This window comes from Balaenoptera ricei, chromosome 10, assembly GCF_028023285.1.
Source record: "Balaenoptera ricei isolate mBalRic1 chromosome 10, mBalRic1.hap2, whole genome shotgun sequence".
Taxonomy (NCBI): Eukaryota; Metazoa; Chordata; class Mammalia; order Artiodactyla; family Balaenopteridae; genus Balaenoptera; species Balaenoptera ricei.
Window position 1 is genome coordinate 6,985,047 of NC_082648.1, and position 68,985 is coordinate 7,054,031.

The 68,985-nt window shown below is 36.9% G+C and overlaps 2 protein-coding genes across 3 annotated transcripts; one reads left to right on the plus strand and one right to left on the minus strand.

The window, feature by feature from the left end:
• The first annotated feature begins 33,002 nt into the window (after nucleotides 1-33,002).
• LOC132372382 (C-type lectin domain family 4 member E-like) lies at nucleotides 33,003-38,122 on the plus strand. Of its 2 annotated transcripts, XM_059934447.1 has the most exons (6): nucleotides 33,003-33,075; nucleotides 33,882-33,974; nucleotides 34,575-34,664; nucleotides 36,323-36,474; nucleotides 37,090-37,205; nucleotides 37,890-38,122. In XM_059934447.1, the coding sequence occupies exons 1-6, from the start codon at nucleotides 33,039-33,041 to the stop codon at nucleotides 38,038-38,040; spliced, it is 639 nt and encodes a 212-aa protein (XP_059790430.1). In that variant the 5' UTR covers nucleotides 33,003-33,038; the 3' UTR covers nucleotides 38,041-38,122. The 2 variants fall into 2 exon arrangements, with proteins under 2 accessions (XP_059790430.1, XP_059790429.1); XM_059934446.1 differs by lacking the exon at nucleotides 34,575-34,664.
• Nucleotides 38,123-41,328: 3,206 nt separating this feature from the next.
• CLEC4D (C-type lectin domain family 4 member D) lies at nucleotides 41,329-49,611 on the minus strand. The gene is made up of 7 exons (XM_059934937.1): nucleotides 49,533-49,611; nucleotides 47,649-47,741; nucleotides 44,701-44,805; nucleotides 43,818-43,969; nucleotides 42,648-42,763; nucleotides 42,211-42,359; nucleotides 41,329-41,387 (listed from the first exon to the last, which is right to left on the minus strand). The coding sequence occupies exons 1-7, from the start codon at nucleotides 49,558-49,560 to the stop codon at nucleotides 41,329-41,331; spliced, it is 702 nt and encodes a 233-aa protein (XP_059790920.1). The 5' UTR covers nucleotides 49,561-49,611.
• Nucleotides 49,612-68,985: the final 19,374 nt, after the last annotated feature.

A 68,985-nucleotide genomic window follows, 5' to 3' on the forward strand; every position in this document is an offset into this window, starting at 1 on the left:
ATGATCCCAGATGTTGTAACCGAGCAGGACCCTATGAGGCCTTCCCAGAATAGATCCCCCGCCCATGTCCTCTGCCTGTCTTTTCTTTGTAGCAAAACTTTAGTCAAGGAATAAATTTAATCAGAGAAGTGAGAAAACGCAGGAAGAAAGGAAATCAGTCAAACAAGCCAAAAATAGTAATACTTTAGCCATTCAACGAAGTCAAGGACCTTTAATTCTACCTTAAGTACTATAGATAACATTCTGAGCCATGTCCTTTGAGCTGTTTTGCAGATACCGAAACCCCTACCGGGTGGAAGAAGTTAACTGTATTCTGCCCACAAGCACATAGACCCCAGACCAGTTGGAACCAGAAGGTTGGTGACACTGATTCCCAATTACCTCACCATCAACCAATCAGAAGACTGTCCATGAGTTGATCAGGCCCTGCTCCTTGAACCATTACTATAAAACTCCTCACTACCCCCTCCAGGGTGGGACACCCTGAGGTGCATTAGCCCACTGTGGCCCCCTTTGCCTGGCACGGCAATAAAGCTATTCCTTTCTACTTCACCCAAAACTCTTTCCCAAAATTCAATTCGGTGTCAGTGCACAGAAGCCGGATTTCAGCATCAATGTCTATAATTTGTGACATAACAATACAAGACACAAACTAAATGATCTTCATTGCCTGTTTTGGAAATAGCTAAATCATATCTTCTCCATAGAAATTAAATAACTATCATGTTATGAACTTGCCATGTGTAGGTAAATTCTCCTCAGGTCTAATATCTGTCCAATTTTCTCCATCATCACTCTCACTCCTATTACATGATCATATCTCACCCAGGTGTTGCCTAATATTATATTATATTATTATATCTCACAATATTAGTTGCCTAATATCAACTCCCTCCCATTCTCCACACTGTGGCCACAGGCTTTCTGTGGCAAACTTTGTTTTTCCACTTCCATACTTTGATTCCTCATTTTTCTAAGAAAAAGCTTAAACTCTTTTAACACTATTTACAAAATCCTACTTTCCTAAGTCCCTGTTTAGCCATCTAATCTAATTTTATTGAAGTATAGTTGATTTACAATGTTGTGTTAGTTTCTGCTGTACAGCAAAGTGATTCAGTTATACATATACATATTCTTTTGTGTGTGTGTTTTTAATAGGCTTTTTTAAAAGATAACTTTAGACTTATAAAAAAAAATTGTGAAAATAGTAGAGTTCTCATATACCCTTGACCCAGCTTCTCCTAATGTTATTATCTTACATAACCATAAAATATTCATCAAAAGAAATTATGGTATATAACATGGTACTTAATAGTGTTAGTACAATACTATTAAATGAATACAGCACTTATTCCAATTTCACCAGATTTTCCATCGTTTTTCTGCTTCAGGATCCAATCTGAGATTGCACATTGGTTGTAGTTTTGTCCTATCTCCTTAGTTTCTTCCAACCTATAACAATTCCTCAGTTCTTCCTTGTCTTTATGACTTGACACTTTTGAAGTGTGCTTGTCAGTTATTTTGTAGACTGTGCCTCAGTGTGGGCTTCTCTGATGATTTCTCATTATGAGATCAGGACGATGTTCTATTGGGAAGGATGCCTAAAGCTGATGTGCACTTCTCAGTGCACCATATCAAGGAGTACTTGATGTAGGTATATATTACTTGGTGATATTAACCTTGACTGCTCTGCTAAGGTCTTGATAGGCTTTTTATCATAATTTTTATAGGTGAGGAAAGAGTCTTAATGAGAAAAACAAGTTAGATTACATAGCCTAAATTCAGGGTCTGAGTCCAAACTTCACAGACTTTCCAAAATTCACCATATTTTTTCTCTTTAGTGGAACTATCGTGAAACTCCATCTTTTTTTCATTGTACTTCTCTGCTAAGATCCCTTAGGTGAGGACAACAAACTAAAACTGTTGCCCATTATGTATTTCTATGTTCTTTCAGAGCTCTAGAAAAAAATGTGACTATAATTCAAATAAAAATGTTAGAAAATTAAAATTGTGGTCTCCCCATGAGAAAGGGTATTTAAAAACATCAGTCGTCCTACCCTTTCTCCTGAGCCAGATACATGTTTTCTGAAGATCCTGGATAAATGTAATTTTGCATATAGGGCAGCAAAAAAAAAAAAAAAATTCTGTGAATGTAGATACTAATATTTTTATCCTGGAGAGATCTGAATATAGTCAGGCTGATAAACAAAATTAAACAGTTTTGAAGGAAATTTTCTCCAGAAAGCCATTAATAATAACCTTGAGAAAATGACTATGTTAGGCTCAAAAGCTGGAAAAATGAGAATAGGTTCCACCCCCCCATTTCTATCTCACCCCCATTTCTCTCCCCATCAGTTCTATGCCAGAGATAATCACTGTACACGTCCTCAGAAATGTATCACACATAATAGACTTCATATTCTGTTAAAATAAGTCTAGTCAGTGACATTAAAATGTTATCCAAAAAGTTAACTAAACATTTTCTATAGGAAATATAAAATTGTTTTCAATTTATATTTGTTTTTTATATTTATCCATAGCCAGAAAATAGTTCTTGCATTAGAATAAATTAATGAGTCTATTACGGGTATACCATCACACACTATGCTCCCAGGTTTTTCTCTCATTTGTACAGAACTACCCATGAATCATTGTTATTCCATTCTTTATGGAAAAAAAAAACTGAATAATCTCTCTTTAGAGTGTCCTGATGGAGAGTACTTGAAACTACAGAAGATATCAGAGAGAGTGTGGACAGTTCATTCTTTTTTTTTTTTAATAAATTTATTTATTTACTTATTTTTGGCTGCATTGGGTCTTCGTTGCTGTGTGCGGGCTTTCTCTAGTCGTGGCGAATGGGGGCTACCCTTCATTGCGGTGCGCAGGCTTCTCGTTGCAGTGGCTTCTCTTTTTGTGGAGCACAGGCTCTAGGAGCGTGGGCTTCAGTAGTTGTGGCATGTGGGCTCAGTATTTGTGGCTCACGGGCTCTAGAGCGCAGGCTCAGTAGTTTTGGCTCACGGGCTTAGTTGCTCTGCAGCATGTGGGATCTTCCTGGACCAGGGCTCGAACCCGTGTCCCCTGCATTGACAGGTGATTCTTAACCACTGAGCCACCAGGGAAGCCCGACAGTTCATTCTTTAAGCCACAAATATTTTTCAAGTTAATATACCAGAGTGATCATGACCACTGAGGCCAGACTACCTGGGTTCAAATCCTGACTTTTCAATACACTTGTTGTGTGGCCTTAATTAAATTATTTAATCTTTCTATGCTATGGTTTCCTCATTTGTAAAATAGAGATAACAATGGTATCTATCTCATCTGTAAGATGGGTATAACAACAGTAACAATCTCAAGTGTTGTAATGAAAATTAAATGAGGAAATAATTGTAAAGCACAAATACAGTTTGTGTAGAACAGTTACACACAGAGTTTGCCTACGACACTTGATTATTCCTATTGTCCTTTCATAATTATTAAAAGGGCCTTCCTTTCAGCCTAAAAAGAGTCCCAGTTTGGAATATAAATTACATAGTCATCCTAGTTACAAAGCACATAGTAAATGCTATAAAACCATTAGTTATTATCATAACTTTGTTCTAAGCATTTGGAATACAGCAATAAGCAACAGCAACAAACTGTAACCTCTGTCCTTGTGGAATTTGTATCCTAGCTAGGAGAGATAACCAATAATCAAAATCAATTAGTAAAATATATATTATATTAGATGGTGATAAATATTATATAGAGTACAGATTGAGGAGCTTCAAGATGGCGGAAGAGTAAGACGTGGAGATCACCTTCCTCCCCACAAATACATCAGAAATACATCTACACGTGGAACAGCTCCTACAGAACACTTACTGAACACTGGCAGACCTCAGACTTCCCAAAAGGCAAGAAACTCCCCACGTACCTGGGTAGGGCAAAAGAAAAAAGAAACAACAGAGACAAAAGAATAGGGACGGGACCTGCACCCGTGGGAAGGAGCTGTGAAGGAGGAAAGGTTTCCACACACTAGGAAGCCCCTTCATGGGCAGAGACTGCGGGTGGCGGAAGGGGGAAGCTTCAGAGCCACGGAGGAGAGCGCAGCCACAGGGGTGCGGAGGGCAAAGCGGAGAGATTCCCGCACAGAGGCTCTGCGCGGAGCAGCACTCACCAGCCCGAGAGGCTTGTCTGCTCACCCGCCGGGGCGGGCGGGGCTGGGAGCTGAGGCTCAGGCTTCGGTCGGATTGCAGGGAGAGGACTGGGGTTGGCGGCGTGAACACAGCCTGAAGGGGCTAGTGCGCCACGGCTAGCCGGGAGGGAGTCCAGGAAAAAGTCTGGACCTACCAGAGAGGCAAGAGACCATTGTTTCCGGGTGCGCGAGGAGAGGGAATGCAGAGCACCGCCTAAACGAGCTCCAGAGAAGGGCGCGAGCCGTGGCTATCAGCAGGGACCCCAGAGACTGGCAGGAGACGCTAAGGCTGCTGCTGCCGCCACCAAGAAGCCTGTGAGCGAGCACAGGTCACTCTCCACACCGCCCCTCCCGGGAGCCTGTGCCACCCGCCACTGCCAGGGTCCTGTGATCCAGGGACAACCTCCCCGGGAGAACGCACGGCGCGCCTCGGGCTGCTGCAACGTCACGACGCCTCTGCCGCCGCAGGCTCGCCCCGCCTCCTCCGTACCCCTCCCTCCCCCCGGCCTGAGTGAGCCAGAGCCCCTGAAGCAGCTGCTCCTTTAACCCCGTCCTGTCTGGGCGGGGAACGGACGCCCTCAGGCGACCTACACGCAGAGGTGGGGCCAAATCCAAGGCTAAACCCCGGGAGCTGTGCGAACAAAGAAGAGAAATGGAAATCTCTCCCAGCAGCCTCAGGAGCAGTGGATTAAACCTCCACAATCAACTTGATGTACCTGCATCTGTGGAATACCTGAATAGACAATGAATCATCCCAAATTGAGGCGGTGGACTTTGGGAGCAACGATATATTTTTTCTTTCCTTTTTCCCTTTTTGTGAGTGTGTATGTCTATGCTTCTGTGTGTGATTTTGTCTGTATAGCTTTGCTTTTACCATTTGTCCTAGGGTTCTGTCTGTCCGTTGTTGTTGTGTGTTTTTTTTTAGTATAGTTTTTAGCACTTGTTATCATTGGTGGATTCGTTGTTTTGTTTGGTTGCTCTCTTCTTTCTTCCTTTCTTTTTTTTATTACTTTTTAAATTTTTTTTAATTTTTAATAATTTTTTAAATAACTTTATTTTACTTTATTTATTTATTTTTCTTTCTTTCTTTCTTTCTCCCTTTTATTCTGAGCCATGTGGATGACAGGGTCTTGACAGATAGATATTGATTAGAATAATCTTGTTTCAGAAATTTTTAAGGAGGAAAAAAATCCCTTCGTAAAGACCTGTCAAGCTGAAGGATAGATCACAAATAAAATTTGTACATCTGGGAGAAATTGCAGCCTGTTGTTTTGGGTAATGTTTACCTTTGAGATTATATTTCTTAAATGATTTTGGATTTTCTAGATGTTTTGTGCAAACTGGAAGTTGGGTAATAAAATGGTAGAACAAACAAACAAAAACAACAACACAGTGGATTGGAAATTTTTTCCACATAAAACATTGAATTGTTGGGTGGAAGTTTGTTGGAACAAAAGATTGAAGCATTCAGGTTTTAGTTAAAGAAGAAAAGTAGATATTTTGGTTTTGTATTAGAATTCTAAATAAGGGTTCTAGCTACCAGTATAATGATTCTTAACTATTTCTCAGCAATTTATCTTGCTTTGCTGAAACAAGCTTTTATTTCTCCCCTATCCTCTGTGCATCGTTTCTTTTTACACAATCTGTACCCATGAATGCATTGAAGCCCATTTCAACTATTTCCAAGGGAGTTATTGGGTGTGCCAGAAATTTAAATTCATTACTAAGGTTGTAATTTTACTACTCAATGAAATATAAAAACTGAAAATAAGTAAAGTACCTTCTCGAGAGAATCAGGATGGCGGAGGAGCAGGTGGATGTGGAGTTCATCTCTCTCCGTGGATGCATCAGGAATACATCTGTAGATGGAACAATTCTCACAGAACACCAGCTGAAAACTAGCAGAAGACCCTGGACACTGGAAAGGACTATAAAGATCCCTACATAACTGGGTAGGATGGAAAAAAGAAGAGAAAAAGAGAAGGAGAGGAAGTGGGATGGGACCTGCACCCCTGGGTGGGGGAGCTGAAGCAGAGGAGAGATACCCGAATTCAGGGAAACCCCTCTCTGATGCGGAAATCAATTGGGACAGAAGAGAAGCATTTGAGGCTGTTGGAAGAGGGTGAAGCATCCAATCTGTGGCAGACGGGACAGAGTGAGAAATACACAGATGGTCCATACCGTGGTCCTATGTGCCCCAGATTGGGATGTGTGTTCGCTGGTGTGCAAGGGGGCTGGGAGCTGGTGTGTGGGCACTGGAGAACAGGCCCAGAGCAAGAACTTCTGTTGACTGTGGGGAGATGGACTGAGGGGACGGGAGGGAGGAAATCCACAGCAGGGATGCCTATGGAGGAAGCCTGGACTGCCATGGAAGCAGGGTGCTATTGCTGAGTCACACACAGGGGGAGGAGCCACTATTGTAACCTCTCTCTCCCCACATGCCAGCACCTGCTGATGACAGTAAAAGAAGCCCACTCAGGGCTGGCTCTTGTGCGCTGGCTGATGGGTGCCAGAAAAAGCCCAGCCAGGGCTGACCCTCATGTGCTTTACTCCGGGCGCCAGAAAAGGCCCTCACGAGGGCCATATCTCTTACACCCATGGCCTCTGGCTTCCCTGCACATTTGGCACTGCCGGGGGTCCCGCGATTCAAGCAGTCATACCACCTCTGTGCCTGGTCCTCACAGGGGCAGACCCAAGAGCTCCAAGGCAGCCTCAGGACCAGACTCCTGTGGGTGAACCACACACAGAAGTGGGGATAAAACCAAAGCTGAACCCCAGGGACAGGGTGACTAAGGAAGACGACTGAAAATCTTTCCATCAGCTGTACAAGCTGCAGATTAAATCCCTGAGATCAACTAGGTAGACCATGTGTCTATGGAATATCTGAGTAGACAGTGAGCCTTCCCACAAATGAAAATGGTCTAGCTCTGGCAACTATGGACTATGGGGGCAAACAAACGCAGGAATTAGGCCAGATCAGAGTCTGAGTGGTCCACACAGGGCCCACAGCAGGTCCAGAGACCAACCCAGAGGCAGAGGAGAGCCTCTTGGGGAGGTGGAGGTGAGCTGTGGCTCACAGTGTATGCAAGGACACTTAAAGAGGAGACTCCAGGGAAACATAATTTTTACTATTAATTTTATTATGTTTTGATTCTTTCTGTTATTGGTTCTGGCTTGCTTTGTTTGGTTTCTTTTTCTTCCCTTCTTTCTTTCTTTTTTTTTTTGTTTGTTGTTTTATTTTATTTTATTTTAGTCTTTTGGGATTGCCATTTTTATGACTTATTTTTTTATATATATTTCTTTTTAACTTTGCTTTTCTGTTGTTCTGTGTTCTTTCCCCTTATTTTTTGTTCTTCTTTTTCTTTAATATATTTCTCTTTTTATATATATATTTCCATATTTCTACTTTGCTTTCCTGTTGTTCTGTTTTTTCCCTTTTTATTTTTATTATTATTTTTAAATCACTTTTATCAGTTTATTCTGTTTCCTTGCTGTATTCTTCAGTTGGTACACTGCTTTGGTTTTGCTTTTAGGTTATGTGTTTTTGTTAGTTTTAATCCTAATTGATTTTGTTTTTGAGTTCTTCTATTTGTCTGGTTGTTCTCTTGCTTTTTGTTTTATTTTGCTCTGTTTTTGTTTCTTTTATGTATGTGTGTGTTTCCTTGCTAATGTTTTTCTTTGTTTGATTGTACTTTTTACCATTTGTTGGGGTTTTGTTAGTCTTTTTTTTTTTTTTAATCCCCTTTATTGCTGGGATGAGTGACTTGTGGGGTCTTGGTCCCTCGACCAGAAGTCGGGCCTGAGGCTCTGGGGTGAGAGCACTGAGTCCAGAAGCCTGGACCACTAGAGAATTCCTGGCCTCAGGGAAACTTAATCGCTGAGAGCTCTCACAGAGCCCTCTATCTGAATCAAAGACCCGGCTCCACCCAACTGCCAGCAGCTCCCAGTGCTGGATGCCTCACACCAAACAACAAAGAAGACAGGAACACAAACTCAGCCATCGGCACACAGAATACCTAAAGTCATACTATGCTCACAGACACCCCAAAACACACCACCTGACACGGCCCTGCTCATCAGAGGGAAAAGACTCAGCTCCACCCACCAGAATGCAGGCACCAGTCCCTCCCACCAGGAACCCTACACAAGCCACTGGACCAACCTCACCACTGGGGGCAGAGATCAGAAGCAAGAGGAAATACGACCCTGTGGAAAGGAGACCTCAAATACTGTAAATTAGACAAAATGAGAAGACAGAAAAATATCTTGCAGGCAAAGGAGCAACATAAGAACCCACAAGACCAAATAAATGAAGAGGAAATAGGCAAACTACCTGAAAAAGAATTCAGAGTGATGATAGTAAAGGTGATCCAAAATCTTGGAACTAGAATGAAGAAAATACAAGAAACATTTAACAAGGACCTAGAAGAACTAAAGAGCAAACAAACAGTAATGAGCAACACAATAACTGAAATTTAAAACACTCGAGAAGGAATCAATGGCAGAATAACTGAGGCAGAAGAACAGATAAGTGAGCTGGAAGATAGAATGGTGGAAATAACTGCACAGAGCAGAATAAAGAAAAAAGAATGAAAAGAACAGAGGACAGTCTCAGGGAGTTCTGGGACAATATTAAGCACACCAACATTCGAATTACAGGCGTCCCAGAAGAAGAAGAAGAAAAAAAGAACAGGTCTGAGAAAATATTTGAAGAGACTACAGTCAAAAACTTCCCCAACATGGGAAAGGAAATAGTCAATCAAGTCCAGGAAGCACAGAGAGTCTCATACAGGATAAACCCATGGAGAAACACATCAAGACACATGTTAATCACACTAACAAAAATTAAACACAAAGACAAAATATTAAAAGCAGCAAGGGAAAAACAATACATAATATCCAAGGGAATCCCCATAAGGTTAACAGCTGATCTTTCAGCAGAAACTCTACAGGCCAGAAGAGAGTTGCAAGATATATTTAAAGTGATGAAAGGGAAAAACCTACAACCAAGATCACTCTACCCAGTAAGGATCTTATTCAGATTCAATGGAGAAATCAAAAGTTTTACACACAAGCAAAAGTTGAGAGAATTCAGCACCACCAAACCAGCTTTACAAAAAATTCCTAAGGAACTTTTCTAGGCAGGACACACAAGAGAAGGAAAAGACTTACAAAAACAAACCCAAAACAATTAAGAAAATGGTAAAAAAAAAACATAAATATCAATAATTACCTAAAATGTAAATGGATTAAATTTCCCAAACAAAAGACACAGACGGGCTGAATGGATACAAAAACAAGACCTGTATATATGCTGTCTACAAAAGACCCACTTCAGACCTCGGGACACATACAGGCTGAAAGTGAGGGGATGGAAAAAAATATTCCATGCAAATGGAAATCAAAAGAAACCTGGAGTAGCAATACTCATATCAGACGAAATAGACTTTAAAATAAAGACTATTACAAGAGACAAGAAAGGACACTATATAATGATCAAAGGATCAATCCAAGAAGAAGATATAACAATTGTAAATATCTATGCACCCAACATAGGAGCACCTCAATACATAGGCAAATGCTAACAGCCATAAAAGGGGAAATTGACACTAAAACAATAATAGTAGGTGACCTTAACACCCCACTTACACGAATGGACAGATCATCCAAACAGAAAATAAATAAGGAAACACAAGCTTAAATGACACATTAGACCAGATGGCGTTAATTGATATTTATAGGATATTCCATCCAAGAACAACAGAATACACTTTCTTCGAAAGTGCACATGGAACATTCTCCAGGATATATCACATCTTGGGTCACAAATCAAGCCTCAGTAAATTTAAGAAACTTGAAATTGTATCAAGCATCTTTTCTGACAGCAATGCTATAAGACTAAATATCAATTACAGGAAAAAAAACTGTAAAAAATACAAACACATGGAGGCTAAACAATACACTACTAAACAACAAAAAGATCACTGAAGAAATCAAAGAGGAAATAAAAAATTAGCTAGAAATAAATGACAATGAAAACACAATGACCTCAATCCTATGGGATTCACCAAAAGCAGTTCTAAGAAGGAAGTTTACAGCAATACAGTCCTACCTCAAGAAACAAGAAAAATCTCAAATAAACAACCTAACCTTACACCTAAAGCAGTCAGAGAAAGAACAACAACAACAAAAAAAACACCCCAAAGTTAGCAGAAGGAAAGAAATCATAAAGATCAGATCAGAAATAAACGAAAGAGAAATGAAGGAAATGATAGCAAAGATCAACAAAACTAAAAGCTGGTTTTTTGAGAAGATAAACATAATTGATAAACCATTAGCCAGACTCATCAGCAAAAAAAGGGAGAAGACTGAAATCAACCTCATTAGAATTGAGAAAAGAGAAGTAACAACTGACACTGCAGAAATACAAATGATCATGAGAGACTACTAGAAGCAACTATATGCCAATAAAATGGACAACCTGGAAGAAATGGACAAATTCTTAGAAAAGTACAACCTTCCAAGACTGAACCAGAAAAAATAGAATATATGAACAGACCAATCACAAGCACTGAAATTGAGACTGTGATTAAAAATCTTCTGACAAACAAAAGCCCAGGGCCTGATGGCTTCACAGGCGAAGTTTATCAAAAATTTAGAGAGGAGCTAACACCTATCCTTCTCAAACTCTTCTAAAATATAGCAGAGGGAGGAACACTCCAGAGCTCATTCTATGAGGTCACCATCACCCTGATACCAAAACCAGACAAAGATACTACAAAAAAAGAATACTACAGGCCAATATCACTGATGAACATAGATGCAAAATTCCTCAACAAAATACTGGCAAACAGAATCCAACCGCACATTAAAAGGATCATACACCATGATCAAGTGTGGTTTATCCCAGGAATGCAAGGATTCTTCAATATACACAAATCAATAAATGTGATACACCATATTAACAAATTGAAGGATAAAAACCATATGATAATCTCAATATATGCAGAAAAAGATTTTAACAAAATTCAACACCCATTTATGATAAAAACTCTCCAGAAAGTGGGCATAGAGGGAACCTACCTCAACATAATAAAAGCCATATATGACAAACCCACAGCAAACATCATTCTCAATGTGAAAAACTGAAAGCATTTCCTCCAAGATCAGCAACAAGACAAGGTTGCCCACTCTCACCACTATTATTCAACATAGTTTTGGAAGTTTTAGCCACAGCAATCAGAGAAGAAAAAGAAATAAAAGGAATCCAAATTGGAAAAGAAGTAAAGCTGTCACTGTTTGCAGATGACATGATACTATACACAGAGAACTGTAAAGATGCTACCAGAAAACTACTAGAGCTAATCAATGAATTTGGTAAAGTAGCAGGATACAAAATTAATGGACAGAAATATCTCGCCTTCCTATACAGTAACAATGAAAAATCAGAAAGAGAAGTTAAGGAAACACTTCCATTTACCATTGCAACAAAAGGAATAAAATACCTAGGAATAAACCTACATAAGGAGGCAAAAGACCTGTATGCAGAAAACTATAAGACACTGATGAAAGAAATCAAAGACTATACAAACAGATGGAAAGATATACCATGTTCTTGGATTGGAAGAATCAACATTGTGAAAATGACTGTACTACCCAAAGCAATCTACAGATTCAGTGCAATCCCTATCAAATTATCAATGGCATTTTTCACAGAACTAGAACAAAAAAAGTTACAATTTGTATGGAAACACAAAGGACCCCGAATAGCCAAAGCAATCTTGAGAAAGAAAAACGGAGCTGGAGGAATCAGGCTCCTGGACTTCAGACTATACTACAAAGCTACAGTAATCAAGACAGTATGGTACTGGCACAAAAACAGAAATATAAATCAATGGAACAGGATAAAAAGCCCAGAGATAAACCCACACACATATGGTCACCTTATCTTTGACAAAGGAGGCAAGAATATACAATGGAGAAAAGACAGACTCTTCAGTAAGTGGTGCTGGGAAAACTGGACGGCTACATGTAAAAGAATGAAGTTAGAACACTTCTCTATACACAAAAATAAACTTAAAATGGATCAAAGATCTAAATGTAAGGCAGACACTATAAAATTCTTAGAGGAAAACATAGGCAGAACACTTTATGACATAAATCACAGCAAGATCCTTTTTGACCCACCTCCTAGAGAAATGGAAATAAAATTTAAAAAAACAAATTGGACCTAATGAAACTTAAAAGCTTTCGCACAGCAAAGGAAACCATAAACAAGACCAAAAGACAACCGTCAGAATGGAAGAAAATACTTGACAATGAAGCAACTGACAAAGCATTATTCTCCAATATATACAAACAGCTCATGGAGCACAGTATCAAAAAAACAAACAATTCAATTTTAAAATGGGTGGAAGACCTAAATAAACATTTCACCAAAGAAGACATACAGATGGCCAAGAGGCACATGAAAAGATGCTCAACATCACTAATCATTAGAGAAATGCAAATCAAAACTACAATGAGGTATCACCTCACACCAGTCAGAATGGCCATCATCAAAAAATCTACAAACAATATATGCTAGAGAGGGTGTGGAGAAAAGGGAACCTTCTTGCACTGTTGGTGGGAATGTAAATTGACACAGCCACTATGGAGAACAGTATGGAGGTTCCTTAAAAAACTAAAATTAGAACTACCATATGACCCAACAATCCCACTACTGGGCATATACCCTGAGAAAACCATAATTCAAAAACAGTCATGTACCACAATGTTCATTGCAGCTCTATGTACAATAGCCAGGACATGGAAGCAACCTAAGTGTCCTTCAATAGATGAATGGATAAAGAAGATGTGGCACATTTATATATAATGGAATATTACTGAGCCATAAAAAAAGAATGAAATAATGCCATTTGCAGCAACATGGATGGACCTAGAGATTCTGATGCTAAGTGAAGTAAGTCAGACAGAGAAAGACAAACATCATGTGATATCACTCATATGTGGAATTTAATTTTAAAAAAGAGATACAAATGAACTTATTTATAAAACAGAAACAGACTTACAGGTATCCAAAACAAACTTATGGTTACCAAAGGGGTAACAGCGTTGGGGGGGTGGGGATAATTCAGGCGCTTGGCATGAACACACACATATTACTATATATAAGATAGATAACCAGGATTCCCTGGTGGCGCAGCGGTTGAGAATCTGCCTGCCAATGCAGGGGACACGGGTTCGAGCCCTGGTCTGGGAGGATCCCACATGCCGCGGAGCAACTGGGCCCGTGAGCCACAATTACTGAGCCTGCGCATCTGGAGCCTGTGCCCCGCAACAAGAGAGGCCGCGACAGTGAGAGGCCCGCGCACCGCGATGAAGAGTGGTCCCCACCTGCCACAACTAGAGAAAGCCCTCGCACAGAAATGAAGACCCAACACAGACAAAAATAAATAAATAAATTAATTAATTAATTAAAAAAAAAAAAAAGTAAGATAGATAACCAACAAGGGCCTACTGTATAGCACAGGGAACTCTACTCAGTATTCTGTGATAACCTATATGAGAAAATAATCTTTAAAAAAATGAATATATGCATACATATAACTGAATCACTTTGCTATACACCTGAAACTAACACAACATTGTAAATTAAATCTACTCCAATAAAATTTAAAAATTTTAAATGTGCTGCTGCTTCTCATTCTTATTCTTATTTCTCCTTGTCTCCCTCCAGACTATTTTGAGTGACGTTTCTTGAAACTTAAGTCAGATTGTATCAGTCTTTTGCTCAAAACCATGTAATTGTTCTCCATTTCAGTCTGACAAAAAGCCAGTCTTTACAATGGCCTCAGTCTCCACATGATGTAGCCACCTAATTTCCCCCTCCTCCTCTCCCCCTTTCCCCCACTGTACTCCTCCTCTATGACCCTCTTTGGCATTATCCACGTCCTGCTTACTTCTGCCTAATTTTATTCACTTGTTAGCCCCTCTGCCTGCAATGCTGTTCCCAGTATATTCACATGGCTAACTCCCCAGCAACTTTCTCCCAATTACTGCAAAATCCACTGATGATTCCTGCCTGTAGCAATTATTAAAACTGGAGATTGATGCAAAACCACAATTTTCTAATTCTGTCATTCCTTGCATATTTATTATCTGGCATTCTTCCAAAAGGAAGAGCTCCCCTGCCCTTTTCCTCCTCTCCCTATACTCTGAGTAACATTATGGACTCATAGATTCTTTTTTAATTTAATATTTCATAATCCATTATGGGCTTTTTTATGCTTAACTTTTTTTTTTTTTTTTGGTCGCACATCTTGCCAGATCTTAGTTCCCCAACCAGGGACTGAACCCACGCCCTCCACAGTGAAAGTGTGGAATCCTAACCACTGGACTGCCAGGGAATTCCCTTAATGCTTAAAATTTTCCAAATTTGGCCAACACACATCCCTTCAAGTTGGTTCTCTTGTCCTTTTAACGTCTCCATTGGTCTTTAAACACAATCTTGCTTTCTGGCACACACACACAAAAAAGATGGACCAGGCACACCTTGTACCTTCCCTGTCTCAGACCTAGAATCATCCATTTCTCCAAGAACATCTAGTTCATTTTAGTGAGAAATGATGCATCTAAGGATTAAGTGTCCTTGCCATCTAGGGAAACACTATCTAGAGACTAAGTATCCTCACCATCAGGGTATCACTGGACTTTTTTTCTTTAAGAACTCTTTATACTAGTTCTCTATGTATGGTATATTTTGCAAATATTTTTCTCTCATATTGTTATCTGCCATTTATCACTAGTTATAGTGTTTTAATATGTGTTATGTAGTATATATTTTAAGTTGGAATTAGTCATAGCTAAGTTCTGACTTGGGATATATAAAACTTCACTTATGTTTTCTTCTTGTACTTGTATGGTTTTATTTTTTGTATTTCGATTTCTTACCTATTTGGAATTTATTCTGGTGTTTGACTTATGGATCCAATTTTACTATCTTTCCAAATGGCTACTTAGTTCTTCCAATTTCATTTATTGAAAACTCAATTTTGAGTTGGTGCTTTTATGTTTTTATGTACTTGTATTAATTTCTGAATTTTTGTTTATTCCATTCGTCTGTGTGTCTACTTTTGTGTCAGTATCACAGTGTTTAAAATACAAAGGTTTTATAGTATGCTTTAATATCTGGAAGGACTATTTCCCATTCATGGCCCTTTTCTAAGTGTTCTTATGTATTCTAGCAAGTTTTTTACAATATAGACTGTAGAATCAATCTGTTTTGTTCAAGGGAAAAAAGTATGCTATTTGTGTTGAGATTGTGCTGAATTTCTACATTAATTTAAGGAGAATTGACATTCACAAACAAGGGATATCTTTCCATTTGTTCATGTCAACTTCCAAGAAAGTGCTAAAGTTTTTCTCATATTGGTTTTTCACGTATCTTGTTATTTTATTCTTAGGAATTACATCTTATTTATTGCTGTCATAAACAGTGCTTTCTCTTTCATTGTACTTCTAACTGGTTACTTGTATATGTATTGCTTTTGTATATTAATTTTCTATTCTACTATCTTACTAAACATTTTTATTATTTGCATCATTGGTTTTCTTAGATATTCCTGGTATATTACCACATTATCCACCAATAGAGATAGTTCTATACCTTCTTTTCCCATTGTCATGTTTCTAGTTATTTTCTTTTTTAAAAAGTTGTGTTGGCCCATATTTCCAATACAGTGTTAAGTAGTAATGGAAATAGTGAGCATTCTTGACTTGTTCTTGACTTCAGTGGGAATTTCATAGCATTTCCCCTTTAAATTAGACGCTGGTTTCAGGAATTACCAATTCATATTTACTAAGGTTTTTATTAGGAATGAATATTGAATTTTGTCAAGAACTTTGAATGCTGAAGACATTTATGGAGATAAATATAATTTTTCCTTTGGATGAAAAACAGAAAATAGAGTTTGAGACATCAGATATATATAAAATAGAGTTTAAGAGGCATAGAATAAGACTATCTATTTTACAACCCCAAAAAGGGGAGATAGAGACTAAGGGGCAAAATATTTGAAACAATAACGTTTGAGAATTTTCCTGAAATAGTAAAACTTAATTCACATATTTAGAAAGGCCAGAATATCCTAGGCAGGATTTTAAAAAAAAAAGAAAAGAAAAGGAGATCCACATTTAGTCATATTGTTGTGAAATCACTGAACCAGAGAAAAAGAGAAGTAAAAATAGCAATTTCATTACAAATCAGGTAATTGCAAGTTTAAAAAAAAATAATACCATTTCATAATATCAAAGTGACAAAATTAAGAGCGTGACAATGACCAACTTTTTTTTTTTTTAATTTTTTATTTATTTATTTATTTATTTATTTATGGCTGTGTTGGGTCTTCGTTTCTGTGCGAGGGCTTTCTCTAGTTGCGGCAAGCGGGGGCCACTCTTCATCGCGGTGCGCGGGCCTCTCACTATCACGGCCTCTCTTGTCGCGGAGCACAGGCTTCAGACGCGCAGGCTCAGCAATTGTGGCTCACGGGCTTAGTCGCTCCGCGGCATGTGGGATCTTCCCAGACCAGGGCTCGAACCCGTGTCCCCTGCATTGACAGGCAGATTCTCAACCACTGCGCCACCAGGGAAGCCACAATGACCAACTTTTGATAAAGATGTGGTGCAATGCAAAATTTTATAAATAACTATTGATAGTTCAAATTCTTACAAAAAGAATTTAGAAAATAAATTGATATTTCCTGGCAAAGAAATACCTTATGATACAGAAATTCCACTTCTAGAGAAATGATATATGTATGCACCAGAGGAATTATACAAGAATGGAAGAAACAGCAACCTTTGCAATAGGAAAAAAAAGAAACAGTCCAAATATCTGTTGCGAGGAGAATTCACTAGTTACTGCTATATTCTTACATAGTGAGATACAATATGTAACAATGAAAAAGGATGAAATACAACTATACTGTATCCAACTACATGTATAAATCCTTAAAATAGGCTTAGGAAATACAAGTCACATAAGAACACATACCATATAATACATTTATATAAAATTGATAAACAGTCAAAATTTCAACAACATATTATTTGGGGATGGAGAACTACTTTAAAAACGAAATGATTAACACAAAATTTAGAGTAGAGCTTCCCTCTAGAGAACTGCAGGGAGCAGAATGTTCATGGGAGAGAGCGTACAGGGAACTTCAAATCTATTGATATTTCTTAAGCGAAGTGGTCATATAAAGGTGTTTATATAATAAAAAGCTATATGGTATATGGCCATTATTTATACTTTTATTATAATATGCTACAAAATAATAAATTAAGATGCTGTGTAAAGGATCATTGGATGATGGGTTATTCCCCATGAACCATGCATCAATTGCCATACAGCATACCCATTTACAATCCATTTCAACTTGCGAACAATTGGTTTGAAACATCTCTTTGATGAACATTCACTTAAACACTTGGTTGAGCTCCTGCAGGAAGGTTAAATTCATGTCATTTATTGGAAATATTTCTGAAAATATTCTATTCCTTCTGTCGATTCCATACATTACTACTATGTTGATATACAACCCCAACACAGAAAGATTTGCCCTAGAAAACATGACCTTACATTCATATACTAGTGCTGATCTTCCTCCCAGTTTTTTAAAACTAAGCTTCTCTCCCTTTTTAAGTGGTATGTTCTCGTGAACAAGTGAACAATATAGTTGTAGAAACTTTCCAACACAACTTCTACAACACAGTCATTTCCATTATCTTCAGGTCATAAACTGTGACTATAATTTAGCTTATTTACATCAGAGCAGATTCCAGTGGAATATTTGCTCCTTTTTCTACCAATTTTATGGCCAAATAGAAGCAACTAAGTCCAACATAACCAAAGAGGTGAACTATATCTTATTTTTTAGTTAGAAATCTACTTTGCTAGGAAAAGAAAAAAGATGGGTGATCACTGAGAATTGAGATAGGCTAAGAATATCTTTGATTCACTGTTCCCTAGTCTTGCAGTTGCACTGTGTTCGATATTATATGCAAACACAATTCCTCTCAAGATCCAGAAGTCTGAATGACATATAACTCCTGTCAGAACAAACAAACCAAAAATCAAGCAAACAGAAACATTTACCTAAAGGAGGAGGGAAGGGATAAATGGGGAACATGTGATTAACAGATGCACACTACCATATATAAAAGATAACAAGGATTTACTGTGTAGAGCAGGGAACTATATTCAATATCTTGTAATAAACTATAATGGAAAAGAATCAAAATAGAGAATATAGATATATACCTATATATGTATAAGCAAATCACTTTGTTGTACACCTGAAACTAACATAATATTGTAAATCAATGATACTTCAATTTAAAAAAAAAAAACATTTACCTGGTGTAGCAATTTCTGAACATCCGTTATTTCCAATGCCTCTATTATTTGGGGTATGGCCGCCATACCTCTGCAGGGACCATTACCACCGTGGCAAACTCCAATTTAAGCTCCAGAAATCAAGTTGGAGACACTTGCCCATGTGCACACTCAAATGATGAGCTGGCACTTGAGAAGAGCCAAAAGAAAGGGCAGCCCGGTCTCTTCCTAGTATTCTCTTCCCAGTCCACCTGCCTTCTGCTTTTAAAGATTTATATGAGGGATTGGTTTATCGTTGGAAAATAAGAAATAACCTGTGCAAAGGAATTTCTTGGCCAAAAAAAATAAATAAGTAACTGAAAAACTACATCTCCCAGAAGGAATCATTCTACAGTTACAGGTCCTTTAAATTACAACCGTTATCTTACTTTACTGGATTTAAACCTCATCTTCTGATTCACATCTAACCACGGTCACATTTCAATGCCATTGTAAGTGATATCAGATATCAGTGGGGAAGAGATGAAAGAGAAGATATTTGAATGCTATGACTATATTCAAAAGCAACCCTCTTCATGAAGGACGGTTCCTCTCTCTCAGTAGGTCAAGTTTCTCCACTTAGATGTTACCAGGATCTTGGATAAAGCATTGTCTTTTTCCCTGAATAGTTCCTTCTGTTTCCCTCTGGGTTTTGTTTAAGCTTTGATCCATGTTTCACCTGGGCCTATGGAAGCATAAAGAACGCTATTTAAATCATCCAAAGCTCCAATTTCATATTGTTTTGTGTCTACGAGTAGTGTAATGATGGACAATTAGACATCACTAGCTTTCTACTACCAGAACTTATAATTCCTTAAAATTCAATTTTTATTTAAATAAGAAGGGAAAAGACAGCTAGAGTAAGACTAACAGAAGGGAAGCATAGTTTCACATAAATGACTTAATTCTCACTCTAGCCCTTTCTAACTTGTTAACCTGCTACATGTTGTTTAAAGATGAGAAAACTGTGATTCAAAGAAATGTTAATTGGTTACACTGACAGAGTCAGTCAGTAGGGGTGTTGAATTTGAACATTGGTCTACCTGACCCCAGTGCTTTCTTCACTGTGACTGGCTGCCACAATGACAGTGCCACTTGATTAAGGAGCAATTGTTATTGTTTAAATGAAATGCATTTATTTCATACCACCCTTTGGAATATTTCCAAATAATATTTCCATAGTATTGTTCATTTCATATCAATGATGCCACTTTAACACTAATTCCTTTACCTTTTGCGAGGAATTTGTTGAGGTAATTTTTCCCTTGAATTCCTGTCTGATCTTAGTCGGATCACATAGCACTTGGGGAGAAATATACAACCCAATAAACCAGCACTGGAAGCCAAGATGGAAAATGTTTCCAAAGCCACGGTGGCCTTGCCTTTGGTGCTTATATATCTGGGTATGAAAGAAATCCACACACTACAGAAAACCAGCATGCTGAATGTGATTATTTTTGCCTCATTGAAATTGTCTGGTAGCTGTCTGGCCAGAAAAGCAATAGTCAAGCTCAGAAGTGCTAGAAAGACCAAGTAACCCAGAACACAGTAGAAGGCAGTAGCGGATCCCTCGTTACATTGAAGGATGATTAGGTCCAACTCTGATTGTGTGTCAATGTCAGGGAAAGGGGGAGAAGTTCCCAGCCAGATTGTGCAGATACATACTTGAATGAGGGAACCACTGTAGATGATAGTATTTGAGAATTGGGTCACCATCCATATTTGCAGCATGTTTCATGGCTTTGAAGGCTACAAGCACAATGAAGGTCTTTGCTAAAATAGCAGAAATAACCACAGGGAATATAAATAACTCCAAAGAACGTTCGTCCTAGGATGCAGGTAACTAGGCTAGGACAGCCAAGTAAAGTCAAAAAGCAGAGGAAGCAAAGTATTAAGGAAACGAGGAAGATATAACCGACATTTTGATTTTTGCTCTGACAGTGGGTATGTCTCAATACTGGATAAATAGTCCTAAAGTCAGAGCAGTAAGGACAGAGGAACTAATGGCCATAGAATCCAAAACAGCTCCCAGAAGATATTCATGGGACAAAAAAAGTTATAATTTGGAGGAGGCACTGATTGCTTATTTGAATATTGGTCTTCAATATCTTGGATATTGATACATTGATCCATATCTGAAAGGGATACAGCTTGATTTATTATAGTCCATCAGTCATTTCCCAAATATATGTATAAAGCAAATATATCTTGGACAGAAACATATTTGAATTCTGAGGTAAATGTACCTAATTACATTCATTAGATCATAACATTGAAAAATAAATAACCACCTCCATTCATGGGAGAGAAATCACCTATTATACATTTAAATCCAAAAATATACACAAATAGTGAGTTGAATTGGACAATAAGAGAGCCAAGAATTTAGAAAGTAACAATGAAGGAAAAACACAGACTATATAAAATCGTATTTGATAATGTATGAAAGGAAGAGAGAAGACCTTCTGAGGCTTCTGGGCTTTAATTTAATTAACCTAGAAAATAGATAGTCCTAATGTTTATTGAGTATCTATGTTATAGTAAGTGCTTTCTTTACGGTTATAACTTGATTTTGATAGCAGTTTTACAAGGGATTTACCATTATTTAGTGCTTAAAGAATAACAATGAAAGGAAGAAATTTTAGAGGTAAATATTTTGAAGAAATTTCAAAACAAACAGTGAAGTGTTAAGTTTTGTGCATTAAGATCTGACCTCATTCAATCTGAAGGACAATTACATATGGTACATTTTAAATTAGAAAGACAATTACATATGCAAATGTGGGTTTACATTCTACAAAAATTTTACCAAAAATATTGAAAAAATATTGATCACTTCTATGCTGTTAATCTCCCTTCCAAAAGAATGATATAAGTCAGTTTCTTTTAGGAACAATGACTTCTTCATAATCATTATCAAAACTTACTAGGTTTGGTGTCACTTCCACTCATTCTCCCTCTTGCTTTCTTATGTTTTCCTTTAACGTGAACCTCTAGGGACTGGAGAGTCCAAGAAGAAGAACAAAGGAAACCTAACTTCAGGATAGGGGGATAGAGAAGCAGTATCGTTAAACAGACTACTACAATAGTATGTGGAAATGTTTTAATAAGTATATTGAGGATGATAAGCAGCTAATGAAAAGCCAATGGGCCATAATAACAAGATTGAAATTTATCTTAAAAGACTTTTTTACATATGCCTGTATTCTGCCTGGAACCATTTTCACTTTGCTCTATAAAAGCTGGTTCCATTTCATCACTGAGATCGTAGCTTAAATATCAACCACAGAGGGCTTCCCTGGTGGCGCAGTGGTTGAGAATCTGCCTGCTAATGCAGGGGACACGGGTTCGAGCCCTGGTCTGGGAGGATCCCACATGCCGCGGAGCAACTGGGCCCGTGAGCCACAACTACTGAGCCTGCGCGTCTGGAGCCTGTGCTCCGCAGCAAGAGAGGCCGCGATAGTGAAGAGGCCCGCGCACCACGATGATGAGTGGCCCCCGCTTGCCGCAACTGGAGAAAGCCCTCGCACAGAAACAAGGACCCAACACAGCCAAAAATAAATATAAAAATAAATAAGTAAATAAGACCCGGTGCAACCAAATAAATAAATAAATATTAAAAAAAAAATCAACCACATAGAAACATCTTCCCTGACTACCCTGTCTACATCAGCTATCCCATGCTAATTCTCTATCATAAGACTCCATTTTTTCTTTTATACCACATAACACAATTTACAATAACATGTTTACTTTTTTGTTCATGTGTTAAATACGTACTCCCTTCAATAGGCCATAACCTACATGAAAGCAGAGGCATGCCTTTTGACAACCACTGTGTCCCCAGCACTCAGTAGAGTTACTACAACTAGGAAAAGCATAACAAATATTTGTAAATAAATAACTAGGCATATGTTATGGATTCAGTATCCACTGGGTCCCTGGGCTGGCAGGATTGCTAGTGGACTGTGGCTAGGACAGGCTGGAACCAAATATAAGTCTATTTCAGGATCTCTGGAGGCACAGACGGGCATGTCTGCCTCCAGATCGCTGGGCCCACAGGACTGCTTGGGGTCTATGGCTAGCAGGGTCTATGGCCCAGTTACAGGGCCATTTCAGAATCTACAGTTGGACTAAGTTTGGCAGACTTGTCTCCAGGGGCTCCCAGACCATGGCTGAGAGGGGCTGGAGCCAGGTCATGGGCCACTTCAGGGCCCATAGCCGTTACCATCGTGTGGGCACAGATAGGTGTGACTCATCCCAAGCCCTTTAGTATATGGTGCCGGGGGAAGGACCAATGCCAAGTGATGCTATAGCCAAGTCCACAGGGATACAGAGCCCTTCTGGGTCAGCCCACCTGGGCATGGGCCTGTATACTCAAAATGGCCCTCATCAGTCTTGACCAAGAAAACTGGGGCATCACAATCTCCTACCTGGATACCAAAACATCCACAAAGGCACTTTTGTCTGTGGATGGCTGCCCAGTTATTGTTGCTGAGGGGGGGAAGGGGGTTCAAGAAGAAGAGCTCTTGTTCTGCCATCATGCTGACCTCACCTGCTTGCAGTACTATGTTAAATAGAAGTGATAGTGGGCAACCTAGCCTTGTTCTGGATCTCAGAGGGAAATCTTTCAGTTTTTCACTATGTTCACTTTTCATAAATGGCCTTTATAGTGTTGTGGTAAGTTCCTTCTATACATAATTGGCTGACAGTTTTTATCATGAAACAATGTTGAATTGTGTCAAATGCTTTTTCTACATCTATTGAGATGATCAGGTGATTTCTCTCCTTCATTCTGTTAATGTGGTGTATCACATTTATTGATTTGCGTTTGTTGAACCATCCTTGCATTCCAGGCATAAATTCTACTTGATCATAGTGCATGATTCCTTTAATGTGATCTTAGAGGGAAAGCTTTCAGTTTTTAATCATTGAGTATGATGTTAGATATAGGCTTTCCATATATGACTTTTGTAAGAGTGAACTTGTCGATATGTAATTATATCTCAATAAAGCTGTGATTTAAATTTTAAATAAATAGCTTTCTGTAAGCATTAAAGAATCAATATTAAAGAATAAGATTAAAGAAGAATACTACCCCCAGGAAAAGATTTAAGAATACCATATAATGGGGGAGTTCTCTAAGCCATATGTTTCTGCAATAATAAATCTGAAATACAAATGGGGCTATTTATTGTTGGAGGAAAGGATTAGAAATTTCAACTAAGATGCTTTAGAGTGAATCCGCTCTAAGAAAATGAAATGAGTCTTTGCATGCTATTGATGAGGCTTCAGATTTATTGCATGTCCATATTTCTTTTGCTCAGTTTATAATGAAAGAGTATTTATGAAGTTTATGAACAAGAGTATAGTTAACATCAGAGTCATAGTTAAGTCTTCTGCATAAAAACTTATCCCAACAATCTAAGGACTAACTTGCCATAGTGTCATTTTATTCACATTGAAAAGCCCTCTGGGAAAAAGTTTAAAATGCCTATTTTAAACGTTTCATTTAACAATCAAACATCCATATTGTCTGTAAAAAATGTCCTGAAAAAACTGAGGTGATTCAAAAATTGAGAGACGTCTTTAAAAACAGGAATTTGTCTAGATAACTGAAAATGACAATGCATCTTTTAAATAATTCAGTTTTGTTAGTTGAATAATTTGTTTTTTATAATTAAATAATTAATATATTAATCCAAGGTTTCTCAACTTTGACACTATTGGCATTTTGAATTGGATAATTCTTTGATTTGCTCCTTTGCATCATAGAATGTTTAGCATCATGCCTGGTCTCTACCCATTGGATGCCAGTAGCACCCCTCTCTGAGTTGTAATAACCAAAAATGTCTCCAGACATTACCAAATAACCTGGGAAGGGAGCCAAATGACCACCAGTTTAGAACCACAAGACTATAGGTTATTTGGTTAATTGAAACCTGATGTCCTCCAACCTGTATTAAAGATTTTAAAAACAAATAAAATCTTGATACAATTTTATTTTTTTATTCTTTCAATAAAAAAATATTGAACACCTATGATGTCTGAACTGTTCTATGCTCTAGGAATACAGTGATGAACAACTAACTAGTTCTATGTCCTTGTGGAGCTTATATTCTAATGGAGGGTGGTGAAGTTGTTCTTGGGAAAGCTTGACACATTCTCTACAATTTGGTGATAACTTATAAAGAGAGCTTGTACCTTTTGAAGACAGGAAGCTGCTGGAACTGTCTATACCAGCAAGGGAAAGTGTTTCATTATGTAGCATGCCTGGAAAGAAGAGGAAGAAGAAGATTCCTGGTTTCCTTGACTCCATATGAAGGTCCTCAAGAGTGTAAACAAGAAGAAAGGAGCCACATGGCTGCTCAGACAGCTTCCCAGTGAGGAAATTTCTCACCTTGAGCTATGGGTGTAAAATTCATTTCTTTGAGGCAGTATTAGGTGACAGAGACAAAAACTGAAACATGCTTCCAAGAAAATTAGGTGCCAAAACTACACATTATACCACTAGGGTGCAGTGGAACCAAAATAAGCCTAAGCAAATGTTTCCTCACCAGGAATCATTGGCCAAAAGCATAAAAAGACCACTTTCCTCTCTGTTTCTCTTCCGTGTGCCCTAAATGCAGAAGCTGGAAGGAGGGGGCTACATATGCAAAGCTACAAGGATCACAAAGAATCAGAGAAACATGACACTACTAAAGAAACACAATAGGGGCTTCTCTGGTTGAGAATCCACCTGCCAATGCAGGGGACATGGGTTCAACCACGGGTCTGGGAAGATCCCACATGCTGCGGAGCAACCAAGCCCGTGAACCACAACTATTGAGCCCGTGTGCCACAATTACTGAAACCCACACGCCTAGAGCCTATGCTCTGCAATAAGAGAAACCACTGCAATGAGAAGCCCACACACCACAACGAAGAGTAGCCCCCTCTCACCGCAACTAGAGAAAGCCCACGTGCAGCAAAGAAGACCCAACACAGCCAAAAATAAATAAATAAAATAAATAAATTTATTAAATAAAAAGAAACACAATAAACTTCCAGTAACTGACCCCCAAAAATGAAGATACAGAAATAGCTCAACAAAGAATTCAAGATAATCCTTCTAAAGAAGCTCGGAAAGCTACAAGAGAGCACAGAAAAACAGTTTAGTGAAATCAGGAAAGCAACAAGAACAAAATAAGAAGCTCGACAAAGAGATAGAAGACATAAAAAAGAATTAAACAGAAATTTTGGAGCTGAAGAATACAATCACTGAACTGAAAATTCAATAGAGAGTTTCAACAGCAGACTGGACCAAGCAGAAGAAAGAATAAGTGAAGACAGATCATTTGAAATTATCCAGTCAGAGTTGCAAAAACAAAAAAGATGAAATGGAATAAATAAAGCCTATGGGACTGATAGGACAACAATAAGGGAAACAATATATGCAAAATTGGAGTCCCAGAAAGAGAAGAGAAAAAAGGGTAAAAAGCTATGTAAAGAAGTAATGGCTATGTAAAGAAGAACTTGCCAAACCTGGGGAGAGATTTGGACACGTAAATTTATGAGATTAATAGGTCATCCCAAAATTTCAATCTGAAATGATCTTCTCCAAAACACATTGTAATAAAATTGTCTAAAACCAAAGACAAAGAGAGAATTTTAAAAACAGCAAGAGAAAAAAAATTGGAAAATTTAGGAAAAGAATTCTCTCATACAAAGGAACCTTGATAAGGCTATCACGATATTTCAGAAGAAACTTTGCAGGCCAGGAGAGAATGGAATGATCTATTCAAAGTGTTGGGAAAGACCTGCCAACCAAGTATACTTTACCCAATAAGGTAGTCCTTAGGAAAAGAAGGTGAGGTAGACTTTGCATAAGAAACAAGAGCCGAGGGAGTTTATCACCACTAGACATGCCTTAAAAGAAACACTGACAGATGTTTTTCAAGATGAAATGAGAGTATGAAAATATACAAACACACCGATAAAGGTAAGTTTAGAGTTTCATTCAGAATGCTCTAATTGTAATATGGTAGTGTGTTAACTACTTAACTCTACTATAAAGGTTAAGGGACAAGTGTATTTTAAAACAGTTATAGCTACAATAGCTTTTTAATGGATAGAAATATGTAAATTGTGACATCAAAAAAATAAAATGTAGGTGAGAGAGTAAAAGGGTAGTTTTTGTATGCAATCAAAATTAAGTTGTTATCAATGTAAAATACTGTTATATCTATAAGATATTTCAAATAAATCTCAGGTAACACACAACAAAAACCTATAATAGTACACACAAAATAAAGAGAAGGTAATCAAATTATACTACTATCTAAAACCATTCAATTCACAAAGGAAGACAGCAAGAGAAGAAGAAAGTAACAAAGGAACTACAAAACAGCCAGAAAACAATTAACAAGATAGCAATAGTAAGACCTTACCTATTGATAATTACTTTAAATGTAATGGATTAAATTATCCAATTAAAAGGTGCAGAGTGGCTGATGGGGTTAAAAAAAAAACAAGACCCAACTACATGCTACTTAAAAAAACTCACTTCAGCTTTTAGGACACACATAAGCTCAAAGTGAAATAATAGAAAAACACATTCCATGTAAATAGAAACTAAAAAACATGTATTCTTATATCAAACAAAATAGACTTTCAGTCAAAAACTTCAATAGGAGACAAAGAAGGTCATAATATAATGATAAAGTTGTCGGTTTATCAAGAGGATAAAACAATTATAAATATGTGTGCATCCAATATGCCTCATTTCCACAATACAAACCAACAGGTGCTCTCATAGGACTCGGAAATATAACTCACTGGCAAAAATCTAGCAAGCTTGCATTCATCCTGTCTATATTTGCCCAGCAAATTTAAAGTATTTTCTAATATTAGTTTCAAATTCAATCTCATCATAGTTCAGTAGTGACTTCTGATACTCCACCTCATGCCTGCTTACCAGTTTTCTCATGGATTCTGGCTATCATCTTAAAATGACTTGTACTCAGTTCTCATCCAGGTTTTATAATCAGTCTCTGTTACAGAATGAGCTGTATGAAGAGTTCCTGAAATCCCAAATGTACTTGTGTCCATCAGAGTTCCTGCAGAAAGAGATGACATATTCAAAGGGGGTCATTGACAAGAGTTTAATGAGAGGACTGTTTACAAGGTGTGGGCAGGGTTAAGGAAGCCAACAATGATGATGAAGCATCCGGGAGCTAGCAACAGCTAGAGAGGGATTATCCACACATCCTATGACCTGAAGAGCAAGGGCTGCCATCACTACTAAATCTGGAGAGAGGATTCAGAGCTATAGGCAAGAGACTTGGATAGGCTCTGTACCCTTCAGCAGAAGAATACAGCCCCCCTCCCATGCCCTGAAGGTGCTTCCCATGGTCAATCCTAACCAGGAAGCCAGAGAACAAGGGAACCCACTGATGTCCTCCATAACGGTCAGCCTCTCAGGGCACAGAACGAGGTGCAGAGGGTAGAGATTGGATCTGGAAGCAAATGGGCAATATTCACCACAGTTAGAATTGTATACTGTGAAAGTGTCATTTATTCCTAAATTAGTTTACAAATTCAATGTATTTCTATGTTAAAATATTATTTTTTGAAACATGACTTTAAATTTTTCTCATAAAACTGTGATGCAGAACAAAAGTGTGGAAACTAAAAGCAATGAAGGTGTATATGTCTTACCAAATAGTTAAACACATTAACACACTACAATAATAACATAATTTTGAATCTAGTGAAGGAATAGTCCCGTAGTAATGTAAATATGTAAAAAGGGAATTTGATGTACAAAACAGATGTGTATTTCAGTTATATGTGTAAAAATAAATAACCACTTATAAAATATTAAAGCTGGATTCCTATGTCAATTCTTACATAAAATAAATTTCAATATTATTTTATAATACTGGTGAATAATTTATCATCTTGAAGTGCAGAAATCTTTTCTAAGCATAGCACAACATAAAGGAGTCATAAAGGAGATCTTAATAAATTTTACTACCTGAAAATGTAAAAGCTTCTATACCACCACTAAATAAATAAATAGATAGATAGATAAAAAAATAAAGTCAAAGACAATAAACTGGGGGAAATATTTGCCACGTATGTGAATAATATATGGATAATTCCTAAATATGTAAAGTACTTTTACAAATCAATAAGAAACAGATGAAATATACCCTCCCCAAAATTATCTATAGTTATGAAGAGTTTCTAAGAAAATAAAGACAAACAAATTGAACTAAAAGATTATTAACTTCATTTGTAATTAATGAAATGCAAAAAAAGATTGAGATAACATTTTCTGCCTCTCAGATTGGATATTTTAAAGTTTGATAGTGTCCAATGTTGGTAAGGGTTTAGAGAAACTTGTAAGTTATATACTATGAGGTAAGCATGTAATTTGGTACAGAATTTTTAGATGGAAATGTATTGTTGTCTATTATAAATTTTAAACATGTATACTTTTTAATAAGACAATTCTACCATTAGCAATTTATCCTGTGACTATAATCAAACAAGTATACAAAGGTAGGAGATGTGCCGTTGCCTCTAGGCTACCTTATCAGCCAGAATCTGCATTTTCACGGAGGCCTTACCCTCTATCTTTGGAAGGCCAAACAGCTGAATGTCTACCTGTAGGTCATTTCTGGAGCCCCATGATTTGTGTGTCATCATTGTTCACATAATCACATAGGTAATCATCTTATTTAACCAATGTCAATAATATAAACTTAGCATTTGTTTGGATTTATTGTTAATATTTGTACATTTGTTTAAATATAATCAAGCATTTGACCTGTAAATTAAATCAAAAAACTCTTTACATGATTTATATGTTGAAACTCTTTTCAGTGTGATGAAATATAAATCTATGTGTATTACCAATAATAAAATGCTACAGTAATGGTTTTGAAAAACCTGCTAAATTTATATACAAAGTTAAATATCAAGAACTTCATTTAATAATTAACTAATATTAAATAGAAACTTTTATTATAAAAGTTATTTTAAAATTATAAAGTTAATAAGGACATTGATAGTAGATACACTATTTAAAAAGTGAAATATGTTTAATAAAATCATTCATAAAAATTTAAATAATATACTAAACACACATTTATAAAATTTGAGAAAGTAATACAAATGTAATAGAAATTAATTGTATCATAATTCTAATCTTTGCAGAATACCTCTGTTAGACATAATAATCTTTAAAAATGAAATAAATGATTTTTGACACTTAATTTCCATTTAGGTCTTTTAAGATGAATTCTGTTGGGGAATTTTTCACATTTTACAAAGATAAATTAGCAGCAGAATATCAATTTTGCCACCTCAAAATATCATAAGGGAGAAAAATTCATGAAAAATCATATTTAATAAGGAAGAATGTTTCACTATTGTTAAAGAATATGAATAAGAAGGGATTAAAGAAAAGTGAAGTATCCAAAAATATCTTGTTCTCTACTCCCCCACAAGGAAGAGGAAGTGTTTGTCTCATACAGAAAATTTGCGGCATTATGGTCACAAGAGTAATATACCACCTGCCCTGTTGAGTAATTAATGTTCCTACACTATAATGTCCTTGTGTTATATTTACATAATAAGGTTTCAATATTAAATTATAATGAAAAGAATTGCCTTCAGACAAAATATAAGATTTATTTTTATATCCCAGAATGTTATTCTGTGAAAGCTCAAGCCAAGTATTGATTTTAACACTTGGCCATGAATCACTGAGCAGAAAATTGTGCACCTGCAAATATGTGTAAAGTTGTTGTCGTCTCATTTGTTAGAGTGACAAAAAACTGGACATGATTTAAATGTCCTTCAAAAGTTCCTGGTCTATAAATTATGGAAAAATTTAAACATTAGAAATAAGAAGATAAACTCCAAATACATTGATGAATATAAAAGTAATTTTCAAAGCATAAAAGCATGCATGGTATGATCTTATCTGCATAAAAATGAATAAATGAATAAATGAATACTGCATAAAAATGAATATACAATATATAGAAACTGCATTTATATATAAACTTAAAAAAATCTCTCAAAGTAGATACAAGAAATTGTTGACTGTGATTGACTTTACAAGCATGTACTAAGGATAGATGGGAGGTCTTTTACCTGTCATATTTTTCTCATATTATTAACCATAAAAATATTATTTTTATAATTTGGGGAAAAGTGATAAAACAAAGGATAAAATTATATACATATTTTGGCTGGTTAAAACATGATTATTAATTATTAATATCTAGTTAATTATATATTCATTAAATTATTAATGCATAATTGTTTATTAATATTGATTCCTGCTGATTGATAATAATTAATAAATAATGGACTGCGGTCAGTGTGATTTATCATTTAATAATTCATATAACTCACCCACTAGATAATTTCTCTCTTTTTACCAGTCAAAAGCCATTTGCTGATAGTACACATTAAATTGCATATGTTTACAATATAGCCGTGTATAATTTTTAAACATTCTCTAATTAATCTATGTAACTGTTAAATGGAGAATGCAGAGGGAATTGACCAATACACTGAAACAATAAAAAGTCCCTTTGAAAACAGGGATATTTTCAAACACATAGGAAATCTGTGAGTCATCGGGTGTGGGGATTACCAGGTTTTATATATTTTTATATATATATAAAACTAACGTGAATTTAAATATTATATAAATATGTATATATGAAACTAACGTGAATTTAAATCAACTGAGACCAGTTGATCTTATTCTTAAGTATTTTATAGTAATGGGACATTACTATATCCAGCTAATCTTCCAGAAAGGCACTATATTCTAATGTCTAATGGAAATTGCTTCTTCTGACATTCAAATTCATTTTTCCCATTAGGAAAAATAGGCTACAGTATAAAACAAAACCCCCCAAATAATCCAGAACAATAGAATTAAACTTCCTACTGAGCCTCCAAAGCCTCAGAAGCTGTGTTATGATGTAAGAAATTGAGCTGAGTTTCAAAGTATGTATTCATGCTACAGGAGGCTGTTCAACTGAGTTGGACCTGTAAAATAGCCTAGTGGTCATCACTTGATAAAAAGACATATAAATCCACAATAATAGACTGTTTAAGACCTGCAAATGAAAGAGGAAGGAAAAACATGACAGATGAAAAGAAATTCACCTCGCTAAGGTATAAATACATATACTATGTGCCCAGCTCTGTGCCAAATGGTGTGTCTCCTTCTCAGTTAACGAATGTGTAAAAGTAAAGATCAAAGTGAATAAAAAACTAAAAACAGAACTACCATATGACCCAGCAATCCCACTCCTGGGCATATACCCTGAGAAAACCATAATTCAAAAAGATACATGCACCCCAATGTTCATTGCAGCACTAATTACAATAGTCAGGACATGGAAGCAACCTAAATGTCCATCAACAGAGGAATAGGTAAAGAAGATGTGGTACATATATACAATGGAGTATTACTCAGACATAAAAAAGAACAAAATAATACCATTTGCAGCAACCTGGATAGACGTAGAGATTGTTATACCAAGTGAAGTAAGTCAGACACAGAAAGACAAATATCATATGATATCACTTATATGCGGAATCTAAAAAACAGGGTACAAACGAACTTATTTACAAAGCAGAAGTAGAGTCACAAATGTAGAAAACAAAGTTATGGTTATCAGGGGATAAGTGGGAAGAGAGATAAATTGGGAGATTGGGATTGACATATACACACTGCTATATATAAAATAGATAATGAATAAGAACCTGCTGTATAGCACAGGGAACTCTACTCAATACTCTGTAATGGCCTATATGGGAAAAGAATCTTAAAAAAAAAAAAAAAAGAGTGGATATATGTATACGTATAACTGATTCACTTTGCCGTACACCTGAAATTAACACAACATTGTAAATCAACTAGACTCCAATAAAAATTAAAAAAAAAAAGATCAAAGTGAAATTGGGAGTGCAGAGGCAAGCTCCACAGGTGTCAAGGAAAAATTTAGGAATGAGTTAAGTCTGGAAGAAAGCAGAAAAATTTTATCAACCAAAATAAAACAATAGTTTTTAAGCCCCTCATATCTCCCCAAGGTCAGTCTGTTTTGTTGGTACTTAAAATGTTATCATTTCCCCATTTTGTTGTTTCCTGGAATGAGGAGACTGACTTGCTGCCCAATAAACTCCCTTGTCCTCCTTATGCAATAAAGGAAATCCTGACTTAAACACACAGCCATAGAGCAAGTTAATTTTCTTAAGTCTTAGGGTTGAGCTTCCTAAAACACAGTTAAAGTAATCATCCTTAAAGATTCTTTTTCTTTGAATCTTATCAACAAAACACTCTTATACTTAGAAACTGAGGAGAGAGACGGAGAGGAGGAGGGAGAGACAGAAAGAGAAAGAATGGATTCATCCAAATCATCTGCATCACAAAGCACAGGTAAAATTTGCAACTATCCCATTTCTTTCATAGATCTTTTTGTGGAAGAGATGTTAAATATGTTGGGGATAGGACAATAGAAAATATCCAGTAGAGTAAAAGAGGAGAGACAGAGAATGAAAGAAAGTAAAAGAGGATGGTTAGAAGACTAGACGTTACATGGGATTGCTGGAGATTGAGTTTAGGGAGAGCTGCCCTTTCCATAGTTCATTGTGTCCCATTGGGCAAGTCACTTCACATCTCTGCAACTCCCTCTCCTTGTAGGTAAAATGTGTGTTGGGAGGGAGGAGGAGAGGAACTACTAGATCATCAATGTTTTATCTGACTGACTTACAAAGGACTTGGAAAAGGAGACACTGAAAAGAGGAGAGCAGGAGAGAGACAAGAAAATCAGGGAAGAGTGAGAGGGAGAAAGAGAGAGAGAAAGATAGGGAAAGAAGAGGAGAAATCTGGGAGAGTTAGAAAGGAAAAATTGCACATCTATCCAAGTCTGTGAGTCAGAGTCTTAAAGTTAGTAATGAATTACTCCAGTGGTTGTATAAGTGTGGTCCCCAGGCCAGCAGCATCCTCAGCTCCTGGGAACTTGTTGGTTCCATACCAGCTCTACTGAATTTTTAGCTCTGGAGGTGAAGCCCCATAATCTGTGTTTTAACAAGCCCTCCCAATGATTCTGATGCATGCTGAAGTTTGAGAATTACTCAGTATAGACAATGCAATTGGAAGGAGATAAGCAGGGTAATAGGAATTTCTTATATCTCTTTTGTAGATTTTAAGGGAAGATTGACCATGTCTATGTCTTTCTCCAGAAAGAGAATGCTTCTCTTCCCAAGTGTTCTTATGGACCGTTGCTGGGCTCTGCATACTGCTACTGAGTGCCTGTTTTATCACCAGATGTGTTGGTGAGTTCTGAAGGTCAAATTCAAGCTCCCTGGTGCATATTAGGAGTGAATTCTTCCTTGCTGCCTGTGAGTTCTCTTCTCCCACAAAGGGTATTTCTATTCCAATTTTCCCCCTATTTATCTCAAGCCAGAAACCCCACCCAGTATAAAACTGTTACCAAATTTCAGTGACCTGTGACACATTTTTCATGGTACACATATTTTATCTCCTTAGTGGCCCTGACTCCCCCACCCACACCCCTGTACCCTTGTCATTAGTGTAACCCTGCTCTGAGCTCCTAGCCAGAGGCACAACAAATCAGTTCTTGGAAGGAAGGTTTGAGAGGTTAGACTTGGCATAAGAGAGAGCGCAAACACATTTGTTTCCTTTGGGTCTTTGGGCCTGAAAAAAATTACGTTTATTTTCATAAATCAGGAAAACCATGAAATGTGAATTCTCCCTTCTTTCTTTGAGTAAGTAAACCTCGGTTCCTCTCCATGCTGAAGGAAAAGTAGATAGTAAGGAAATATCATAATTATTGGTACTTTTATAACTACAGAGATGATAAAATGTATTTTTATCAAGAGTAATGAACATTAACTGTGCCCCTTTCGTTACAGTGACATATCACACCTTTCAGCTCTGTGATGAGAAAAAGTTCCAGCCACCTGAGAATTTCACAGAGTTCTCCTGCTATAATGATGGATTAGGTATAATAGTCCTCAAATTTGAACAGCTAAATTTACACAGCAACATTTTCTGGCTTCTAGATTGATTTGGGGATAAACAAAGTAGTCGAGTTAGGTCTGTTTTTTAAAAGCAAAACGCAAAATCTTGCCTGTACTCAGAGAATAATGAGGAGTTGGTAAGAGGACAGGAATAAAACTTTGGAAGTGCAATTAGCATTGGGGCAGGACACTTTGCAGACATTATAACAAACTTTTAGAATAAATTTGAGGTATACGTCTGAAGAGTCAATCTAGAAGTGGAAGGTGTTATTCCCAGAAGTGCACTTTTTGTTTTCATTCATCACCTGCTTCCAAAATGAGGTGAAGGAGAAAAAAATGCATGGAGTAGGAAATCTGGAAATATCCCAGAAGTATGCTGCCTATACTCTTCCATATATTCCTGATCCAAGTCTTAGCAAAATGCTACATGACAATAGAAAATGACTTCCTTCTCTGGGCTGTAATTTCCTCACCATTAAATTGAGAGAGACTGTACTATTTATTTATTTATTTATTTATTTATTTATTTATAATTTTTTTACTAGATCTTTATTGGAGTATAATTACTTCACAATACTGTGTTAGTTTCTGTTGTACACCAAAGTGAATCAGCCAATGCATACATATGTCTCCATATCCCCTCCCTCTTGAGAATCCCTCCCACCCTCCCTATCCCACCGCTCTAGGTGGTCACAAAGCACAGAGCTGATCTCCCTGTGCTATGCTGCTGCTTCCCCCTAGCTAACTAGTTTACATTCAGTAGTGTATATATGTCGATGTTACTCTCACTTCGCCCAGCTTCCCCCTCCCACCCCATGTCCTCATAGGCCATTCTCCATGTCTACATCTTTATTCCTGCCCTGCAACTAGGTTCATCAGTACCTTTTTTTTTTTTTTTTAGATTCCATATATATGCATTAGAATACAGTATTTGTTTTTCTCTTTCTGACTTACTTCACTCTGTATGAAAGACTCTAGGTCCATCCACCTCACTACAAATAACTCAATTTCGTTTCCTTTTATGGCTGAGTAATATTCCATTGTATATATGTGCCACATCTTCTTTATCCATTCATCTGTTGATGGACACTTAGGTTGCTTCCATGTCCTGGCTATTGTAAATAGAGCTGCAATGAACATTGTGGTACATGTCTCTTTTTGATTTATGGTTTTTTCAGGGTATATGCCCAGTAGTGGGATTGCTGGGTCATATGGTAGTTCTATTTTTAGCTTTTTAAGGAACCTCCATACTGTTTTCCATAGTGATTGTATCAATTTACATTCTCACCAACAGTGCAGGAGGGTTCCCTTAAACTTCAAAGACTTAAATTCTGTAAGTCTAAGAACTGTAGCCCATCTGGACAACCAGTTTGGAGATTCTGTGGAGGGTACATTGTTTGGGCAACATGAGAGGTGATTGCTTAGAGGTCACTCAGATAAAATGCATAATTTTTCTCTGAACTTGGAAGTCTAAGAACAGATAACAGGGTTCCATGTCAGTAGCATAACTGAGGGGTTCCAAGGCTTCGGACAATAAATGAGGAATTTTATGGGCCCAGAGGAAGGTTTCTGTTATCTTACCCAGTTCTGTAACTTACCCAGTTCTGAGAGAACTCTCACAGAAACTTCTCTCCTTCTAGGTTCAGTCAAGAATTGCTGTCCATTGAACTGGGTACATTTTCAATCCAGCTGCTATTTCTTTTCTACTAACACCATGACCTGGTCAGCAAGCTCAAAAAACTGCTCGAGCATGGGAGCTCATCTGGTGGTTATCAACACGCAGGAGGAGCAGGTAAGTGGAGTACACTTCCTCCAGTGCCAGTGAAACACCCTTCACAGGACACATCCCTTTTTCCATACCTGTGTACTGTATTTGGCCCACAGTTACTATTTGTTAAGTGAATTTACTGAAATATATGCTGTTCTTACCATTTCTGTAAGTCAATACCAACTTTATTTTCATTACTAGAAGAAACTAGAAAAAAAGGAACTTCCATGTTCAGTTCCTTGATTAGTAAGGCAGGAAAAAAGAGGGTTGGGACTTCGTTTTAGAATGACCAGTATGTTTATAAACATGTGAAAGAGGGCAAGCAAAATATCCATTATCTTTAAGCTATGATTTGTAATGTTTTGTGCTACCAATAACAGTAGATAAATTTTGACTGTGTTACTGAGAACCTCCTTCTCTGTTGAAGGTTCTTTTTCATTGGTTTAATTTTATGTTATGTATGTTTTACCACAATAAACAAATCAGGAGGTAATCCTCTATGATCTTACCATTTCAGGCCCATTTTTCTGTCATCTCTAGTGTAGATCCTACTTTATTTCTTTTAATAACAATTATGTTCAACATTTGTTCAGAATTAGAATAATTGATCTCCTCATATTTTGTGTGTATCTTCCATAGGAATTCCTTTACAATATGAAACCTAAAAAGAAAGAGTTTTATATTGGACTGACGGACCAGGTGACTGAGGGTCAGTGGCAATGGGTAGATGGTACACCTTTCACAAAGTCTCTGAGGTAATTTCCTTCCTGTAGTAGAATTATAACACTAGCCCAAATTGTAAAGTTAGACCACCGTGGAGGAGAGTCTTCAGAACTTCCTTTTGGTCCAGAAGGTATATTCAAGTCCATTCTTGGTGATATTAGATGCAAGAAGGGAAAGAGCTGATGTAGAAGACAGAAAAGAGAAGTACAAGGATCTAAGTCTTATGCCCACAAACTGCAGTCAATGAGACAAAAACAGTGATTTGAGAAAGACAACGGATTCTTATGGAGTAAAAGTAGGATGCTCTGATCCTTTAAAACATTGTTTCACTATAGCACTGTAACATGACCGAAGTATGCACCTCAGTTAATACAAACTCTGTAGAATAAAGGGAACAAACATGATATGAGATATGAGTATGAAGGAAACAAATCCATCAGGATATCAATCCTTCCCATAACATTTCATTCTGGGTCTAAAGCCATGAGAGATCATAGCAGAACAGAAAGTCAGAAAGATCCAGTTTAACTTCACTGTTCACAAACTCTGTGACTTAGAGAAATGGTTTAGCTTTTCTGAGATCCCTTTTCTTTATCAATAAGAGATTATAATCCCTGCCTCACAAAATTGTTGTGAAGTTAAATAACACAAATGTAATTTGCCTAGTTTACAGGTCACTTTACCTCTTGTAAATCTCCCATGTCTCTCTCTTTCAGCTTCTGGGATAAAGGAGAGCCCAACAACATAGTTACAGTGGAGGACTGTGCCACCATAAGAGACTCTTCAAATCCAAGGCAAAATTGGAATGATATGCCCTGTTTCTTCAATATGTTTCGGATTTGTGAAATGCCAGAAAGAAATAGTTGAATAGAGAAAAATCTCCAAGACAGAAGGCACAACGTAAACGTATAAATGAGAAGGAACAAGAGATAATCACAGCCGCACAACTCTAACATAAGAAAAGTGTGCATTGCGCTTTATAAGGACTTCATAAGTGTTTGTTGCTTTGATGTAAATAAAAATACATCGTTTTGAATGTTATAATTCATGATATTGACAGAAGTGCATTTTTCTCTACATCAGTCTCGGGATTTCTCAGAATTTACCAAGCTTCTCTAGCAGTGTTGTGGGGGGGGGGGAAAAAGGAGTATTCCTTTCTCCTTTTGGTACATTTGCTTCAGTTATGAGTATTTGTTAGAAAATACAGGGACACAGAACAAGCACCAAATCCAGCAAAGAAGAGGATTTTGGAAAGTGCCTTGAACAATTCGAAATCAGGCTTTGTGTCATGTCTTCTTTTTAGTTCCTGAAAAGTCTGTCTTCTCTTCTCAGTTTCATCCTGTTTTTCACTCCCTACCTAAGCATATCTCCTCCCTATGTTCTCCTATATAATAAGTAGGAAACTTCTTCAAGTCATGAAACGTATTCCTGCTTAAAAGACTGGTGTGGACTTTCCGGCCAAAGGCATTAGTGCACCTTCTTAGAAAGTTCATGCTAACCTTCAGCTCCAAAGAGACTGTCATCCAGTCTACTCATCCCAGGAACTCCATTTCCTCTCTATTCTCTTCCATTGACTAACTGGATCGCACCCAAATTTGTATCTATTGCTCAGCCAGAACCAGAGTCCAATAGTCATATTATTCTAAGAGAACAGTCAACTTGACACTTTCCTGTCTCAAGCCTATCCATTTATTGCATAATATTCTATCAATACTGACAAGATTATTCAAGAATACATAAATAACATGGCAACTTTTATAACCATGTTTCTTGCACACAGCACCATAAAGAGACCCTTGAAATCATTGGAATTAACGCGTAATCATTGAATGGGAAAATTCAACTGAACAAGTGAATATAATATATTAGCTTTCTTTACAAACATTTATTTCTCTTAGGCATAAGTGACAATCTGTGGTTTTGAAATCAATATGCCTTTAAAACAAAAGTCATTCAACCTGAAAGTAATCCAATAAAAATATCTTCAACTTTCTAATTTCTTTTTTTCATCTCATAAACATCAATGAGGAAACATTGAAAAACATATGGAAATTTTTTTGTTCATTGTTGTTGTACTTCAGGTGGCTATAATTATCTTACCTTTTATATCAATATTGAAAGACATATAAAAATATTAATATATATTGTTTCACCATTTATAATTTAAGTTATACAACTAACTCTGTCTTCAAAGCTTGGCAAGAAAAGAAACAATTGTTAAGGGTTTATTTGCTAAAGTAAAGATCGTTAGAACCTAAATTATATATAGGAAAATTCTTCTTTGAGAAGGAAATCATCCAATTGAAACTGTTTTTAAATATCGTACTTTATAGGACTACATAAATAGTTAGGCACCAGAAAACCCAAAAAGTTGCAAAAAATAAAGAGTAATTAATCATTCATATTCCGAAGACCATATTCCCCAAATAAACAACTGTTACAACTTAAATACTATTGCCATTGGGGTCCCTAATTTTTTAAAAAAGAAAAATCACTGTACTACATCTTATAAAAATGATACATATTTATTATTAAAAATTCCTACAGAGCACAATTGTATAAAGTTGAAAGTGAAAAAAATTCAAATCCCAAGTTGATATAGATAGTTAGAAATCATACAACAGATGAGTCTTATAAAACATTAAATTTAATTTTACTTGAATTTAACGAATAAAAAAATTGAGGTGAAATTTAAGAATTCTTGAACTTCAAGAATTTTATAGGCCTTATAGATTACCACAAAAAATTTTTTCCTGAAGGATCCCTAAAAGAAAAATGATAAGGAATCAAGTAAAATGTTCTTCTTGCTCTCCTATTTCTTCCTCTTCCCACCCCCCTTTTCCTTTCTCAACAATACAGCCCTAAAATCATTCATTGGATGGGGCATAGCTAGGTAGCTTTTGCATGTGCCTGTGTGGATGCATGGGTGGAGATATAAACATATGTAGATATACATATAAGAAACCGATAATCATAGTTACTTTGAAGAGACATTTAGGGGTTCAGGGTGGAAGAGAGATTCACCTTATACTTTTATTAATGTTTTTTACTGTTTGCCTTTTTAATGCACACATACATTACATTTTCAAAGATAAAAAGTGTTTAGATTTTTTAAGTGTTTCAAAGTTCTAGGACTATTGCAATGTCCTAAAGAAATAGGCAATTATTTTTATAAAATTACTATCAGCTGTCTTAAAGAAATTGCGAAGACTAGGAGAGGTGCCATGAGAGTTGAGAATAGACTGAAAGGGGCCAAGTGTGGAAACAGGGAGAATAATCAGAAGGCCATTGCAATAATCCAGGTAAGAGAGATGGTAACTTGGTCTGTGATGTTAGCCATGAAGGGAATGAAAAATGATCAGCATCGGGAGAAATAGATTAGAGGTACAGATGTAGACACAGATGTATAAAACCACAACCAGGTCATATTTTATTGACAACTGAATCTTTAAAAACAATTTTATACGAATGAAAAATGGATAATATTAACTATACAAGCCTATTATCATTTACATAAATTTACTTCAACAAGTTTTGTAGATTTGTGCTATGTAATTTATGGCTAACACAGTTAAAGTCACTTGGTGCTATTTCAGTTAAAAGTATCAGCTTTAAACACAGACGCACACAAACACACACACAATCAATCAATCAAACACTAATATTCCAAACTTACAAAATCACTAATTTACAGAATAAATACTGTTTTTAAAAATAGTGGTAAGGAAGTTAGGTTAAAAAGCTGTCGCTTGAAATTTTTTAGCTCAGATGCAGGAAACATCAGCAAAATGAAAATATGTAAGAAGACAGCCCTATTTTGTTGATGTTGGATATGACTGCTTCACAATTAAAACTACACACATCGCAAACGCATAACTTCAGGTTGTTAAAGCCATGATTTCCTTGCTAGTTTGAACTGCAGATTTATAGCTCTAAAGAAGCATGCTAACAATTTACATAAATGGATTGAAAATATAATTTTTTTCTGATTCAAATTAAAAATACAGAAACACTAATGCAATGTTGCAAGAATAATTAAGAACTATTACCTTTTAGCCAAGAGGCCACAGCACCTCCAGTAACTCTCCCATAATACCAAAGGGAACACATTTCACTTGCTATGAAAGGTAGATCTGGGCCATAGTCCTGTTTCTGTCATACACTAGACATGTGAAGGTGAGCTCTTTGGCTTCCCAAGGGTTTTGTGTCCACAGCTATAGAAATAAAGGAGTTTGGTAAAGGTGGCCTGTAAGGGACTTTTCCACTCAAAAAGAAATTAAATCAGCTTGAGACTCCCCACTATGGGAAGACTTTTAAAGTGGAGTAAGAAGTAAATTTTTGAAGTGGTAAATAGACTTTTTTTTCTACCTGGGTAATACCATAATTCTAACTAGTCTATTCTGTTATTCAGAAAATATTTTGCTCACGGAATTTCAATCTAATGACATACTATTAAGAAGTCTGAAAATGAAGCATCAGACCATAAAAATGTTGCTTAAAAACTTTAAAGAGTTTGTGATACTTGGGTTAAAAACAATGATACACCACTACCGGTAGTAATATCCCACCTTTGAACTTTAAGAGCTAAGAATTGGAGCAGAGGAAACAATGACTTATAGATTTCACCATTCAAGCCACTCTTAGATATGTTAATCAATACACACTGACTGAAAAGTAAATACCTTGAAATACTATCAAGAAAGCAAAGTTAATGAAAATTGATTCTCACAGAAAAATATGATTTTTTTCTACCAAAACACTACACAAAAACACATTATCTTGAATGAATTAAACAAAAATAAGTAAGGCCATCATGACTGAAAATGTCCTATGACTGAGAATGTTTTCTCTGTTCCCACGATGCATGTACATTCTTCCCTAGTCTAACTGGTTCTTCTTTTCTGTCCTCATAACAGGGACCCCTTCCTAGGCTTCTTGTTGAAGGTATCTTACAAATGTAAGATACCTTCAACAGGAATGTATCTTACAAATGTATCTTAGAAATACAAAGGTATCTTATTAAGTTGTTAATCTTACCTTCTTGTTGAAGGTATCCAGGTATCTTACAAATCCTACTTGTCTTAAAGTCACAAGGAAAATCATTCCAGGACCATTTGTCTTTGTCATTAACAAAGACAACACATTTTTCTTTCTGGTAATTGTTGGGTTCACCCTCGTGCCAGAATCTGAAATGTGTGTGTGTGTGTGTGTGTGTGTGTGTGTGTCTATACATGTTGGGTGTGTATGGTAGAGGTCAGAGGACAAGGCAGAGAAAATGCTCCTAGTGAAACATTTACAGCTGCACTGTCCAACACAAGCATAGTAGTCTAGTAGTATAGAGGTTACTCAACACACAATGCTCTATTCCGAGTAAGTTTTTTTCATTGGTATACTCCACCCCAAAGTGAATTCTGCTTGCTGTCTTCTTCTCACCTTTGCCTATAAAGCTCTTTTGCCCCAGTCAGTATATTCACACCATCTGTGGGTTAAATGGTGTCTTGTCCACCCAATGCCACTGGCCTTCAAGGTTCTCATCTGTAAGTCCCAGGAAATATGAAAATCGTCTATCCAAAAATTGAGTGATAACGTTCTGCATAAAAATGTGAATTTTTATAAGTATATTTGCCTTTATCAGGTGATAGCTGTTATGTTAGGAACAGAGGAAAGAAGTCAAATAAATTACTAGTTAAGCACAAAAGCATTGGCATCAGATCTGTTTTCACATCCCGCCTCTGGCATTTATTCCATAATGTTAGCAAGTGTGTTAATTTCACCAAATCCCAGTTTTCTCAGCTCCAAAAGGGACGACTCCACTATTTCATAGAGTCACTGTGAAGATTAAGTGAGATCAACTTGCAAATCACTTAGCACAGTGCTTAATAGGATTAGATTTCTAGGAACTTTTATTTTTAAAATTGCCTTCATTAATTGTTTGTGTATTTCATTAAACTCCATTTTATTCAGGAGTTGGTGAACCTATAGTTGCAAAGCCATGGAAACAGAATCCTCCAGGAAACCCTGCTAACCAAGAATAGAATCTGAGTCATGGTATCGCACATATATGGAAATATATCACATGAGGAAATAAATTTCAGTTCAAATTGAATTTACCTTGAGATTTTTTTTTTTTTTTAGAATGACAATCATACTTCTGAAGTATTTTTCCTGTGCTCTGTTCTGAGAAGCTATTTCAATCCTGATTAACCCTTCATTTATTTACTTACTCATGAAATATTTATCAGGACCTAAGTGTGCCTAGCACTGCACAGGCCATTGGAGATGCAAAGATGCTTAAGGTATGGCTCCAGCCCTCTACAAAGTAGGACTCATTGGAACACTGAAGTTAAGTGCCATGGTCACACGATGCACAAAGTACCACGGAAGTATCTCCAAACTAGAATAGGAAGGATGGAGCAGAGAAAGTGATCAGGGTAGTTTTCTGTAGAAAATAACACATGAATGAAATCTGGGAAGACCAGAAGAAGTTGGCCATGTGAAGAAAAATGAGATAGGAAGAAAAGTCTTTCCAGGCAGTTGGAAGAGATGAAGCAAAGGCACAGAGGTATAGCAGAGCATAGAAATTCCTCTTTCTCTGCAAAGAGATTCAGACCAGCAGAGAAACTTACATAAGCTTCTCAACATACTTGCTCAGCTTCTGTGCTGATGGTGGCCAGATGAGCCCCCATCCCCATACAGTGGCTTTCACTCTGAGCCCACGTCTTGTTGTCATTAAAAGGAAAATAGCAATTGGACTGGAACGCTCTCCAGCCCACAAGACAGCAATTCCAGGTGCCCCCTCATGTGAAGATTGAAAGGAAAATGAGTTACAACGTGCATGTCATCCGTAACAGATTGCATAACTATTTCACTACCTAATATCCAACTAACATTTATGAGAATAATACCAGGATTACCAAAGTCATTCTGTCCCTCCCTTTTTAAAAATCCTGAAAATTACATTTCTAATTACCTCTAAACAAAAATATCTGAATTACATAATGACTATGAGAAAATTACAAGGTCTTCTCTTAGAAGACATGATCGTCTTTCAATATCCCTACATCTATTTACGACCATATTTAGAGTGTTTTCATAACAAAGGTTTTGTAGGACATTTTATCTGAAGGAGGCAAAGAACCTGCTAAAACGCTCATGTATTTCCTCACTTTCACCCAAATGAGCCTTTACAAATTCCAGAATAAAAGAGACAAAGACCCTTTGGCAAAGCTATATATTCTAGGAGGAAACAGTCCTTATATGTCTGAATCAAAAGAAAATGTTAAGTTTTGAATGCCAAAAATGGCTCATAAATGTGTTGTTCATATTCTCTGGTTAGTTATTCAATGGATTACAGTCATGAGAAATAATTCTATCTCAATTTACTGATGTTCACTCTTGTGCCAGATTCTCATCTTATGCTCTTTTAATCTCTCTATATCATAACGTATAAATGATATGCTTTAAATCAGGTTATGAATTTGAATGGAAATAAGAAGGAAATTGTCTTATGCTCTCTGCTATCCATACCTTTCCATTCTGGTTTCTCTCTGAAGCATGTCAGCTTTGGGTGGTGCTTTGGGAGCCCTAACACCCCCATTCCTTTCTTACAGCATAGAAAGTTGTGTTGAGTCACTGTGAAGGAGGAAAAACACTTAAGTTTCCTTTTCCTATATGACTACTTACTTACAGAAGTGGGAGCTGACTGCTCTAACCTTTCTCTTACCGTAATGGTTAAGAGCCCCACCTTCTCTATTCTTCCTATGCAGTCCCAGCTCCAGGTGAATTCGTTGAAAGGAATTGTTGAAAATTAATATTTTTATTATCATAGTGTCCATTTTGTGCTTTTGAGGGGTAGTTTTGCAAACCTTTATGTGCATGTGCTTTTAAGCATATTTTTCTATCAAGATTTGTGTTAGAGTGGAGATTTTTGGTGAATACTGGGATAGTTCTGCAAAGTCCTATGAGCCTTACGCATTTATCTTTTCAATATTTTCACTTTGAAATATAACCAAATCTAAAGAAGTGAAAAACATAAATGTACAGTTTATCAAATTATTGTAAAGTGAACATTCCAGGACAACTACCCAGCTCAAGAGACACAACATTACCAACACCCCAGGTGGCCTTCACATCCCAAACGCAGCTCCCTCCGTTTTTCCTAAAGGTAATCATGCAATGGTTTTTTCATACAATGGTTTTCTTTTTTTTTCACAGCTAAACTTCAAATACTTTTATTCTAGTTCATGTTTAAATTTAAATCTTCAAAAGGTATATTTCAGTTACCCCCTTCCAACATCTGTGTTCTTATTGTTATACATTTTGCATCTATGCATGTTATAAACCCTGAAATACATTTTTATTGTTTTTGTTTTAAATTGTCAATTAACTTTTAAATTTTTTAAATGAATAAAAATATCTTCTATGTTTGCCCACATATTTACTGTTTCTGACAATCTTTATTCCTTTCTAAAGAATCAATTTTCCATCTGGTATTAATTTCCTTCCACATGAAGAGCTTTCTTTAATAGAACGCAGTTTTGCTGGTGAAGTCTCTCAGCTTTTTTTGGCCCGAAAATTATTTTGCTTACATTTTTGAAGGATATTTTCACTGGATATAGAATTGTAGACTTTCTTTCTTCGTACTTAAAAGGTGTAATGCCTTTGTTATCTGACTTGTTTTTGTTTGTTTGGCTGCTTTTTTAAAAAAATATCCGGACTAAAAATCTCCGTCTTATGACTGGATGTTTAATCTATTCACATTTAATGTTATTTTTATAGTTGGATTTATGTTTTTAAAAGAAGGACACCAGGCACACAGAACACAAAAAGTAAAATGCCATGGCTTTTAAAGTAATCACTTTGTGCTTTGTTTCACAATTTTACCACTTAACAACATATCCCTAAACCATACAGATCAGATTTGCCTGCTTTTGAACTTTATATAAATGAAACCATACAAAACTTATTCTTTTGGTTCTGTCTTCTGTTCAACATTGTTTCTGAAATTTATCTATGTTGTTTCATGCAACCATGATTCATCAGTTTTCATTGCCGTAAAGTGATCTATTATCTTAATGAACTAAAATGTATTTATCTACTCTTCTTCTGGTAGATATTTGCCTTGTTTCCAGTGTTTGACTAGCGTGAACTATGTTGCTCTGAGCATTTTTGACCATGCATCCTAGAGCACATAAGCATGCATTTCTGTTGGGTATACACCTAGGAGTGCAGTCGCTGGTAATAGGATATATGTATTGTCAACTATGATAGCGGCAACCTTTTCCAAAGCAGTTATACTGCCGTACACTCCCACCAGCAGCAATTCATTGAAGGTCTAGGTCATCAATAATTGCTATTGCCAGACTTTATTTATTGCCATCCTCGAATGTTTGCAATGGTATCTCATTGTGAGTTGAATTTGCATTTCCCTGAAAACTAATGAAGTGAAACATATTTTTATATGTTTATTAGGCATTTCATTTTTTTCTTTTTTATAAAGCCTATTTAAGACTTTGCCCATTTTTCTGTTGTATTGTCAGTATTCTCCTATTGATTGGAAAGAATTGTTTTTATATTCTGTACACTAATCCTTTATTAATTATAGGCATTACAAATATCATCCTGTGGCTTTGTTTTCACTCTTAGTGGTATTTTTGTTGTACAGTAATTCTTACTTTAATGTAGTATACTTTGTTGATACTCTGTTTAATGGCTAGCACATTTGGTGACTTGTTTAAGAAATCATTCCCTGTCTCAGAGACATGAATATAGTCTCCATGTATTTTCTAAAAAGTGTTTTTAATTTGCTTTTTACATTTTGGCCGATAATCCAACTTACATAGGTTTTTGTACGATATAAGGCAGGAGACCAATTTTGTTTTTAAAGTATGGATAATCAATGTTCTCTACCACATTAATTGAACAAAACTGTCCTTTCCCTACAACTCTGCACTATCCCCTTCTGTTTTATATAAAAAGTTCATGGAAGATCTGTAACAAAGCTCTCTATTCTTTTCCTCTGGTCTATTTGTTTACACTTGTATCTATACTATATTACTTTAACTATAATAACTTTATACAATGTCTTGATATCAGAAAGAACAAGTCTTCCAGCTGTTCTTCTTTTCAAAGTCAGACTACAGTCCGTCTGAAAATTGTTTTTTGCTGATTACTCTTTACTAGTAAGATGCAGTCCTTTGAAATCCTGGTCCAAAATGGGGAATGATTTACTACAGTCACCAACCTTCACATGTATAGAAATGGTCTAAATTCCATCTTTCATTCCCTGACACAAGGCAGCATCATCAAAGAATATAAGGTCAAGTATGTAGCTCTGAATATTAAATCCAAGCCCCTGAAGGCATTCTGGATTGGTATGTTGGGGAAAATCATGATAACAAAAAGTTTAGAGTAACTTTATAAATGGTGTTTGGGTAAATAATTCAAGGAGAGTTCCACTTTGGCTAATAACTTACCCACACAACTTTCAGTAAAACAGGCACTTAGAAGTGACATGAAAAAAATAGCAATGGCCCAAGGTATCAGCTGGGAATGCTGGCTTCCTTCTACTAAAATAAAAAGAAGGATAAATAGGTCATCTTCTTCTCAGCCACAAGAACTAGGGAAGCTAATTCCACCAAGGAGAAAACTAAGGATGAGATCATCCAAAATATTTTAGATCTGGAAGAGAGCTTAAAGAGTTCCCCTGAATAAATCAATTTTAGAGCTCACTGATAAATAAATAAATAAACAAAATGTAAACAATTTTTGTTGTTGTTTTTTCGGATTAGGAAAAGGCTTTTTGTAAGCAAGACTCAAAACCCAAAAATCATTACAAATGGATAACTTGAGTACATAAAAATCAAAGCTTCTATACAACAAAAGTAATGTTAAAACACAAGGAACACATGGCAGAAAAATCTTGTCACAAGGCTAATATCCAGACTATAGAAAGAATTTCAAAAATCAATTTGAAAACTGAGCAAAAATTTGAGCAGGAAATTTGCTGAAATTATCAAAAATCCATTAAACAAACTAACGAAAAGCATGCTCAGAGAAATGTAGACCAAAATATTATGGCATTATTTTTCATATATCAGGTTTTTAAAAGTAAATTGAAAATATGTAGTGTAGCAAGGCTTAGGGGAAGTAAACATTCAGTGAGGAAATAAATACTACTGCTAAACTGTAAAGTGGAAAGCCTTTTAGACAGACCAACTTAGGAACATTTATCAAATTTTAAATGCATTACATTTGCCACAACTTCAATTCTAGAGATCGAGCCTATAGAAATAACAGGATATTCTTGCAGTAATTTTGGAAATAGAAAAAAAAACAAACACCTGGAACCTAATACTTGCATGTGTATCATCAGTAGCAGAGACTCTAAATCAGGGTGAATTCATATGATGAAATTCTACATATCAATTAAAATAATCATGTATACATGTATGTATTGACAGAAACAAATCCTCAAAACATATTATTACATAAAAATGTGATTTTCGGACTTCCCTGGTGGCGCAGTGGTTAAGAATCCACCTGCCAATGCAGGGGACATGGGTTCGAGCCCTGGTCCAGGAAGATCCCTTATGCCACGGAGCAACTAAGCCCGTGCGCCACAACTACTGACCCCGCATGCCACAACTACTGAAGCCTGAGCGCCTAGAGCCTGTGCTCTGCAACAGAAGCCACTGCAATGAGAAGCCGGTGGCCCACAACGAAGAGTAGCCGGCGTTCGCCACAACTAGAGAAAGCCCGCACGCAGGAACGAAGACCCAACACAGCCATAAATAAATAAATAAATTTACTTTTTTTTTAAAGTTTAAAAAAATGTGATTTTCAGGACCATTGTACATCGTGATCCCACTGAAGTTTGGGTGGGGTGACAAACATTAATTTTAAAATTATATATTTCTGCATTCATTCTGTATACTTCTCAAAAGCATTTTTTAATATTCTTGTAATACAAGTCCATTTGTGTCACTTGAGTAGAACATAAAACGAGATAAAGTCAGAGCCTCAGGTACACTGTTTCCCCAGTGTTTTTTCTGTATCTTTCTTCTCTCTCTTCCCTTAAAAGAATCTTCCCAAATTACTCTCTTTCTTTTCATCTTACTTTTTATATACTTGGTGTCCTCTCTTGCCCCAGTTTACATTTCATAAAGAAGTTTCTACTACCGGAAATCTTTGAACTGATGTCCTTCCTCTTCACCAAAATCATGTTCACTTTCTTCAATCTCCTCCTCCCCATCACCATCCTCAATGTGCACAACTACAACTATCATCAATTCATATTTTAAAATCTTAGCCATAATTAAATATGCTTCTTCAAAACTAAAAGGAGAAAAAGTACTCACATTTATTTTGTGGTTCTTCTTGCCCCATTGTGTGTTAAATCTCTTATGGTTCAGAGGTTGGGAGAAGCAACAGCCTCAGCAGCCTCTTATATTTTTTCTCCAGGGTATATTTCTGTGGATAAAGAAATATATTCAGAAATTCTTTAAGAATTTCTATTAAATTCTTAAATTCTATTTAAGAATAAAAATAGACATCAGGTTCTGGTTCAGGATGGTGTCATAGGAGGCTCCTAAACACATTTCCTTCCATGGAGGCACCAAATCTACAGCTACACATGCAATAATTCCCTCTGAAAGAAATCCAGAAACTAGTTGAGTGACTCCTACATATCAGGAAACATGAAAAACCCAACATCAAAATGGACAGGAAAGGCTGAGACACATTCTCAGAATAAACCCCACACCTGGCACAGCAATATACACAATTCCCAGCTTCTCTCTGAGGAGCAAAGGTTTTGAACCCAACATTTACTGCCCCAAATTTTAAGACTTCCATCTGAAGCATGTTGCCAAAAAAAACCTTGGCTCCCTGTGCACCGATGGCGAATAGCAATACGGAGACAGAGATTTGGAGGAAAAGAAATAGAGAGGATTTTTATCTCTCTGCCAGGCAAAGGGGAAGACACAGCAGGCTAATGCCTCAAGAACTGTGCCTCCCTTCCCTGGGGAACAGGGAAAGGTTATATAGCCAGGGGCTATATAGTGGTCTGTGGCTATATAGTGGTCTGGGGCTATATAGTGGTCTGTGGTACGTGATAAGACTCAAAGTAATTAAGGTCTTGCATTTCTTTTCTTCTGCAAATTCATGGCCAAAGCTGGCTCAGCAAGCGGGTCCGGTGTCCCTGAAGTTATCAGCCAATGACCTTCTCTCTGAAATGAAGAGTACTACAAGGGAGTATAGGGGGAGAAGAAATGCCACATGCAAAGGATAATTCATATGGAGTCAGAGAGTAATCAGCTTGGTGAAGGACAAGTCTAGCTACAAGTGTTTGTTAGCAGTAACAGCTAAAGAATAACCAAGGTTGCTTAACTCTTTGAGGCCTGTTTATGTTGTTTCCCCAGCCTGTTCATTGTTTCCTTATTTTCCTCGTTTATCAGAAAAGAAAAGCCTCATTTCTATTTTTGTTGCAACAGGGACACACCTCTGGAAACACCTACCTCAGAAAGTGAATGGGGCTTGAGTCCATGAGACCAACAAGACAATCGGAAACAAATCTCAACAAGCTCTTGAGGACTCTGTGGCTAACCCCTCAGGGCTCAGCACAGAGACAGCAGGCAGAAGTGCCCATCCCCCAGTCTTTCCCTGAAAGAGGCTTATTTGCCTATCTTAAAAGCTGCCCCCTGAGGATCAGGCTCCTAATTTAGCACATGTCGAGGGGCTGACTGTGATCCTCCCCAGAAACGAGGGAGGCTGGCAGAAGCCATCTCCACGTTCACCCTTTGCCCCAGTCCAGATTGCCAGTATCCCCTGAAAGGAGATCGTGCACACATCTGGATCCCTGATTTTTGTGGCTGTCATCCAAGGGATACAACCCTGGATTGCCCATCTCTAGTTGTCACTGGGATTTGCATTCATAGGTCCCACAGGACTGTAGCAAACAAAGAAACAGTTCTTAATCAACTATGCCCCCGTAGAACCAGCTTGCACATGCATCTGGCACCAAGCTTTTGCCACTCCACCCAGGAGACACTCTCCTTGATGGCCCAGCTGTGGTGGCCAGCAGAGCTTGAGCTCCAGGACACTAATTAGTAACAGAAAAACCGTAAAGAGCAGAGTAAAGAGCAGACAATAGAGAAAGGATAGTTTCTTTAATAAATTGTTTTGGGAAAACTGGACAGCCACATGAAAAAAAAAGAAACTAGACCACTTTCACACCATACACAAAAATCAACTCAAAATGGCTTGAAGACTTGAATGTAAGACCTGAAACCATAAAAATTCTAGAAGAAAACATAGACAGTATGCCCTTTGACATTGACCTTATCTCTCTGGATATGTCTCCTCAGGCAAGGGAAACAAAAGCAAAAATAAACAAATGGGACTCAATTGCTTTTCTTCCCTTCCTACCCAATTAAATATGTATGTTTCTTGCAACCTTGGTTGTACAGGAGTCTTTCTGCCAGTTTCCATTAGTTTACAGTGAGAATTGTTCCACATACAGATGTATTTCTGATGTATTCGTGAGGGAGGTGAGCTCCACATCCTCTTTCTCCACCATCTTGATCTCCATCTCCTCAAGTTTATTTTCTGAACACAACAGTGTGAAACTGGAATTCAATAACAGAAGGAAAACTGGGGGAAAAACCACAAATAGGTAGAGATTAAATGGTCCTGAATAACAAATGGGTCAAAGAAGAAATCAAAAGAGAAATCAAGACGTATTTGAAATAAGTGAAAATGGAAACACAACATACCAAAACCTATGGGAGCCCTCAAAGGCAGGTCTAAGAGGGACGTTTATAGAGATAAATGCCTACATTAAGAAACAAGAAAGATTTCAAATAACCTCACTTTACAGCTCACTGCGGGGAAGATTTGCGGTGCACGATCAAGAAGAAAAAGTTTCTCATAAAGAACAATATTCCTTTTTCTCCCCTTTGTTTTCCGGGAAGTGGAGATACTTGGAGTGATTAGACTAGAGGGCAGGTAAAGAGATAGAGGGGAGATTTCTAAAGACCTAGTTATGAACCAAAGTTGTCACATTCCAATAACCCTAAGAACTTGTACTCTGCACCCTGACAAGTCCCCAGAAATGGATAGATTTCAGAGGAGAAAAACCGTTCAGTTAACCTAGAGAAGCTGGATTGTGGTCACAGGAAATCTGATGTCATTCACCACCCAGATCCCATGTAGACTTGAACAAAGAGACAATCAGTAGTGACCAGGAGGTACTGAAGACTGAGTCCTTCTCTCTTTCACTGGACAACACAGAAGCTTCCCGGATTCTCCTGCAATTGCAATGAGCGAAAAGGAGCCCCAAGATGACTGAGACTGTGTTTCCTACAAGGCTGACATAACAGAGTCGTAGAATCAGATTTCTTTTTCCTTAAAAATTGTGGAATTATTTGCACACGTAAGTTTGAGGACAAAGAGTTATACCTACTGCAACAAAGAAAAAAACATAGTGTAAAAGAAACAGTAGATCTAAACCAGGAGAGCCGTGAAGCGAAGTCCATGTTTGACAACTGTGAACAGGTATAGTGAGTCATGAGTCCAGTACAGAGGAACAGAGCAGGGTTCTAAGGAAACCAGATTACAGCTGAACGCCATGTGATAGACAGACTAATCGGAAGGGCTGAAAAACAAGGGTATAATAGAAAGAGATTATCCAAGGAAGAGTCATTAGCAATGCCAGGAAAAAAAGTTATATGAGAAAGTAGAGTCCAATTAGGAAGAAAATTAAAATGTGGCTTGAGTTAAAACAACTTCTGGAATCTAAGCAAATAAAATCCATTTGACCTAAGTGATAGGAGCAATCTCTTTTAAACAAATCAGAATTGAGACATGGGACCCATAGAGAAGCAAACATAATCTTAGCCTATCTTTTGACCCAGAAGAGTCATGATCATGTAAACATTTCTTGACTAGAGTTAGCCTCTGTACAAAGCATGGGAACTTGATCATGGCTGTAGCATAGAATGTAAATGTTAACAACCTTGACAAGGTAAAATCAAAAATGTAGCTGACAGGACTTCCCTGGTGGTCCAGTGGTTAAGATTCTGAGCTTCCACTGGAGGGGGCATGGGTTTGATCCCTGGTTGGGGAACTAAGATCCCATGTGCTGCGCAATGCAGCTAGAAAAAAAAAAAAAGCATAAAAAAGTGTGTCTGAGAAAAGGTAAGAAAAGTGTGAAGAAAGGTGAGGGAAATGTAGGGGCAACCATTCTCATTTTAATAGAGCTGTAACAAAAAAATAAAAGGTGAAAAATATTATTTAGAGTTGCACAAGTAACCAATCAGTTAATAGCTAAAAGTAATAATAATCACCATATAATTATCAAAATTGTAAGGAAGGTGAAAATAGAAAGTGAAAAAGAATGAGGGGAGCAAGGAGTACTATACTGTAATATTCAGAAATAGAGATATTAGTATTATTTAGAGCCATGGGGGAAAAAAATCACTGGAATGTTAAAAAAAAAAAAATGCTAAAATAATTCACCTCTGCACAGTAGGGTTAGGGTAGAGAAGGATGGTGTGAGAGACTTGCTTTCCTTCATGAACTCCTTTGCACTATTTGAATTGTCATCCTGGGCATATTTTATTTGACAATAAGCCTTTATGATTTCAGAGTTTGCATTCTTCTTATTATTCCATGCTACCCAAACTGGCAAGTATATAAGTCAGTACAAGAGATTAGAGAATTAAGATGGCAATAGCTAACCTCTCTGAGTGCATCAGAGCACAGGAATGAAGATGAGGAATCAATTATACAATGTCCAGAAAGCATGTCTAACTCAGCCATGATTGAAAATATTGTCAGTCTCTGAGGAAACCAAAACCTGGAGACGTGACTCAGCAGGAGAACGTTCAAGCCTTGGTCATACTTGAAATCAGACAAGTTATAGCACTGAAAGTCTTGATAACACATGTTTTTAGGTACAGAGAACAGCCAAAGGAAGGGATTAGAAAGGATAAGATTGAGGGTCAATTGAGCAGTTTCCAGCACAGGGTCCGAAATTCAGCAAGAAACCAGAGCCAGACTTATGGGCAGAAAAACTGAGACAGAAACCTGATCAGATTAAATGGGTGAAAAATGGGTGTATTGGGGAGTATTATGAGGATAAGGTAAATAATTTCAAAATTTACAGACAATGCAAGTAACTTGCACTGTACATCTCAGGTCTTTAAGCAGCAAAATTAATTTCAAACCTACAAATTAGGAGCTGATGTCCTTTATGATTTCTCGGGTCAAATCAGAAACTAAGCAATACTGAGTTTGTAAGAGGTTGATATTGGTGAATAAAGCTGGAAAAGGCTGGAGAAAAGAGTGGCTGACAAGTAAGGATGCTTTGTAGACTGATTCCTAACAAGATGGTCTTACAGGTTGTCTTTGATTCATTATCCAGATCTTTTGTTTAGTGTGTCTGACATAACAGCACTCCTGACATTGTACGTCAAAACTTGGACTTTATCCCTAAGGACAGTTCTGGCCTTTCTTTGCTCCCTCCTCAAGGAGGGGTCATAAAAATAAAATTAGGCCAGTTATTTCAAGGAACTTTGAAAACTGTCATTGGCCAGGGCAGTGTAAGTTGTGTTGTATGAGGAGTCACCACCATTGTTGTTGTTACCGTGCACGAAAATAGTTTCTTTTGCACAAATGTTCTTAAACTGAAGTCATGCAAATGAGACCAAAATGCCTCTAATGGTAGTAGTGAAAGCAGGATCACTCAAGTTATTTGGAAGCAAAAAGCCAACCAAGAATAATGTTTAAAATCCATGAATTGAAGCAATGCTATAAAATTTCAAATTAGCAGGTCGATGGCATATTCAAGTCACTGGGCAGCTCCGTACATCTTCTAGAAAGAAGGAATAGACTCCGCATGCATTGGAAAAGAGGTATATATGTACAGCATTTAAAGGAGGACAACAGGTGTTCACTACAGACTAATGAACTCCATTTGAATGATTGTCAATTAAGCACAACAAGCATAAGATATTTTAAAATTAGCTTCCAAAAAGGATTCATATTGGTTTAGAAAATTTAAATAAAGGCATCTTACTCAATACTCCGTTTTGATGAAGATAGCCATTATAAACAAGGGAATGAAACAAATCTGGCTTGTTTTACAGACTAGTTATGGCAGCTCAAAACCATGTGCCCTTCACATTAATGAAGAAGATAGACAATATCAATAGTTTCCAAAGTAGGAAATACTTCAGGGATTTATCAAACAATGAAATACTTTATTTAAAAACACACACAAAGATTTAGACTGCTACAGAGAGTTTGTGGAGAGAGATTTAAAAAATTCCTTCAGTCAAAAAAGGTTAATGTAAATAACCCAAGCAATACACCCGGGAGAATATGAGTACCAGCTCATGCTAACTGTAATAACCTTGGAGCGTTATTTTAAAAATACCTCTAAAGCAATGACAGTTCACATTTGTTGATATGCCAGGCACTGTTTTAAGTACTGAACAGAAGTTAACTTAATATTCCCAAAATGAAGTATGTACTATTATCTTCCATCTTCACAAATAACATACCCAACTCTTTGAAAAGTTAAAAATTTGTCTGAGCTCCCACAGAGAGTATGGTAGCACTGGAATTCAGATCTAGGTAACATGGCACTCAAGCCCATACTGTCAACTACTGGATTATAGTCCTCTGAGTAAAGAAGGACATTTCATCAGGTAAAAAGCTACTGATTAACACCAACTGACAAATTAATTAAAAACATAGCCTAGGGGCTACCCTGGTGGCGCAGTGGTTGAGAATCTGCCTGCTAATGCAGGGGACACGGGTTCGAGCCCTGGTCTGGGAAGATCCCACATGCCGCGGAGCAACTAAGCCCGTGAGCCACAACTACTGAGCCTGCGCGTCTGGAGCCTGTGCTCCGCAACAAGAGAGGCCGCGATAGTGAGAGGCCCGCGTACCGCGATGAAGAGTGACCCCCACTCTCCACAACTAGAGAAAGCCCTCGCACAGAAACGAAGACCCAACACAGCCAAAAATAAATAAATAAATTAATAAATTTAAAAAAAAAAAAAAAAAAACATAGCCTAACAGGGAATAAGACCATATCTAGTGTGGAAATCATGACTGGTCCACACTCAGAAAGGCGTCTGCAAGAGGAAGAAAAAGGAACAATGTATACCCACTGCAGCGGTGATGAAACCAGCATGGGCAAACAGGATGACAACCACGGCAATAATCCAATGACTCAACGGGGACCCATGGCTTCCTCTTTTGGTGGAGCAAATAAAGTACACTGATCTATAGCAAAAATATGCTTCTCAGAGGACATACAGGCCAGAGTAAACTAGAAATGTCTACAAGTGAATATGTCTAGACCCACTGTAAAGATATGCCCTTCTTCCCATAAGTGCTGCTGATGCAACCTAGAGACTGTAATCAAGGACTTTAACCAAAGAACTTTCTTCAAGTAGGGTAGATAGCATCCATACTTCCAGGCTACTGACTGGCTTTATATACAGAAGGCGATACCCTTAGGAAACTGAGATTAGACACTTGCATCTGTGTTTCTTTTATAGTCAAGGACATACTTAACTTTCCTTTCAAGATGGTGTCTGTCCCTCCAACCACAATATTTTTAGATCCCATTCTAATCCTTCTCATGCTGTCATTTTCATACTTCTTGGTTTCTATATAACTTGTGTCTTATGTTAAGTCTTTTCATTTGCAAACAGTAAAAATAAGCCTACTGAAAGTTGCTAAAGAAAAAAGAAATTCATAAGAAAGCTTAATCTCCCTCACCAATTTCACTCATTCCCCACCCCCCTCCTCTCTGGAAACCACCTGTTTGTTCTCTGTATCTATGGCTCTGTTTCTGTTTTGCTATGTTGGTTCATTTGTTTTGCTCTTTAGATTCCACATATAAGTGAAATCATATGGTATTTGTCTTTCTCTGACTTATTTCACTTGGCATTCTACCTTCAAGCTCCATCCATGTTGTTTCAAATGGCAAGATTTCATTGTTTTTATGGCAGAGGAATATTCCACTGTCTTTTTATATATATATACACACACATGCTATATATATATATATATATATATATATATATATATATATATATATGTATATATATAAAAAATCTTCTTTATCCATTAATTTATTGATGGACACTTTGGTTGCCTCCATATTTTGGCTATTGTAAATAATGCTGCAGTGAGCATAGTGCATATAATATGCTTTTCTAAATAGTGTTTTTGTTTTCTTCAGATAAATACTCAGAAGTGGAATTGCTGGAATATATGGTCGTCTTATTTTTAATTTCTTGAGTACTCTCCATATTGTTCTCCATAGTAACTGCACCAATTTACACTCCCACCAACAGTGTACAAGAATTCCCTTTTCTCCACATCTTTGCCAACACTTGTCATTTGTTGTCTTTTTGATAAAAGCCATTCTTACAGATGTGTGGTGATATCTCATTGTGGTTTTGATTTGCATTTCCATGATGATTAGTAATGTTGAGCATCTTTTCATGTGTCTATTGGCCATCTGTATGTCATCTTTAGAAAAATGTCTATTTAAGTCCTCTGCTCATTTTTTGAGTTGGTTTTTTTGATGTTCAGTTTCATGAGTTATTTGTATATTTTGCATATTAACCCCTATCAGATATATCATTGCCAAATATCTGCCTTTTTGTTTTGTTGATAGTTTCCTTCACTGTACAAAAGCTTTTTTGTTTGATGTAGTCTCATTGTTTATTTTTGTTTCCCTTGCTTGAAGAGACATATAAAAAATATAGTGTTAGCCAATATCAAAGATCATACTGCCTATGTTTTCTTCTAGGAGTTTTTATGGTTTGAGGTCTTACGTTTAAGTCATTAGTCCATTTTGAGTTTATTTTTGTACATGGTGTGAGAAAGTAGTCCAGTTTGATTGGAAAAAATGCCAAATATGTGGAATACCTTTTTCCATTTGTTCACTTTCAGTCTGTGTGTGTTCTTAAAGCTGAAAAGAGTCTCTTGGGGTTTGTTTTTTATCCAACTAGCTACTCTATGCTTATTGCTTCTTGTAGGTAATCTCTGTAATTTTAATTATCATCCCATTTGTGGGTCACCTACCTGGTATGTGGGTCTTGACTATACCATGTCTCTGCCCCACCTACTGGTCACATTGTGGTTCCTTTTTTATATCTTTAGTTATAGGAGATCTTTTCTACTAGTCTGAAGGTCATTCTCATTGATAATTCCTTTATAAATAGTTGTAATCTTGGTGTGTTGTGGGAAGAGGTGAACTCGGGGTATTTCTACTCTGCTATCTTGGCCACTCTTGGTCAAGACTAATAATTGTTTAAGAAATTAATCACACACTACAATTCAAATTTAGTAAGAACTCCTTTATGTTTAACTTTCACAAGTAATTTAAACCACTTCCTAGAGAAGTACTACTTAGGAGAGTAGAGAAACAAATTCGAATTTTGATAACCCAAAGGCAATTTTACTGAAAAACAATGATAAATAAGATGAAACACATATAAATTTGTAAAATTTTAAAAAAAGATTGGAAGCACAAAAACTGATACGTACATTTAAAAAGAATTCTGTCTCTTGGTAAAGAAAATAAATTCTGTCTGAGATGGGAATTCATAGGATACAACTTGCTTCCTCCTGTGACAGTGTTGGTGTTTGTGGCCATTTCTCTTGGCTATCATAAGACTGTTCCTTAAAGCTTGCATATTCTTTTCCCCAGAGCTATAAATAACCCTTACTCTATCCAATCTGGAAATTTCAGCCTATGACTCTTTCTTTTTCTTCATGCAGGATTTCATTGTCCAGCAGCTGAATAAATCATTGTCTTATTTTCTGGGACTCTCAGATCCACAAGGGAATGGCAGTTGGCAATGGACTGATCAGACACCTTACAAGGAAAATGTCAGGTGACTGCAGACTCAGATTAATGAACCATAGGGCCTTTTTTTTTTTTTAATAAATTTATTTTTTTAATTTATTTTATTTTTGGCTGCGTTGGGTCTTTGTTGCTGTGTGCAGGCTTTCTCTAGTTGCAGCGAGTGGGGGCTACTCTTCATTGTGGTGCACAAGCTTCCCATTGTGGTGGCTTCTCTTGTGGCGGAACACGGGCTCTAGGCACCTGAGCTTCAGTAGTTGTAGCTCACGGGCTCTAGAGCCCAGGCTCAGAAGTTGTGGCACATGGGCTTAGTTGCTCTGCGGCATGTGGGATCTTCCCAGACCAGGGCTCGAACCCGTGTCCCCTGCATTGGCAGGCGGATTCCTAACCACTCATAGGGTCTTGTTTACATCAAAAGATAGGGAAATTTTGTTAACAGCAATTATCAATGCTAATAATAACAGCTATAAGAATGATAACAGAGTTTAACAATCATTAAGCTCTTACTAAGTACATGCATTATCTCACTTAAACTTCATAAAAACTTCTTTTTCAGAATTCATTTTATTAATGAAAAATCAAATAACTTGCCCAAGGTAAGATGAGAAACTGGGTCTCAACTCCATGTCTATATAACTCCAAAGATGGTGCTCTTAACCATTACATTTGCTGCCCCTAAACACTTCAATTAAATATTTCTCCAATTAATAAGATTTAAAATATCTGAATCAGTACTATGTGCAATTCTAATAGGATAATTGTATAATAATACTATTTATTTGTGGCTTAAAAAAAAAAACCACAGAATTTAATTATACCTTATTTCATTTGATTCTTATACAACCTTGTGAACTATTTCGGGACCTTATTGTGATTCTTATTTTTGTAGATGAAGAATTTAATATCTGGGGAGATTAAATTACTTCCTTAAGGTCAAAATGAGTCAGCAGCAATACCAGGTCTTTTAATTTCAAAAATAATGTCCTACCACTCCCCACCCAACCCTACCACAGATTGTATTCCAGACTCAAGCATTCTGACATTCATTTTATGTAGCTCCATAAAAACAGAGAGATTTAGGAAGATGATAAGAGCACACAAGTGAAAGAGGTCAGGATAAGTGCTCTGTATAGAAGAGGAAGCGAAGATCAGACTTTAGGGGAAAAGTTCAAACTTACTCTATTTCACAAAAAATTTTTCTAGGAGAATTTTAGATTAGCAAATGTGAAAGTATGTGTCTGCACATGAGTTTTTTGAGGAGGGCAGTATGAAAAGAGGAAAGCAATCATTAGGTTGTTCTTTCATTGATTGAGCATTGAATGTTGAACCCCATTCTTTTCAACCCTAACCCTACATATATTCTAATCAATCACTATGCATTCACTGAGGTGATTTTAACCTTTGTTTCTCCTTAGATTTTGGCACCAAAATGAGCTCAACTTTTCTGCAGAGGAATGTACTTCAATCGTTTTTTGGGAAAAGAGAGGATGGGGCTGGAATGTTTTCTGTGATTCTAAATGGAATTCAATATGTGAGATGAAGAAGATTTACCTTTGAGTGGAACTTTATTCACTGATACCTTTAAAATTTAGACCCATCGTAAAATGATAATTTCCTCTTATAATTTATGTATAATCCTTATCATAGAGGTTCATGGGGATATTCAGATGCCTTTCTCTCCTCCATTATCCCTCTTCTAGTATCATCTTTTCCACTAATCTTAGGATGAGTTTTACTTCATGTTTTTTCTTCAATTTGTTATTCATTCTTTTTTTCCTTTTTAATACTTCTTTTCCATGTTCCTTGTGCCAGATATTGTACTATTTTGCCTATTAAAAGACTTACAAGGAGGTAACTTTTGAAAATTATCATTTTCCTTCCTCAAAATTACATAGAGAAAACTCTTTGGTCAAGATGGTGACTGGGTCTGCAGTCATCTGAAGGCCTGGCAAGAGCTGAAGGATCTGCTTTCTAGATGACTCACTCACATGGCTGTCAACTTGGTAGGAGGCCTATTGGTAGGAGACCTCAGTTTGTCACCACAGGGAACTCTCCACTGGGTTCCTTGAATGTCCTCACAATATGGTGGCTGGCTTCCCCCAGAGTGGGTAATCCAAGAGAGCAAGTAAAAGCAGCAATGTCTTTTATGATCAAGCCTCAAAAGTCAAACACTATAACTTCTGCTGCATTTTATTTGTCACATAGACCAAACCTGATATGATAAAAAGGGGACTACCCAAAGTTATGAATACCAGAAGGTGGGACTCATTGAGGGCCATTTTGGAGGCTGGATATCATGGCAGGATATCTTTGAAAAGATTCAAAATACATGACCAAGAAGGAAAATAATTAAAAATTTTTTTCACTAAAATTATGAACTTGTGTTTATCAAAACACTTTATAGAGTTTTTAAAGTTTAAATTTTTGAAAATTGAACTGGGAGAAGATATTTCAATCACTTATAACCAGCACAGTATTAATACCAAAAACATGTAAACAACTGTCGTGAAACAATTAGAAAGACAAAAATTGGGCAAAATAATTGAAAAGCACTTCATGGAAGAGGAAATACATAATCTAATAAACATATTTTTATAGAGATGCTCAGCTTCACTCATTATTTGAGACCTGCAAGTCAAGATCACATTAATATACCATTTCATACCCTTTTTAATGGCAAAAACTAATAAACAGGTAATACCAAGAATTGGCGATGTAGATAAATGAGATCTCTTATACGTTGCTGATTTGAGTTTATACTGGTACAACCACATTAGGAAGTACATAAATCTACATTTTTCGTATATAAACATCATCCAATAAATGCTGTATTAAGAGAGATCTAGGGTCTATGAAATGTGGTTATTAAAATGAAGAGTTGTTTTGTGGGGATAACTTTAACCAGTATGTTTTAATAACCAGTATGGTTATTAAAATGAAGAATTGTTCTGTGGGGATAACTTTAACCAGTATGGATAACTATACAGTATGCTTGTATTATTTAGGCACATATATGGTAAAAGTGAAAACAAATCAGGGATTTGATCATCAAAGTTCAATATAATGGTGACATTTGTATGGTAAGCAGGAGGCAGGACTGGGAGGGGCACATAGACATGTTCTAGATAAAGTTCTAGCTTTTATATTGGGCAGTGATGTTCATATAATAAACATCAAACAAAAGAAAACAAGAATGTCAAGAGGTTAGTGTATTATGAATCTCAAATTATAATTAAAAAGTTTTGTACACCCAAAGTTCAAATATGGAAAATAATTGATTGGAGACTAAGTTAATGACAGTTGGGGATTCTTGACTGATACCTTTGAGTTCAAGATCATACTGCAGTAGCAGTGATCCCAGGATCTACAGGATCCAGAGGGTGTTGCCTCCATGCCACCATCATCACAATTTTCTTTTCACCCATAAGGGGCTGGTGGCTGGACACAGGAATACCCAGTCTAGCTACAACAATTGCATCTGGAAATTCACGATTTATGACCTTGATTATCAGCAGAAAGTTAGCTCCTGTTTCATTTTTAGGTCCAAGTCTCACACTATTGAATTTAATTGGTGGTTACAAATTTGCATCAAGAGAATAGTGAGAAGATAGTCTGGAAAATGTAGTACATAGCGTTCCAGTCTCTGAAGCACCGGTAGGCACAATGAAGGAGGTGGGAATGGATGCTGAGTGCTGATTGACTAGACCTGGCACGGTTGTGATATGGCATTCTTTAAATACATCGTAGGATTTGCTCTAAGCGTCTCTATCCATAAGTGAGATGACCCACAGTTTGTGTGTGTGTGCTCTACAAGATTGAAATCAGTTTATGTTAACTCTGTAGAATGAGTCAGAATGCTTTTCTTCTTTTTCTGTTTTCTGAACCATTTCATTAAGTTTACCTGTATGTCGTAGTCTGTTTGGAATGCTATAACAAAATACTGGACACTTGGTAGCTTATAAAGAACAGAAATTTATTTCTCACAGTTCTGGAGCTGGGAATTCCAAATCAAGGCACCAGCATGATCACATTTTGGTGAGGACCCTCTTCCTAGTTCATAGCTAGCACCTTCTTGCTGTGTTTTCACATGGTGGAAGGAAAGTCTAGGGGTTCTCTGGAGCTTCTTTTATAAGGCACTAGTCCCATTCTTGAGGGCTCTACCCTCATGATCTAAGCACCTCCCAAAGGCCCCACCACCTAATACTACCATGTTTGGGCATTAGGATTTCAACATATGAATTTTGTGGGGACACAAGTATTCAGATCACAGCATGTAGGTATATATACGCTGCTTAGAAATTTGGTTAAATTTACCTGTAAAGTTCTCAGGACTTGCTACCTGTTTAAGACTATTTCTTTGACCACATTTCCCTTTTTCTCTATGATTTTGAGGCTTGGGATTTCTAACTCTTCTTAGTCATTTCCAATAATTTTATTTTCTAGGAAACCATCTATTTCATATTAATTTTTTAATTAATTAATTAATTTTTGGCTGCGTTCGGTCTTCGTTGCTGTACGTGGGCTTTCTCTAGTTGCGGCGAGCGAGGGCTACTCTTCATTGTGATGTACGGGCTTCTCATTTTGGTGGCTTCTCTTGTTGTGAAGCATGGGCTCTAGGCTCACGGGCTTCAGTACTTGTGGCACGCAGCTTCAGTAGTTGTGGCTCGTGGGCATAGTTGATCCGTGGCATGTGGGCTCTTCCTGGACCAGGGCTCGAACCCATGTCCCTTGCATTGGCAGGTGGATTCTCAACCATTGTGCCACCAGGGAAGTCTCTCATATTAATTTTTAATTTGTCAGTTTGATTAATTTGCTAAAGCAGCTCACAGCTCAACTAGTAATCTAGTTACTGTAATAAACCAGTAACTAGATTACTGGTTTATTACAAAGGATATTAAAGGAGATGAAGTAACAGCCAGATGAAGAGATGCGTAGAATGAAGTGTGGAAGTTTCCTGAGCGCAGGGACTTCTGTCCTCATGAAGTTTGGGGTGCCTTACCACTCTGGCACATGGAAGTGTTCTTGTTCACCAACGTGGAAGTTCTCTGAACCCTGTCCTTTTGGGGTTTTATGGAGGCTTCATTATGTAGAATGATTGATTAAATTATCAGCCATTGGTGATTAATTCAACCTCCAATCCTTCTCCCTTTCCTGGAGGATGTGGGGTGGGGCTGAAAGTTCCAGCACTTTAATCACATGGTTAGTCTCCCTGCTAATCAGCCTCCATCCTTAGGTTATATAGGGACTTTTCAAAACTTATCTCATTAAGATAAACTCAGGTGTGGTTGAAAAGGTTTTTTTTTTTTCTTTTAATAAAAAGACACCCATTTTACCTTTATTGCTCTGAAGCTATATTAGGAAACAAGGTCAAAAACCATATATTACAAAAGTTGTTCCTGTTGCTCTAATCACTTAGGAAACTATAAGGGTTTTGGGTGCTGTAAGTCAGGAATGAAGTTTGAAGACCAAATATATATCTTATTACATACTTCTTATTATAACTTATTATATCACAACCCACAAAGAAGTTTTGCATTATATAACACTTTAAAACATATTATCTAATTATTTAATACTTTATTAAATTTTTTAATGGGTACATTCATAGCAAATGTTGCAGAATTAGGAATTATGTTATTTTTCTTGGTGAAAATACTGTAATGTAAGAAAAAACAACCCATCTAAACTGAGCCTGGACTGACTTGGGCTCAGGGTCTCTGGAAGAAGGAAGCAACAGCCTACAAAGGGCTAAACAGCTAGGGAAAGGACTGGGAAATTAGTGTGGTACATTTCATCTGGATTTTTTAAAAATTTGAATAATTTTTGTTATGATACATATGCAGATTCTGGGAATTTTTTTCTCCCTTTGGATAGAAATTAGCCCTTAACAATACTCCTTCCTTTGAGATTAATTTTACATCTAAAGTTTCCTAGACTTTCAGAGTAAAATGACTAAGGTCTAACCATTCTGAATAAATCCAGATTTCCTGGTTAAAAACTTCAGGGAGGGACTTCCCTCGTGGTGCAGTGGTTGGGAGTCTGCCTGCCAATGCAGGGGACACAGGTTCGAGCCCTGGTCCGGGAAGATCCCACATGTCACGGAGCAACTAAGCCCGTGCGCCACAACTACTGGCCTGCACTCTAGAGCCCACGTGCCACAACTACTGAGCCCACGTGCCACAACTACTGGAGCCCGTGTGCCTAGAGCCCGTGCTCCACAGCAAGAGAAGTCACCACAATGAGAAACCAGCGCACTCCCATGAAGAGCAGCCCCTGCTTGCTGCAACTAGAGGAAACCTGTGCACAGCAACAAAGACCCATTGCAGCCAAAAATAAATAAAATTAAATCTTAAAGAAAAAAACAACAACTTCAGGGAAATAGACACAAGGGGTTCCACATGCCTCACTACAAGGGTGCACAGGTAGTGTTTCTAGAAGAATAACCTCAAAGTGGAAGTGAGATCTTATTTTCTTTTTAGTTTCAGATAGGAGAGTTGAAGTAAAACCAAGAACGGAAAATGAGGAATTGATGTTAATTCCAAGAGTGATGTTCCATAAAGTAAGCAAGCAAACGAGTGAAAGAATTGTGAAGTTAGATGATTTTAGTACTAAAATAGAAATTAGAACGCAATAATAGGCTATGAAAAGGTGAAATTAGAAAAATAACTCAGATTTGTAAGCAATTAAGAAGATAAGAAAAACATAGCTTTACTCAAGATGGCATCTAAGATTTACTATTTTGAGAGACATTAAGGATTTCTCATCACCTTGCTTTGTTATTTCTCTTATGTTTTAAAATATCTGTTTTCTGATGTGATGATAAAAAAGCAGATGATAAGAGTGTGGGAGAGCAACACAACCTGTCTTCTTATGTGAATTAGGAACATGTTGATTTAGACAACCTGAACTTTTCTTGAATGTTAAAAAAAAAAAACCCTCAGATTTTAGTGTAATCCAAAGAAACAGCATCATCACTAAATTTAGCTCCATTTTAGTTTTCAAGGTCAAGTGCTAGAGAGAAATCGGTTTAAGAATAGGTATTTCATTAATCAAGGGGAAGTGGATTAGAAAACCCATATTTGACTAAGAGAAATACAGAGAAACCAGACTGAGTTGAATATCCACAAATCAGAAGAAAATGAATGAAAGAAGGGAAGAAATGAAGTGAGGAACTGAGAGATCTGTGCATGTTCTTTCCAAAGAACAAAGAGATAGTTTTTATTGTAAGACATTTAAGATATCTCAAAGCATTAAAAATTTCCCTTGTCTGTTATTTTATCTCTTATGTTTCTTTGTAGTTACTAGTAGTAGGAAACTTCAGAAACTCTCAAAAGGTCCATGAGTTTTCTTTAGGAATAATAAAATACAGAGAAGTAGGCAGTCAGTGAGTCAACACATTTTTATTGAGTACTATTTTCCTGGTGTTAGGGAAAAAGTGGGGCCTCTAACAGTCCCTGTTCTAAACTGTAGCTCTTACATTTTAATGGAATGGACATTGAAAAAATGTGTAAATCTATAAATAAATAAAATAAATATAAGCAAGCTCTGAGATAGCAAAGTTTTTTCTTGAAGTTGAGGGCAGAAAAGTGTGAGCATATTTAGGAGGGTTGGAAGGAGTTAGTATTAAATGGTTAGAATCATAATGGCAAATTTTAGTCTCAAGACACATGAGAGAGAACAAATGAGGGAGAACAGGAGTAAACTGATCTTTGAGGGAGTTGTTGTGTTCTGGTAGTTTGTAAGAACATGAAGCTCTCTAGCCAGACAAAGACATAATGTACTGTAAAAGAACGACTCCCCTTCCTCTTTCCCAGTGACTCATCAAAACTCTACATAATGGAAAATTTTTATATGACTTGCTTGTGAAATGCAATCCTACTGAAATATATCACTTTGCCATGAATAATCAAACTACCTGTTCTAATGTTCAAATTTCTATTCAATTTAATCTCCATTCTGGGTTCCAAATGAGTAGATCCTGCTGTTTCACTTGGAGATCTTTTTTTTTTAATTTATTTTATTTTTTAAAATCAATTGTTTATTTTTCATATTATAATTTGAACAACTTGTTTCTTTAAAATATTTATTTATTTATTTGGCTGCACCAGGTCTTAGTTGTGGCATGCGAACTCTTAGTTACAGCATCTGTGATCTAGTTCCCTGACCAGGGATCGAACCCGGGCCCCTGGCATTGGGAGCATGGAGCTTTAGCCACTGGACCACCAGGGAAGTCCCTAATTTATTTTAAATTTAATTTTTATTTTTTCAGTATATTGGAGTATAGTTGATTTACAATGCTGTGTTAGTTTCAGGTGTACAGCAATGTGATTCATTTATACATATACGTATATCCACTCTTTTTTAGATTCTTTTCCCATATATTTAGGTTATTACAGAATATTGGGTAAAGTTCCCTCACTTGGAGATCTTAAATAAGCATTTGAAACTTATGTTGAATACCCTAGATTTTACTAAAAAATTGCGTTTTCTAGTGTCCCCTTTTCAGTAAATGGCTTCAACATATAAACAGGTGCTCAAATTATAAATCAAAGAATCATTCTCAACAACTTTCCTCACTTTATTTACTGTTTTTTGCTGGTCTCTGCCAATTGATAGTAATGTTATTGGTTAGAAATGCCTGGAGGCATTCACCTGGGCCCATGGAAAGCCCCTACACACTTCTCCCCTTTCAGAACCAATGTTGTGGCTGGACTGGCCCTTGGGATCCTTATAATTGTAAGACACCCTCAGCAATAACCATCAAAAAAACTTGAAAACAAAAATGGCAATCAACGTTTATTACTCATAACTACTGGAGGGTACATGGCATGCCTGTGGCCACACAGCTAGATCACAGGTAGCAAAAGAGAGAGAGGGCAAGCCCTGGGTTCTGCTTTTATTGGGTTAAGGGTTGGGGCCTAGGGTTATTGGTGAATATAAACATAAGAGTGGGAATTGAAGCACAGGAAAGGGAAAACAAGTGTCCAAATGGTCAGTTATCTAAGTCAACTAGAGATCTCTAAAACAAAGGAAACTTTAGGAGTAGGGAGCAGCATCGAAGGAGGTCATTGAGAGGATGTGACTGTCAGGTGATCCACCAACTAGACCTGGGCAATTGGAGGCTCCTCACCCCCTTCCCTGTCCTTGGAATGTAAGTTCTGCCCACCGTTCCTGCACTGGAACCATTTCAAGGATGCAGCCAAAAAATATGATTACATAGGAAAAAAATGCCAAAAAATTAGATTACATAGAAAAAAATGGATAAATTTTTGGAAACACATAACCAACCAAGACTGAATCATGAAGAAACAGAAATTCAGGGCATGCCAAAAGTGAGTAAGGAAATTGAATCAGTAATCAAAAAATTCCAATGTAGAAAAGCCCAGGACCAGATGGTTTTACTGGTGAATTTTTACAAACCTTGAAAGAACTAATACCAATCCTTCTCAAACTCTTCCAAAAAATACAAGAGGAGGGAACACTCCCAAACTTATTTTATGAGGCCAGAAAAATACACTACAAGAAAAGAACATTACAGACCAATATAAATTCTCTACAAAATACTAGCAAAGCAAATACAACAGCACATTAAAAGAATCATACACCATGACTGAGTGGGGTTTATCCCTGGAATGCAGGGATGATTTAACCCATGCAAATCAATAAATGTGATATACCACATTAATAGAATGAAAGATGAAAATCATGATCATCTCAATAGAGGTCAAAAATCATCTGACAAATTTCAACATCCTGTCATGATAAAACCTCTCAATAAACTGAGTATATAAGAAACATACCTCAACATAATAAAGGTCATGTATGACAAGCCCACATCTAGCATCATACTCAACAGTGAAAAGTTGAAGCTTTTCCTCTAAGATCAGGAACAGGACAGGATGCCCACTCTCACC

What these genes read in the sequence shown, in the direction of transcription:
- CLEC4D (XM_059934937.1), bottom strand. Translation starts at nt 49,560, where the DNA reads ATGGGGCAAGAAGAACCACAAAATAAAT. An exon ending in AGAAGAACCACAAAATAAAT is followed by an intron (nt 47,742 to 49,532) that starts GTGAGTACTTTT and finishes TTTTTATTTTAG; the next exon opens with TAGAAGGAAGCCAGCATTCC. An exon ending in TCAGCACAGAAGCTGAGCAA is followed by an intron (nt 42,764 to 43,817) that starts GTATGTTGAGAA and finishes ATTTTTATGCAG; the next exon opens with AACGTTATCACTCAATTTTT.
- LOC132372382 (XM_059934447.1), top strand. Translation starts at nt 33,039, where the DNA reads ATGGATTCATCCAAATCATCTGCATCACAAAGCACAG. An exon ending in ATCTGCATCACAAAGCACAG is followed by an intron (nt 33,076 to 33,881) that starts GTAAAATTTGCA and finishes GTCTTTCTCCAG; the next exon opens with AAAGAGAATGCTTCTCTTCC. An exon ending in CCTTTCACAAAGTCTCTGAG is followed by an intron (nt 37,206 to 37,889) that starts GTAATTTCCTTC and finishes TCTCTCTTTCAG; the next exon opens with CTTCTGGGATAAAGGAGAGC.